This window comes from Chrysemys picta, chromosome 3 (genome assembly GCF_011386835.1).
Source record: "Chrysemys picta bellii isolate R12L10 chromosome 3, ASM1138683v2, whole genome shotgun sequence".
NCBI lineage: Eukaryota > Metazoa > Chordata > Testudines > Emydidae > Chrysemys > Chrysemys picta.
Genome location: NC_088793.1, coordinates 11,886,230 through 11,958,121, shown reverse-complemented (window position 1 = coordinate 11,958,121; position 71,892 = coordinate 11,886,230). Strand labels below are relative to the sequence as shown.

The following is a 71,892-nucleotide window of genomic DNA, read 5'->3' as shown; positions in this document are numbered from 1 at the left end:
TGATGCTGGAAACCCAGGTGCCAGCCCTGGACAAGGCTGTAGGCATCAGCTGAAAGGTGCTGTGTGCCAGAGCTGTGCTGGGAGCGGTGAGATGCCGGCACGGCCGGACAGTGCTGTGTGCCGGAACTGAGCTGGGAGAAAATACTGAGTATGGGGTCATGAGTCCTCAGTGGGACCAGAATTTGACCCCATGTGAGGGACGTGGCCTTTATGGAGCAGTTAAACTTGTCGTCATTATTTTTTATTATTTGTTTAGGATCTTACCACACTTTCAGTATCCCCGAGTGGGGAAATCTGCTCCCAGTTGAGACAAGTGGGACGCCTCTCTGTTGGTCGCACTGATCGGTCTTCATTAAAAACGAAAGGCCTCTGAATTCTTAGTCATTCCGGACAGTGGCAGGTTTTCCTGGGTTCAGACATTTATGTTCCAAATTTAGCTCATTGAATCTCACCTTCTTTCAAGAATCTTCTCTGAGCAGATGACAGCAGATGTTGACAGCAAACTGGACATAAACAAAGATGCTCATCTCCAGTGTGATGTAGATTTCTCATTAGCCTGGTGGCAATGGAGCTAAATTCATCTGAAAGGCTGAATCAGGGCATTAGTGATGGAAAAGGACCTCTCGGTCACTATAGCACAGCGGTTCTCAAACTGTGGGTCGGGACCCCAAAGTGAGTTGTGACCCCGTTTTAATGGGGTCACTTGCTGGGGCCCGGGGCTGAAGCCGAAGCCTGAGCCCCACCACCCGGGGATGAAGCTTCAGCCCCCCCTGCCTGGGGCAGCAGGGCTCAGGCCACATCTTTGGCTCTCCACCCTGGGCAGCAGGGTCTCGAGCTGGCTGAGGCTTCGGTCCCCCGTCCTGGGGTCACGTAGTAATTTTTGTTGTCAGAAGGGGGTCACAGTGCAGTGAAGTTTGAGAACCCCTGATGTAGCATAATCTCCAGTCCAGCTCTCAATGATTGCAATGTTGTTTCTGGACTTGTAGAGTGCTATGAAAATACAGCAGTGATCAGAACAGGTTCTGGTCCAAAGGCCGAGCAAGTGACCCAGGTTCATCTGAACAGCCAGAGTCCTGAAGGCCATAGTCTGAACAGGCCGAGGTTCAGCAGTGATCAGAACAGGTTCTGATCCAAAGGCCAAGCAAGTGACCCAGCTAGCAATACCTCTGCTACATATATATAGGTTCCCCCTCCTCTTCCACTATTACCCCCTCTCTGTTCCCCACATTCCTAGCTCACCAATTTTTTCCAATCCCCTTTCTCCTCTCTCTAGACACTCCCTCTGTTGGAGTGGAACACGATTGCTCTTGGTGACCAGATCTCTGGCTGACAGAGGTGCAAGCAAACTCCGAGGGGCATTAGGATTGGCAGGCTTTAGGAGAGGAAATAGAGAAATACCTCGAGAGTGAGACATGGGGGGTTAGAGGATAGATCTATGGAGGTAGTTATATGGCCCCCATTACCCTTGTATGGACAATAGCCATTGTACAAAGAGCAGAGACAATGACATTTACCCCCAGATGATCCATCGAATCGCACCATCTTGCTGATGCTCCAGGGTTTTGGCCACCCCAAGCAGCCAAAACAACAACAACAAAAAGCCGCGATCGCGATCTACGGCGGCAATTCGGCGGGAGGTCCTTCACTCCCAGGCGGAGTGAGGGACCGTCCGCCGAATTGCCGCTGAATACCTGGACGTGCCACCCCTCTCCGGAGCAGCTGACCCAACCACCTGCTTGAGAAGCTGGTGCCTGGAGCCGGCCCTGGATGTAACCAGGGAAGATGGCCGTTGGATTTAGGCAGTTGGGCTCAACAGTTGGATCAGGGCAAAGGAGGGGTAGCTTACGGGCACAGAGGAGAGAGAGAGCTATCCAGAAGTCACAGAGTTAATACAATGGAGTTAGATACAATATTGGTCAGTGGTGGTCCTGTCCCCTGAAAGTCGTGTGTCCCAAGCACTTATGCCTTTGTTTATCCAAAACACCAGTTGAACCGGGGTGGTTCTGTCATAATAATTCAAGGCCCAAATCTTGCAAACAGACATGGGCACATGCAGAGTCCTATTGACATCATCAGGCTTAGGGGGTTTCCTGCATATAGCCTTTTGCAGCATGGGGCTCAGGGTGTTGGTCAAAGCGAGAGAATCAGGTATTTTGTCATAGTTAAAGAAGAAAACCCCACTGAAACTCTTCTCTTTGTATAGATCCCACCTCACATACGCTGAAAGCTCGGTCCTGTTTCCTTTCTGAGGTCTAGAGAAGCCCAAAGATGGCAAAGACCAAGGTTCAGCAATTCTTCAGCATCCCTGCAATGGCAGGAAATAGGAGGTGTGAATCCTGAGTATGATTTCCGCTCACTGCTCTAGAGCAAAGTAGAGGTGGGGGGAACCAAACACCAAGGGCCTTGAACATACATCTGTGGGCAGCGCTGTTCAGCCTTGGGTACGTAAACAACACTCATCATAGATAAATACTTGATTCTGTTTATTCCTTGAGATGGTTTCTGGTTTCTCTCACACTTGTGCAGACATTGGTTTATTATGGGGGTGCGCATACATTCTGGATGACTGTGAAGTATTGTACAGAAGCAGTTGCTTTAGGGGAAGGGTAGAGCATGCAGAATGTACAGGGCCTTAGCTAATAGTTTTATTTTTTTTTCCAAAGATGGGGTGTCAAGGTAGGTCTCCCAACCTCACCAGGGTCCTTGTCACCGGTTAACCAGCTGATGCTTATAGATGTTTGGTGTCCCCATCTAGCGCTGTGGCAGCGTGTCAAAAACTGTCTCCCAGTTGTGCTTGATGGATTCACTGTTGTTCCTAGGCCAGTCAAAGCCTTATTGAATATCATCAGCTGAATGGAATGGCTCTTGACATGTAGCAGTTGGTGAAGGCAAGACCCTGTCCCAGGCATGCTAGCCTTAAATATTAGAGCTACTAGAATCAATAATTTGCATATTGCTTGCAGGTGAGATCACTTCCTACAGTTTAAAATATTTGTAGGCTGAAGGGCGTGTGCCCTTTCCTCTGAAATCTAGGCACTCCAGTTTGAATACTGCCGTCCTGATGGTGAATAAAAAGTTAGCAAACAGATGTCTGAGGATTTAAAAAGTGGCTCTAGACCCACCCACAGGGGATGCTTTTTTCCCCTATAGCCATGCAGGGAGGGTCCCCTCTGCCTTCCCATAGGATCTCCCTGGGTCTAGGCTCTACTGATGGAGGAGGTGCACTGCCTTGCACCCTGGGCAGTCTGGAGTGGGGCACGGAAAAGCTTCCAGAGGAGCTGCAGCGGAGCCAAGGAGCCAAGTCTTGAGTTGCAGCCGCAGCTGAGGAAAACCTTCCCAACTCAGAGAGAACAAGGGGAAGGTCGGGCCATCTTCCTCCCTTTGGTCCCTCCCGTGTACTTGCCCCACCCCCACCACATGCTAACAATGTGGCCAGGAGGCTCCTCCCACTGGCTCTAAGGAAAACACCAATTGGTTGAACTGTGTCCGTAGAGACAGTCAGGGATGAGGGTGCTTGCACGGCGGCAGTCCATGCTCTCCATGTAGCTCTTCTCCCAAACACTGAAAACTCTCTCTGAAGTATGACTTTCGAAACCATTTGCCAGTGAGGTGGCCCTGATTTAGATGCCACCATTTTCTGTGTCTGACAGGACGTTCCTCTCATCCAAGACCTGTTCATTGTCCGTGCAGGGAAGAGGTGCATTTAAGACGAGTCATCTGGGTTTTCCGCATACAACCCGTTGACTGGGGCACAGGGTTAAACTCTCATTCTACATGGAGAAAACCTACTACTTGACTCTCCTGTAGACGTTCTCTCAGCAGAGATACTCATTACCCTGCTGCTCTGGACCCCTTCAGACTATGGCCTTCAGGACTCTGGCTGTTCAGATGATAAACTAGCCCACAGTGAATATCGTTACCTGGGCTAGTTGCAGATTTCTTTTAGCTGCTGTAAACCATCTCTCATCAGTGCCCCTGCTGGAGGTAACAATGGAAGCTCCTCACAGTGAAGATTTAGGGCCTGGTTTCAACTGCGCTGGGATCATTCCCACTTACACCCGTTCTGAATTTGGCCCTTCCTACTGGCCTGGGAATTCCCAGCATGTGGCAGTGGTCCTGGGTCTCAGCAACAACTGGGTGGAGCCTTCACCAGAAAAAAATGATGTCTGCCTCCAGACTGGAGAAGACCATCCATGGATGTGCTCGTAAACAGGAATTCAATGCTGGTTGACATCACAGGCTGATCTGAGGCAAGCATCGACCACTCGTCTAACAGGGCCCAGCCCCAATGCTTGCAAAACCAGTAGGTCTGGCAAGAGGAAAAATCTAAGATGAGGCCCACCAACTTTGCTGTCTTCAGTAAATGGACCTTTGTACCCAACTCTAACCACCCTCTTCACCTTTCAGCTATTGGCTTTACAGCTCGTGCAGCTAATGGAGCCATGTGGCTGGAGGGCGAAAGCCACACCTTTTTGAACAGAGCTGAAGGTGTTTAGGGAAGCAAGGCCCGTGCTTCTGCTGTCGTGACACCTGGTGTCTGTCATTAACATGGACAGCTGCATGGCGCATGCCTTGGCTGAGCCCTCCGGCTCTTCATTAGCACATAGCCGGGTAGGGCCCTGCCAAGGAGACCCCCGTGGCACTTTGCTCGGAGAAGCAGAGGAAATAATCGGTGCTGTTGCTATAGGAAGCAACTTTTCCCCCGTAAACCTTCCCCCAAAGCAACCTGCTGCCCACTCGGTTGTTGATTTCTAGGTGTGCACCAGGCTCCTAGTGTAGCAAGAGCAAGTTCCTTGTAGCAGAGGCAATTGCACAACTGCATTAAACAGTTGAGGTCTCTACATGTCTCTTGGCTTTGCGCCAGGGCAGCGCAACGCTGCAATGCTATGACATGGGGCAGACTCCAAGAGGCTACCCACGCAATGATCTCAAGTTGCAGTGGGGGAGGCCTAGGTTGGATATTAGGAAACACTATTTCACTAGGAGGGTGGTGAAGCACTGGAATGGGTTACCTAGGGAGGTGGTGGAATCTCTATCCTTAGAGGTTTTTAAGGCCCGGCTTGACAAAGCCCTGGCTGGGATGATTTAGTTGGGGATTGGTCCTGCTTTGAGCAGGGGATTGGACTAGAACCTCCTGAGGTCTCTTCCAACCCTAATCTTCTATGATTCTATGATTCTATCAGGGCCGGCTTTAGGCACCGCAGGGCCCGATTCGAAGGAGCTGCCGCTGAAGTCCCGCCACTGTCTTCGGACCTCCCTCCGCTGAAATGCCGCCGAAGACAGCGGCAACGATTGAGCTGCCGCCGCTGACAGTGCCAGGACTTTGGCGGCAGCTCAACTGGCTGCCGGTGTCTTCGTCAGCACTTCGGCAGAGGGTCCTTCTTCCGTGGCAGCGATCGAGCTGCCGCCGAAGACAGCAGCGAGACTTCAGCGGCAGCTCCTTCGGGACGTTGCGGGGCCCTCTTAGGGGCGCGGGGCCCGATTCCGGGGAATCGGCTGAATCGCCCTAAAGCCGGCCCTGGATTCTATGCCCTGGTTAGCAAACAGCCTGCAGCTCTGCTCAGCACCCAGAGGCCTGTGCGTAAATCCTCAGCCTCCCCTTTTGTCTAAAAAACCAGAGTTCTTTGTCAAAACCCCCCGCGGGCTGGGGCTCAGCTGGGTGTTGGTACGGCACAGCCCACCCTAAGGGAGCTGACCCGTTGCTGCTCCCCCTTGGCAAACGTCACCCTGTTACAGGCTGCCACTTCACATGGTGGGCAGCTCCAGTGCTCAGCTACCGTGAGTCATCCCCCCCACATCATGCGTTTCTATGGATGTTTGGCCATGTTGCCCAATCTCCCAAATTTATTGAGTGATTTCGGCCCCTCTTGAAGGAGCTAACACGCCCACAGCTGCCCACCACCTGCCCAGCAATTAATTCTGCCCCCCATCAGCTCAGCCCCCAACCTCCACCCGTTCGGCACCCCATCCCTTCATCTTGCTCATCCCTCTGTCCCCCATCAATTCACTCCCCACAGCCCGTGAGGTCTGCTGCCCCACTAGTAGTGGTGCCAATTCAGATATTTCTCGGATATGCTGGTCTCTGCCCCACACCCGGCAGGGACCCCGTTCCCCTCCCTGTTGGCACCCTCAGGTCTCCCTGAGCTGGGGAGTCTCCCCGCTCTCTTACCCACCCAGCACAGGAGCCAGTGGCATCAGAAGTCACGTTCTCGGCAGGCTCCCCTGCGAGCTGCTGTATAGGAACGGACTCCCCATGGCCCAGCTCGCAGCACCGGTTCAGCCCTCCCCGCCCCCAGCTTCTGCTCCCCCTCTTCATCCCACACCCCCGGGTGGGGGGGACTGAGGGGACCCATGTGCCCCATCCCAGATTGGGTGTTGTGACCAGGAGAAGCAGAGGAACAATCCCCATTGCTCTTGGTGGAGAGGGGCTGGGGGGGCAGAAAGCAGCCCAGAGCAACTGGGCTCTTTAGATCCTAAGGCGTGGGGGTGGGGTGGAGGAAGAGGAGAGCTCTGACTGCAGCAGCTTTGATTGGTTCTGCCCCGGGAGGTGGGGCAATGGAGAAGACAGCCAATCAGAGATGGTTTTCTGACAAGCAGGGCTGAATAAATGTGATCAGGGGCCGGAGCCTCTGGGTCATCCCCAACCCAGCTCCAGCCTGGCCCAAATCCCGTCATTCATAAAAAATCATGAGCATGGGGAACACTGAGTTCAGTGTCACGGGCTCAGTTAGTTTGTGGTGCCAAGTCAGCGTTTCTACCCGTGGGGAATGAGCAGCTTAGACGGCAAGCCCTTTGGGGCAGGGACTGGCCTTTTATTCCATGTTTCACAGCAGGGGCTTGGCCCAGGATTGGAGCTCCTAGGTGCAACAGCAGAATATGTCTGTCTGGGGGGTTATCAGTAGTTATGAGGGAGAGATAGCTCAGTGGTTTGAGCATTGGCCTCCTAAACCCAGGGTTGCAAGTTTAATCCTTGATGGGGCCATTTAGGGATCTGGGGCAAAAATTGGGGATTGGTCCTGTTCTGAGCAGGAGGTTGGACTAGATGATCTCCTGAGGGCCCTTCCAACCCTGGTATTCTATGAGGCTGCTCCATTTATTATCATCTCTGTTAGAATCATAGACTACCAGGATTGGAAGGGACCTCAGGGGAGGTCATCTAGTCCAACCCCCTGCTCAAAGCAGGACCAATCCCCTGACAGATTTTTGCCCCAGATTCCTAATTGGCCCCCTCACAAGCCTGGGCTTAGCAGGCCAATGCTCAAACCACTGAGCTCTCCCTCCCCACCACTGTTGTGAAGAGCAACAACATGGCAGACTTGCTGAGCTGGTCATGGATATACACCTCTACCCTGATATAACACGGTCCTTGGGAGCCAAAAAATCTCACTGCCTTGTAGGTGAGACCGCGTTATATCTGGTTCAGGCTGGTACGGCGTACTGGCAAGAGCCGGTACGCCATGCCGGACTGGACTGGCTTCGCTGGCGGTGATTTAAAGGGCCCGGTGCTCCAGCTGCTGCGGGGCGCTCCGGGCCCTTTAAATCACTGCCGGAGCTCTGGCAGCGGGGTTCGAGTGGCGCTTTAAAGGGCCCGGGGCTCCCCGCTGCTTTATTGCATTATATCCGAATTCGTGTTATATCGGGTCGCGCGCTATCGGGGTAGAGGTGTATTTGTGACTGGAGTTAGGTCACCAATCGCCCTCCCATGCTGTGGGCCAGTCTAGCACAGGGGGGCTCAGGCCTCTCTCCAATTCTAGCTGAGGCAGCTTTTTTCCAAGGCAAAGCCACAAGTGCATGTGTTAAAAGGGGCCAGCCTGAGAGCTACTGAAGCAGGAGACGTCCCCCAGAAGAGCGTGGTGGGAGGAGGAGGGAGCAATGATTAGGGCGCTAGCCTGGGTCTCAGCAGGCCTGCTCTGCCACAAACATTGGGTGACTTTGGGCAAGGCACTTTTTGCCTTTCTGTGCCTCACTTCACTTCTGTGCCTTGCCTTCACTAGTGATCAGTGGCTCCATGTCTAGTTGGCAGCCGGTATCAAGCGGAGTGCCCCAGGTGTCGGTCCTCGGGCTGGTTTTGTTCAATATCTTCATTAATGATCTGGAGGATGGCATGGATTGCACCCTCAGCAAGTTTGCAGTTGACACTAAACTGGGAGGAGTGGTAGATACGCTGGAGGGTAGGGATAGGGTATGGAGGGACCTAGACAAATTAGAGGATTGGGCCAAAAGAAATCTGATGAGGTTCAACAAGGACAAGTGCAGAGTCCTGCACTTAGGATGGAAGAATCCCATGCACTGCTACAGACTAGGGACCGAATGGCTAGGCAGCAGTTCTGCAGAAAAGGACCTAGGGGTTACAGTGGACGAGAAGCTGGATATGAGTCGACAGTGTGCCCTTGTTGCCAAGAAGGCTAACGGCATTTTGGGCTGTATAAGTAGGGGCATTGCCAGCAGATCGAGGGACGTGATCGTTCCCCTCTATTAGACATTGGTGAGGCCTCATCTGGAGTACTGTGTCCAGTTTTGGGCCCCACACTACAAGAAAGATGTGGAAAAATTGGAAAGAGTCCAGTGGAGGACATGAAAAATGATTAGGGGGCTGAAGCACATGACTTATGAGGAGAGGCTGAGGGAACTGGGATTGTTTAGTCTGCAGAAGACAAGAATGAGGGGATTTGATAGCTGCTTTCAACTACCTGAAAGGGGGTTCCAAAGAGGATGGATCTAGACTGTTCTCAGTGGTAGCAGATGACAGAACAAGGAGTAATGGTCTCAAGTTGCAGTGGGGGAGATTTATGTTGGATATTAGGAAAAACGTTTTCACTAGGAGGGTGGTGAAGCACTGGAATGGGTTACGTAGGGAGGTGGTGGAATCTCCTTCCTTAGAGGTTTTTAAGGTCAGGCTTGACAAAGCCCTGGCTGGGATGATTTAGTTGGGAATTGGTCCTGCTTTGAGCAGTGGGTTGGACTAGATGACCTCCTGAGGTCCTTTCCAACGCTGATATTCTATGATTCTCCACCTGTAAATGGGGATAATAGCACTTCTTGACCTCCCAGCAATGTTGAGGCGAAATATGTTAGCGGGTGAGGTACTCAGATACTACAGGAATGGGAGACAGATAAGTACCTCAGAGAGCTTGCAATATAGGCAGGGATAGCGCAAACTCCCCTGCGCTGCACCTGCATAACAGCTTCAGCAGGGGAGCTGGAGAGAGACCCATCCCACAACAAGCAGTTGCCTAGGCGTTAAAGCAGTCACTCCGATGTAGGTGAGCTGTATTCAAACCCCGGCTCCAAAACAAGAATAAAGATTTGAACTCGAGCCTCCCATATCCCAGGTAAGTGCTATACAGTGATGGGCTGAGATAGGCAATCCCACCCCTGCTGTTTGGTTTTAGTGAGCCTCCAGATCATTAATGAGAAGGGGTGGTTGGATGGGGCAGGGGTCCCAGAAGGGCAGTCAGGAATGAGAGGGGGGGTTGGATGGGGTGATGGAGGGCAGTCAGGGGCGGGGGTTCCGGGGGCGGTCAGGGGACAGGGAGCATGGGGGGGTGGATGGGGCAGGAGTCCCGGGGGTGGGGGCATAAGGGGGAGAGAAGCAGGGGGGGATAAGGGTTGGGAGCCGGGCCATGCCTGGCTGTTTGGGGAGGCACAGCCTCCCCTAACTGGCCCTCCATACAATTTCCAAAACCCGACGCGGCCCTCAGGCCAAAAAGTTTGCCCGCCCCTGCAGTAGACCCTGAAATTCAAAAAATTAAAGCTTTATCATCGTTAAAACACAGATTGTCAACATCACATGTCAAAATATAGCCAGTCAATAGCCTTAAATCAAACGCTATTAAGTTCTCAATCAGCGTTTTTCTTACTTCGGCAATCTGTACATTTTGATTAGTATCGATAGAAATCGTTTTTCATCCATTTTTGTGTACGCAGTGAAACCATGGTCACTGACAATTACTGATTAAAAATATAATTCTTCCAAACCTAAATATAGGCCAGTACTAGAGATGGATTCTTTAAGCAGCAGCAAAGCCATTACAGGGGTTAAAGTTTGATAGAGATGTTGAGCGAATTTTTTTCTCCAGGAGGGGGTGACAATGGAAGGTTTGTTGGTGTCCAAAGTAGCCTTCCTCACTCAATTTAGTTTGTGTCTACTCTAGAGGTACATAAGAACGGCCATACTGAATCAGACCAAAGGTCCATCTAGCCCAGTATCCTGTCTTCCCACAGTGGCTAATGCCAGGTGCCCCAGAGGGAATGAACAGAACAGGTAATCCTCAAGTGATCCATCCCATCACCCATGCCCAGCTTCTGGAAAACAGAGGCTAGGGACACCAGCCCTGCCCATCCTGGCTAATAGCCATTGATGGACCTATCCTCCATGAATTTATCTAGTTCTTTTTTGAACTAGTCCTCAAATTGCAGGGTTTGGGTCTGACTCTCTCCCAGATTTGGGGGGTCTTGCACTTTGTGGTTTTGGTTCAGCCAGTTATAGAATTGAAGCCAGTCATAACATTTGGCTCTGGATCAGAAGCTAAGAAAGGTGAATTTAACCTGGAACAGGTGCGGAGAAGGGCTACTGAAATGATCAGGGAATGGAGAACCTGTCTTATGAGAGGCGAGTGGAAGAGCCTGGCTTGTTAAGTCTAGCAAAAAGAAGTCTGAGCAGGGATATGACAACGCTCTGTAAATACATTAGGGGGGTAAACACCAGGGAGCGTGAAGAGCTACTTAAGCTAAAGGACAAGGTTGGCACAAGAACAAATGGCTATAAACTGGCCATGAATAAATTCAGGTTGGAAATTAAAAGACGGTTTCTAACCATCAGAGGGGTGAGGATCTGGAAATTTATGAGAGTGATTGCATGACAGGGTTGCTTGTGCTCATAGGGGGCAGGGCTCAGCAGCCTCGGGGGTCATTTCTGGTTTATATTTCATGTTTCTAAATGCTCGTGCTTCAGGGTTTCAGCCAGCCACCTGCAGGGGTCAGGAAGGGATTAGCACCTTTCCCTCAATGTATTCTGGGTTATGTTTTTTTTAATTACCTTCCTCTGAAGCATCAGGACTGGCCACGGCTGGAGAATCGGCAGGAAGGGCCAGGATTCTGAGGTGACACTGAGCATTCGCTCTTAGGAGCTTGGCTAGCTGGTTCTTCCTCACATGCTCAGGCTGTAACTGATCACAAAATGTGGGGTTAGGAATTTCCCCCCAGCTCAGATTGGCAGTAACCTTGTGGGGTTTTTTTGCCTTCCTCTGCAGCTAATCGGTGTAGGTCACTTGCCAGGATTATCGGAGTATATTTTAATCATCTCCCTGCCACTGTGGGGTCCTCGGACACTGGTACACCTTGGTTCTTCCTGTTTTCTTCCTGTGGCACACAGTAGTCTCGTCTGCTGTGGGTCTCATTTTGGTTGTTTGATTTAGTGGGCAGGGGCTGGGTGGCGTTGGTGGCCTCTGACAGACAGGAGGTCTCACTAGATGATCTGGTGGTCCATTCTGGCCTTAAACTCTCTGATTCCCCAGAGTTCAGGCATGTTCAGTTCCAGGAATTTGGTTGCCGGCTGGGGTGGTATTTTTTTGTGATGTGGATACTTAGGAACTGCACTGAGACACCATTTAGCAGTCACAGCTTTCGGGCAATACATTCAGGCCAGGGAACTAGAAGTGAGGTGTCCTATACACCATGTCCAGTCCCCTGGAGCCATCCAGTCCTCCCTCCTCAACTCGTCCGTGTTTCCCTCTTCAAATCCATTGGCATGAGAAGGGTGGACCATGCAGCCCATCTCAACAGTGTCAGCAAGGAAGCAAACGCTGGGCCTTGTTTGCAGAGCTGCGCCATGCGAACTGCCCCTACTTCTGTCACTCAGAGCATCGCCGAGGGCCCAACCTTGTGACGTCCATGAGACCTGAGGGTGCCCCACACCGCAAAAGATCAGCTGTGCCTCTCAATCTGTTGCTAAGGTTGGGTTTGATATGAAGCACAGCGACAGTTCTCAGAGACCAGAGGGTGCCCTCTAGTGCCGAGTTTGCACCAATGCATTAGCATTCATTTTGGTTTCAATCCATTGTGCTCCCAAGGAGAGCAATACAAAACTGGGGAGAAACAAGGGAAAAGCTAATGGTCCAGGTAATAATGTAATAATACCTGGCTCTTGTACAGGGTGTTTCATCAGTAGATGCTTTAAAAGAAAATAAATGCCATTAGCCTCATTTAAAAGATGGCGAAACAGATGTTGCCTGCATGTCCCTCTTGGTCCTGCATGAAAACAGTGGGGTTTTCTAAAGCATCTAGGCACCCAACCCCCATTGAAATCAATGAGTTTTTGGCACTTAGATGCTTTTGAAAATCCCACTAGGCACCTAAATACCTTTAGAAATCTGTTCCTGGGTGCATAGAGGATCCGGCCCTTTCAGGGAAATCATGCGGCAGACCAGCCTGTGCTGGCCCTAGAAAAAGCATATGCAAATTTTCCAGCTCCCAAGTGGGCACCCTACTGCACAATCCCCTCAATCCATCACCCCTCTGGTACACACAAATTAGTCCACCCCCATATCCTATCACCTCTCCCCCTTCTCCATCTCTCTCCTCCTTCCCCAGTGTGGGACTCACCTCCCTCCTCCCATCCCCCTCCCAGGCCCTCCCTTCTGATCCACACCCAGCCCATCAACTCCCTTTTCAGGTCCCTGTTGATTAGTCCTTGTCCAGGTCTCTTCTGTTCTCCCCTGTCCTCCTCTCTCTTCTTCATCCCCCTCCCACTCCAATCCCATCCTGCTCTTCCATTGTTTTCCAACCTATCCTTATACTCCACCCAATTCTTCACCTCCAGCAGTTCTTTAGTCTTCCTCCTCCCTCCACCTTCTCCCAGCCCTCAGACCATACTCCCATTTCCTCATCCTCTCCCAGCCCCCTCCTCCTCTTCCCTCAGCTTCCTCATCCCATCAGTTCCCTTCCTCTTCCTTCTCCCTACCCCCATCCTTCCTCTGTGCCTCAGAGACTGGTTTGGGCTCCTTGCTCAGAAGCTGCAGTACCATCGCTATGGCTCAACCAGTCTTCTCCCTGCCACTGCTCCCCACTGCCCCCGCTCCAGCCCATCAGTGGCTCTTTCATTGGGGAGGGGAGGAGCTAAATGTAGAGAGGCAGCCTGATTGGCTGGGTGGTGAAGGAAGGGTGGGACTTCACACACTGGCCACACCCACCGCAGCAGCTGACCACAATCCTGAGGGCTCAGCTGGGGAGAGTACAGGTCTGGAAACTTGGGCCTCCAGCCAAAACCTGGGGGTTACACAGGCCTGGTGTCACCAGAATAAAAACAACAAGGAGTCCGGTGGCACCTTAAAGCCTAACAGATTTATTTGGGCCTAAGCTTTCATGGGTAAAAACCCAGTGTTTTTTTTTAAACCCACGAAAGCTTAGGCCCAAATAAATCTGTTAGTCTTTAAGGTGCCACCGGACTCCTCGTTGTTTTTGTGGATACAGACTAACACAGCTACCGCTCTGATACTTGGCACCAGACTAAAAGGCCCTGATCCTACAAAGACTCACACAGAGGCTTCACTTTGGGCATGTGAGTAGCCCATTGAGTTCCCAAGAACTGCTCAGGTGCTCAAACACGTGCGCAGCCTTGTTAAATCCTTTGGTTTAAAAGTTGTTTACTTCAGTTTAATTTAAAGCAGTTCCTGGTCAGCCTAAACTAAATCAATAGCATACTAAGAAAAATTTGAAAGACCGTTACGGTTGCAAAGTCAAGCACTCAATAGTTGGGGGTTGAATTATGGTTCTGACATTTCCAATGTACATACGAATTATGTTGCAGTCTTACATGATCACATACTATTATTTTTCACAAGCCATGCCAGGCTCAGGCTAATAGGTCACTGAAACTCTACATCATCTGTACCTCCAATCAATTCATTGCAAGAACTCAGCGTGCAAATTCCCGTAAGAAAGAAGCTTTATTATTATAATTTTTATTACCATTGTTTTATTTCCATTAGTTCGAAAGGTGTAGAAGTTATGTGGATTGGTAGCCATACTAATTCATAATATATATTTTTTTACATCTTTAAATAATTACAGCTTGTTCATTCCCCCCACCCCCCTTACAAATAAGTGTCTGTTTTCATGGAGACCTTCCCGATGAGTTTGGGAAGCATCAAACTTTACAAAAGGAAAAAGAAAAACAAAAAAACCCCACAACATAGTCACAGCTTCAGAGTTACATTAAGAATTGTTGATCAGCATTACAACTCCCCTTCAAAATTCCTTAACGCTTCCTGATCAGAGACGTTCCAATCAGCCAGTAAGACTGCAATCGAAATACAGATCTTTTCTGATCAAAAAATGCATCAGTGATTAAAGATATTGCACTTTCACAAAGAGGAAAGACAATTAGTACTGGTAAATGACCTTTCTAACCCACCAGTGTCCACCATGGATACCTTCTCCGCATGTCCCTAGATTGCCAAAGGGCCCATAGCAGAGGTCTGATCCTACTGGTATTTGCAGCTTAGCCCCGGATCCTGCAAACCTTTAAAGTATATATATAAATTTACTCACGTGAGGAACCTCATTGATTTTTATGGGGCTACTCGCATGAGTGAATTTATGCATGTGCTTATGTGTTTGCAAGATCGGGGCCTTCCAATTTTAAGCTCTTTAAGGCAGGATAGGGTGCTCTGTTTTTTGCACAGCGCCTAACACAATGGGGCCCTGATTGAGACCACTGGTCATACTGTAATACAAATAATAAATAATCTTGTCTTTATAAGCTTTCACTAACCTGCTCATCTTATTGTAATTAGAGATGGGCCAGAACCAAACCAAAACAAGCAAATCCCTGCTCCCCGCAACTCTGGATCCAACCCCCTCCCCTCCAAACTAAAGAAGGGAGTGGCTGAAAGACAACACCCCCCCCCCCCCCAATTTATAAATGGACCCTTGCTTTACAATGGGCTGTAGCAAACCTCCGAAGGCCGTTGCGCTCTGACCTCATTGCTTCATAACACCTCTTAGGAGGTTTCTCAGATCTCCCCCATTTCTAGGATTCATCAGCCTAATAAATATGATCGCCTTTCTCAACATCACCCCCTGCTGAAGTCTCTCCGACCTGCAGAAGGATCTGTACATGGTCCTAGATCTTGCAACGGACATTCAGCCCACTGCTGGCTTTCGCAGACTAATTGCTTGGAAGCCTTGCGTTTGAATTAATATGTCGATTTCCCATCCTGTTTGTAGAGCACCTAGCACAACCAGGTCCTTGTCCACGACTGGGGCTCCTAGGAGCTAAAGTAATACAAATAATAAATAAGAATAATAATTAGCTTAGTCTCTAGCTAATGTCTAACAGCTATTTAGATTGTGAGCTCTTTGGGACAGGGACTGTCTGCTACTCTGGGTTTATGCAGCGCCTAGTACAATGAGGCCCCATTCTTGGTGGATCCCTAGGCACTACCATCATAAACTTGATTAAGAACAACGCTATTGGGTGGGAAGTAGTCTAGGGCTGTGGATCTAAAATATCTGAGAGCAGCGTTGGATGATTTAAAAGAGCAGTAGAACAAGAAGCTCTCTTAATTCATCTGTACTTCTGCTGTGTACAACGGAGAGAGAAATAAGGATACATGAAGAATATTGAAACAATTCACTTTTCTGCTAACCGTAGCAAAACTGCTCTCCTCATGCCCCCAAAGCTCCCTGCTTCACAGGTGGCTACGTCTCTTGGTGAAAAGACCCTCAAAAACTCCCTTACGCATTGCTTTTCCAGAAGAGTCCTAGCCCTAGCTCCAAAATCTCTCCCCAGACCTGAAGGACGGGCAGGGGCAAACCATTGAATGGACTCACAGAGAGAAAGGAACTTTCTGTTTGCTTTGGGTCTTAGATTCCAGAGATGGCAAGCAGCTAGAAGACCATCTAGCCCTGCTCCCCATCAAGGTACGATACTTGAACTTCTACATTTACTAGTGTTTTGCCCAACCTACTTTAAAATGTCCCCGGATGTTGGCATTACTTTCGGTCAAGTTCAAGGTGTGTTTGTGTGAGTGTGCATCTCTCTCAGGGAAAGGAATGTCTAGGGCAGTTTCAGGCACAGGTGGACAGCGAGTTCACCAGATTGAAAGAGGTGCTGTTACTCAGGGAGAAGGCTGGCTGAAGGATCCAGTGAAAGAAGATCCTAGCCAGAAGAACCACACCCATGCTCAAGGAGATGCTGTCAGCTGTTTGCTACCTCTGTGCATTCATCTCAAAATCACATTGTCTTTTGTGTTACTTTCCCCCCAGGTGGATGAGCTTGTATTTTTCCAGCCTGAATGCCCTGTTGTTCTTTTCTGACCATGTTTTTAACCTCACTACGGGCCCGATTCAAAGCTCACTGAAGTCAACAGAAAAACTCCCGTATATTTAATTAGGCCTAGTACCATCTGTATTGTTTTTCTGTCCTCACTAGCATTCGCAACTTACTATGTGCTGTAGATCACTTAGTATCATCTGCAGATTTTATTAATATCTCATGTACTGCCTCTTCTAGATCATTAATGAAGATGTTAATCAGACCAACCTTGACACCGGTCCTTGCAAGGTAAGAGGATGAGGGGTGATGGAGATAGAGACTCTGGGAATCTTAGAAGTTAGAGATGGAAAAGACCTAGCAGGTCATGGAATCCATTCCCATGGGCCCTGTGCAGGATTGTTCCTTATTATTGGCTGGATCATGCCCCCCCTACTGCAGGATACCCCATGGGAGGTGTCTCATGGTGAGAAAAACACCGCAAGGATCTCCTGCCACATTGTTCCGCCACCAGGGGGTCCAGTTACCACCCACCTGCAATCAGCTGTGGAACCCATCCAGAAACCCTGTGGATCTCCAAGGATCTATTCAGATCCCAGGAGAACTGGAAGGGTCCACGCTTCCACTGCAATGCTGCACCCCTCGCTCCCAGTCCCTGTCAGCGCAGCTCCATTAGCATCTCCCCAGCTGCGCCTGCCCCAGCAACACCTGCCCCAGCAACACCCCCTTAAAGGGGCATCGCACCAGCCAGGGAAGTTGCAGTGGAGAGACAAAACAACCCTTTGTCTGTCCACAGCCCCATCTCTGGCCATTGCGTTCCCACCCACTCATCCTGGTGTTAGGGTGACCAGACAGCAAGTGTAAAAAATCGGGACGGGGGTGGAGGGCAATAGGAGCCTATATAAGAAAAAGACCCCAAAATCTGGACTGTCCCTATAAAATCGGGACATCTGGTCACCCTACCTGGTGTTGACTTCAAACCTACAGAGAGGCCTTTGCAGGGTTGGAGGGAGATGGGGAATGTTGCCATGGCGACAGCTTAGGGGCCTCCCCCACCCCGTCTGTTCAGGAGAGACTCACACACCGAGGACCCCTTTGTATATGGATCTGGGGGGCACAATCCCTCCCCCCCCTCTATATTTTCTTTTAGTGCTTTACATAGTCAAGTTTTGACTCTAAGGAGGACAGAGAGAAAGGTTGGGCAGACGAGAGGAGAGATGGGTGCCTGAGAGCTGAGCGGGAGAGAAGGAGATGCGGGAACCTGTTTGGTTGATCAAAAGGGCCCCAAGAAGTTCTCTGCCTAGACAAATAGGGCTGGCCCTCCATGGGGCAGCCACTCTTCTGGGCCTTGTGGGGAGACAACACTAGTTTCTTCATATTTAAAAAATACATGTAATTAAGCTTGTCCCACGGACATCACAGCTGTGTGCTCATGCATAGCTGGCGATGAGATTTTCCCTGCCTATGATGTTCAGTTACACAGTGGATGATCACAAAGCAACTTTCTGCCCATGGTGATGCCTTTAGGAAAGCTGAATTGCTAATTGGCTTTGATTGGACGTGGGGGAGGGACACAGGTCCGCGTTTGGGGTAAAAGGCAGATACTGCCTTGGAAAAAAGCAAATCAGATTTATCAATGGCAACGGACATCAGAAAGAATGTAAAATAATTAATTGTGATAGGCCACAGGGTCATACACAATTGCAGCACCATGTTACGGCGGCAATCACAGTGCTCCCCTGCTCTAGGGATCCTCGAGCCAGGCTCCTCGCTATCTCAAAGGGCAGAATCCAACATTTTCCGCCATGTTTTTCATAAACTCTCTGGGTCTCTTCCCCCGCAACTCGCAAAGACTTTCACCGAAGCGTTAGGTCTGGCTCGGAGACCTTCTCCAGGCTCAGCCTTCTGGAAACACGATCCCATAATTGGGAAAGACAAAATCGTTCCTGTTAAATAAGTACAATGGTTCGGATCTCTGACTCCTTGGTAACATGAAAACAAAGCTTTGGAGGTTTTGGTAGATGTGTGAGCGGAGTTCTTCTTTCTTCTTAAACTGAATCACGGTATTAAAATCCACGAAAGCAGACAAAGTTGTGTCAGAATAAGTCTACGCAACAAATTGTCCTGGAGCCGGCTTCACTGAATGGAAGGTCATCAAATCTCTGCCTTTGGGCTACAACAAGGTGATGGCATTTTCTCCTGGGCTGACCTGGTCAAGAAATGAATGGATGGTGAGAAGAAAAAAGTGTCTCCGTGCCATCGCTGTCCGAGATGTCAAAGCCAGAAGTTTAAAAAACACCTGAGTCCTGTCTTTGTTTCTAGCTGTTTCATAGAAAGTGGTTACAATCTGGTTTTTTTAAAGGGAAAGATTCAGATCAGCCACTGTTATTCTGAAACTGGGTCTTCTCTGCTTATTTAGGATTAGCTGTTCCTGGAAGTCCTCTTTATAATGCCATATGGAATTGTTCTTCCAGAATCCCATCATATTTCCCTCGAGGAGAGAGGGAAAAAAGCAAACAGCTTTTGCTTGATTATTACGTGGCGTCTTTGTATCTCATGCGGGTGAGCCTGAAGTCCATGGGAGGAGGAAGAGGTTATGCAGTTATGATGTCTCCATGGCTTTCAGCTAACACCAGGCTATTCCAGGAGTCCTGTTTGGAGCTGGCCTGTGGAGGTTGGCTCATAGCTGATTGGTAGCCCTGTGGGGAAAGCTTCAGGGCTGAAATAGCAGGGTGAATAGAAGATCCGTGCCCAGACATCGCGGTGACTGAGAATGCCTACAAACAATGTAAAAGTGAAAAGATATATATATTTTTTTAATTACTTCAAACTAACAAGGACCCTGCCGTGGCAAAGAGAAAGCATTTCACTTTCCACAGGTCTAACGTTACACTAATACTCACATGCAGAGACATGAGATTTGCAATACTGAATCAAACCATCGGTTCATTTAATCTGGTATCCTGCTTCAATGTCTGATATATGATGCTTTAGAGGAAGACAGTTTACCTTTTCCTCTGAACCCACTCCATTTATAACACTGCAGAGAGTGCACCGAGTTCTTTTCCGACCTCTACAGGTGACCGTTTTACACCCGGAGGTATAAGATTTGATCCCCAGTTACCCTTTGATTAATAGCTTGCTCATGCCACAGCGTAGTCAGTGCTACATTACTGTGGGCTCGATACTGCAAGCACTGGATCAATCCAGCAAAGCCCGTAAGCATATGCATTTTTATGATGATGATTTAATATTATTTGATGTATTATTTAATATTGGTTTTACGGTCAGAATGCTCAAATATTACACTGAACCTTTTATTTAAACATTGGCGTTCTTTGGGATGAGTTTAACAGGAGCTAAACTAACTCAGTCTCAAATATTAGTCTTGTTATGATATAGGGAATCAAATATCTTCTTAACCAAGAAACATTTATTAAAAGAAACAACAGCAGCTACAAATAAACAGGCTTCCACACAGATCAGGTTCCAGATTTGTCTGTCTTGTTTCCCAGGGACGTCACCCTGCCTGGAACTGTATAAGGCACATAGAGACATCTAGTGGCTGAATAATATACTGCAAATAAACTTATCATTACAAGTCTGTCACATAGCGTAGTGCTGTGTGATTCTGGTGATTTTAATTCTCAGGTGATTCAGCTCACTTTTTTCCGTTTTGTTTTACGTGGACTTGTGCTCACTGCACTGAGTTTCAGGTTTAAGGAAGCCCACAAATTCATAGAGAAACTAAGACAAAACTGCCAAATTTTGCCTGGTTTCAGGTCAAAACCAAACAGCACAGCTAAGGGCTTGTTTATTCGTGGCTATTTATGCAAATAGCGAGTCCAGAATAATTAGTATAAGCCTCCATGTGGGGACTCCTATTCCAGAATTAGAGTCCCGTTTACGATTTACTTTCACCACTTTGGTATATTTCCCAGTGTAAAAATGCCCTTAGTGTTGCAAATTTAGAATAAAAGCCACAAAATCCCCCACGCTGGGACCCAGGGCATTTTTTCCAAATTTAGCCCGGATTCATAGTTTGCTGTGCTTTTGGTTTTCACAGCGAGGCCCACACGGCTGCCCTGTCAGATAGCCAGGGTCACAAGGAACTTCAGTTGTCAGCAAGATGGCTGCCTCTAGCTCGAGGCTCAGACCCATCCTGTGTAATTAAAAAGCTGAGAGGATGAGGGTGAGATTATTTCACAGCACATGGTGACATGAGTGAAATGCAAACCCTGGGAACTCTGCCCCATGTAAATTTCACCCCATGTGACCTTTCAGATCCTTGGGTTGAGCGAATGGCTGTCGTTTGCCTTCAGAGAAGGTTCTGAGGGTGTCTTTTCTCCTCAAGTTACTTATATTAAAGTTCACATCTTTGTCATATCTCTTGATCTTTTCTTCCTGCTTCATTACCTGAGAAATAGGGCTCGGGTGCCCATAATGAGATGACAGCCCCGGTTCCGTCTTTATGGGGCGCATTTCCTCGGTGTTGGCGGTGGTGTTGGTGTTACTGGTGGAGCTGGTGGTGGGGGTAAGACTCTCACTACTGGATGGCCCTAGGAGAAAACAGCAGTTAAGCCAGGCTTCCCACCAGAGGAGTTTTAAGTACAAAAAGCATAGCAAAGCATTTGTGGTTTGGGGAAAGAGAACTCTGTTCGTAGGCAGGGTTTTGAAAGACCTTCAAAGAACTTAACCAGATTTGGAAAGAAAAAGAAAAGGATGTTGGGAGATTTGCTCGTTTGGTAAATTACCCTTGTCCCCCCCACTGACTGTGTTCCTGCCTCTCATTCCCTATACTCTTTATCCCTGGCAGAGCCGGATGGAAAAATTTCAGATTTTGACAAAAATGGGGGGAAAAAACCATTTATGGCAAAAAAAATCGCTACAGCTAATCTCCCAAAGTCCAGTGTCAGCATAAAACAGGGCTTGGTGTAAAACCTCCAAATGATTGTCTGGGGGAAGTGGCTTCTGTGGTTGTTCCATAGCCCTGGTTGGGAACCTGGAAGCGATGTCCCCAGGACATTACAGGCGCTAATTAGTACCAGTGATGATGGGGGTGCCTGTTCACTGGGAACCGGACCGAGAGCGCTCATTTCACATAGGTCACCAAACAGCAATCAAATGGTGATCAGCTATCTGTTTGCTAAATCCAGGATGTCTGGTTCAGAGGGCAGAATTCTTAATTTAGTTCTAAAGGGTGAGTTTCTACGCGCACACACACCTGTCTTGTTTAACGCTCACCTGCTGGTGTCTTGGATTTGTTAAGGTTCTTCGGCTTACGTTTCCTCGTTTGAATCCCCTCTTTTCTCATTGCTAAAGGCCTTGGGACCTAGGAACCCAAATGCAAAGCATGCTGTTTTCAGTATGTACGCAATACAACCTAACGTACTGGGGTTACATCTCTGCCTCCTAGGATTTCAGGTAACCAGTAGATTTAACTAAAAAGACATGAAGCCAAAAGTTACTGACCGGCAGTGATTGAATTGAGACTAGAGACAGGCCCTGGCTGCAAAGTTTGGCTCCAGATCTGGATCTGAATTTTTTTTGGAAATAATAGCGTGTTTGCATCCAGGGCTTTGAGTCACCAATTATAAAGGCAGAAAGGATTACCAGATCTTCTACTCAGACCTCCTGTATAACTCAGGCCAGAGAATTTTATCATGACTAAATCTATGTCTACACTACAAAGCCTACGTTGACATAGTTCAGATGCAGCATATGCCGACAGAAGTTTTTCTTCCAGGGTAGGAACACCACGTCCCTGAACGAAGTTATCTTGGCTGACAGAAGTACTCTTCTGACAGCATCCCTGCATCTACAGTGGGGGGAAGGAAGGGGGTGAGCTCACACCCTGAGCAACATAGCTATCCCAGTGTAAGCTTTAAGTGCAGATAGGCCTAGAGTATACCTTCTGGAAAGGCATCCGCTCTTCCTGAAGACTTCAAGAGATGGAGAATCTACCACTTCCCTTGCTAGTTTGTTCCACTGGTTAACCACCTGCACTGTTAACAATTATGCCTTATTTCTAACTTGAATTTGTCGATCTTTGACTTTCAGCCACAGGTGCTGGTTACATCTGTGACCCCAAAACCCCTCAATTCCAACTGGCAAGGGGGCTACAAGAAAATTCTGATCCTGGTCTGTCCGTTCTGGTTCACCAAAGAATATCAGGTGAGGTCTTAAATGAAAGCCAGGGTCACGTTGGTCATTAATATCATTGTGAAAGGCACAATCCGATATGGTGGAAGGAGTCTGGTGTGTATACTGAAAATGGGTTTTAAAGTCTGTGTCAGGGCAGATTGGACAAACAGGTTTTCTGTCAGACACAAGATGTTTATTCACCTGTCCCTGCGTCAGCATGTAAATTAAGCATTGAAAGCTAATACACCGGCTACACATCTGCATACAAAGTCAACAGGGGGATGTGAAATCAAGAGGACAGCAGCACACAGGAGAATAAACCACGGGGTTTATCCTGACTCAGAGCACAGACAATGAACTCTGGGGATATAAGACACCCCTTCATCCTGCACCCTGGAAGTAAATGGACAGCGCATTTACATTCCTGAAAACGGGATCTTTGCCCACCTTGCTGGAAGATGCCGCAACAGATTTTGGGAGAAATAAGACTCCTTTAGAGAGGAGGTAGCCAGTTAAGCTTAGTCTGTATAAAGCCTGTTGTGATATTGTTTTATACGGATCCTTTTGTTTTAATTCTCCTCTCTAGCTCTTGAATCTTTGCCAATAAACTTATTCTTGATTTCACTATAAATATATCTAAGTGCTGTCACATGAAGCTAGGTGCTGATCCTGATACAAACTGTTGTGTATACTGTTCCCTTGGGCACAGCAGACCTGGTATTTCTGAAGCGTTCAGCGGAGAAGGGGCTGGCTACAACAGGGGATGCTTCAAAGGGGCTCGGGGATTGGCCTGCACCTACTGTTAAACTGCAAGGCAAAGTAAGGGCTGGCAGAGCCCAGAAGAGGTTGTTTGCATAGCTACCAGACTGGCGGTGTCCTCTGACACCCAGCTAAGCACAAGCAACTCTCTCTCTCACTGGAGGCAGGGGGGTAACAAGATCACCCCTACATTGACAGAAGGTGGGTTTCCATCTGTGTAGTTAATCCACTTCTCTGTGAGGCTTTAGCTAGGACAATGGAAGAATTCTTCCATCGACCTAGTTGTGTCTACACCGGGGTTAGGTTGACCCAGCCACGGCACGGAGGGCGCAAAAACTTTTCACAGCCCTAATTTTAAGTGGAGACCAGATGTTACTCTTTGGCCTAGGCCCATCTGGAAATGAACACTACAGCATACACTCGCAGGGAACGGAGATGATTAACGGCATAAACGAATTAGTGTCTAAAACCAACAAACCCTCACCCCTGTGAACAGCAATGGGAAGAGCGGTTCGGGTTTGCGGTTCAGCCAGTGAGGGTTTGCCGTTTGTTTTCACTGTGTCTCATTGGACACAGAGAAGATTCATAGATTTTAAGGTCAGAAGGGGGTCACGCTCTGACCACCTAGCCTGGCCTTCTGATTCCCGCAAGCCACGGAGAGCGGGGACAGTCTTCCCTAATTTGCCTTCATCTGGAGCGGGGAGCAAGAGGTGGATATACAGTGGTTCAGGACTAGGACTCCCTGGGCATTGTACACATCTGTGTCCACATCTGGCGTTCGGAATACAGAGCTTCATCCTGCACCACTGAAGTGAGTTTGTGAAGGGAGTTTGTTCCTGACTTCAGTGGAGAGCAGGATTGTGCAACTGGTCCATAACACCTTAAAAAGTTCAGATCGGCCATGGGGACTGTGTGACTTGCCCAGATCTCATTCAAACAGACTCTTTCAGGCTTATTAGCCATCAAGCTGGTCCTAGCAGTTTGGGGTGGACGAGTTGGGGACCCTCTCAAACAAAGCCAATTCCTGTCATCATGACGAGACGACGATCGAGAGAAGGGTTATTACATCATACAACTTCCTTAGATTCACGGATTCCAAGGCTAGAGACAGGGGCGGCTCTATGTTTTTTGCCGCCCCAAGCACGGCAGTCAGGCGGCCTCAGCGGCGTTTCTGCGGGTGATCAACCGGTCCCGCGCCTTCGGCATACCCGCCACCAAATTGCCGCCGAAGCCACGGGACCGGCGGACGACCCGCAGGCATGCCGCCAAAGGCTGCCTGACTGCTGCTCTCACGCTTGCTGCGCTGGTGCCTGGAGCCGCCCCTGGCTAGAGAAAACCATTGTGATCATCTTGGCTGACCTCCCACAGAGGCCAGGCCACAAAACTTCCCCAAATTAATACCTGTTTGAATAAGAGCACGTCTTTGAGACAAACATCCAGTTTGGTTTGAAAGATTGACATTGATGGCGAATCCACCCCAACCCTGGGTAAGTTGTTCCAGTGGCTGATTCCCCTCACGGTTAAAAACTGGCCCTTCATTTTTAGTTTGCATTTGTCAACTTCAACATCCAGCCATTGGATCATGTTATACCTTTGTCTGTTACACCCGGAGGGCATAAGCGGCTGGGTAAGTTACACCTTGCTAAATCACCCTGCTAAATCATTTTGTGAGAGTGTGATTCATGTGTTGGGGGGCCGGACACTGGGGCTGTAGAGGGGAGATCAGCCAACAGAAGAGAGTAAGACTATGTAAGATAAAGCAGATTCCCAACTGGCACCACTTTAACTAACCCAGTCTCACATCCTGTGAGTGTAAACAGTCCATCTCTAATGTAAAGAGTCTATTCTATTTTATATAGGTTCTCATTACCCCGTGGAGTTTCATGTACAGTCCGCAGGCGTTGCAGACCGGCTCGCCTTCAGCGTTTCTGCGCCACAGCGTGGTCGTGGTCGTATGGCAGTTGGCACAAGAGAGCCCAACGCGGCGGGAGGCGGACTGCAGCAAGAAACAAAAGCAACAGCAATGTCAACAAGTCGCTAGCTTTACTGTTTGCATGAGCATTTCAAGGTCGGAGCAGACCCCTTCCAGCTTTCCCTGATACATGGCAACTGTTGCAGGGGTTTGTGGCTGTACTGATAATATTTTGTAAGATGGATAGTAACTAGCACCGAAGAATCTCAGTGCACTTTACAGACATTACACGGATTCAGCGTCACAACACCCCTGGCAGTACGGTCAGTGGGTTTGTACCCATTTTACAGATTTATAAACCAAGGAACAGCGGGGTAAAGTGACTTGCCCCAAAGTCACACCGGGCTTAACCATGAGCCCAGTTTTGCAGCCCTGCGGGTGAGAAAGAGAGTGTGACAGAATATAGTACTCCCCTGTGTAGAAGACCCACATCACCAGACCCTGCATGGGCAGGGCAGGGCGGGAGGGAGCAGCTGCTAATTCACCTCCATGCAGGTGGGCAGGGAGTGGGCAGGCAGGAGTGGCAAATGGGTGGGGCCTTCGCTCCAGCCTTGCCCACTCAACATGCCAGCCAGCTGAGATGGCACAGAGCAGGAAGCAAGCTACACCAGATACCGGCCCGGCATGGCTTACTTCTCCCCCGGAGTGAGCCGTGCAGGGGCGTACGCAGAAATAAAAATTTGACGGCTTTCGGGGGGGGCACGTTCTGTGTCCCCCGCGGCCAGAGGAGCTCGCTCTCCTCGCCCCAGCGCTGGAGCTAGAGGAGTTCTGTGCCCCTGCTGATTACTGGGGGGGCCTGCCCCTGCTTGTCCCCCCCTTTGTGCCTGCCCCCGGAACCATGACTCTCAGTCACCGTTAAGTCCCCGCCATGGTCCTAAGGCAGCACACTAAGCACTGCCTCCTGCTCTGGCCAGACAACGATGGGCCGAGCCAGCCAACAGGGTCAGTGGCACAAGTGGGCAGAGACCCACGAACTCCCGGCTCCTCCTACCAACACTGGCACCCTCTCTGTAAGTGAAGACAGGTTTGACAAAGGTCTAAGCCAAAAAAGAAAAATCTAATTTGTTTCCAACTTCAAGTGAGACTCAGCCTGACAAAGGCCGAGTCTGGAACTGGGCCCAAGCTATCAAATCTGGAGCCCGGTTTTGAGTGCGACGAAATTTGGTGGTGTTTTTGATCCAGGGTTTTGGTTTGTTTCATCACAGCAAGAGGGGCCAGCTGGAAAATAAAGATCTGGATCCTAACGCAACCGCCCCCCAAATTAGAGGGTGTTTAGACCTGGGTGGTTGGCTTGGGGCCATCCCTACCTGCATGTGTTCAAAGGGACATTGTTGAGATGTCCTGCCATCATTACTCTGTTTCTTATAACAACTTTTCTGGAAGCTTAACTCTCCTTCCTCCCCGACCTGCTGCCCATCCACCGCCAGCTCACATTGCTTTATTATTGTAGGGTTGCTCAGGAGAACCGAATGGATGGATTTGGATTTTGTTTTAATTGGGGGGGGAGGGAAAATCCAGTGCTGAAGCATTCTGCCAATTAAAATCTCTGGCAAAACAAGACGGAGGCTCCTGCTGGCTGGATTTCCTCTGTGAGGAAATCACGATCCTGCTGCAACAGAAATCAACGGCAAAGGCCCCCGGATGTCAGTGGTGTATAATGTAAGCTCTCCTGGGCAGGGCTCTTGCCTTCTAACCTGTACAGTTCCTGACACTCTTTTGACATCAAATAAATGATCAAAGCAGAGGCGTCCATATATAAATTTTTCAATCATATTTTCCTTAAAAAAAACAATATTTAAAATCCAGGAAAGGCTCATTCTGGAAATGTTGATGAAATCATGTAAGCAACTGTCAGTATGTGCTACTGGTCCCCCACTGGGCCTGATCCACAGAGGGTGGGTGTCTGTTACAGGCCTGCTTTAGCTCAAGGTGTCGCGACTTGTGTATTTAACTCTGGAAGTCCCCAGTTCAATCCCTGGTGTGGCAGACAAAATGGCTGTCATAGTCAGCGTGTAGAATGCTATGAAACCTGCCCCTACTTCTCCCTCTTGCTTTGTTTTTTAACTGCCCAGAGTCTGTAACCCACAAAACAGTATCTTCTGTTCCTCTCAGGTTTGCCCATATGGCTGTCATTTCCTTGTCTTGCCTTTTTTGCAGATGGCAACATGGCCGCCCTTTGTTTACCGCCCTGTTTGCGCTTACTGGCATCAAGGTCGGGGAACCTGGCTCCGACCTAGTACAACTGCTGTGCACTTCACGCGCTGACCCTCCTTTGCTATACATAGGCCTGGAACAAAACCGTGTCTCCGAACACACCCAGACTTGATGGGCATTCTAAACTGAAACCTGGATCAGGAACCTAATGGGCGGAACCAAAACTGGGAGCCAAACACACCCCGATGGCAGGGTGTTCAAAACCCAGATCCAAGCGGCAGTGTCTGAGCTAGCACATATGGAGACGAGGGAATGGCTTTACAGAGACAGTTGATTTTTAACACTCATCTTTTTTGTACTGAACTTCTTTATCGGAACAAGTACGCCAGCCACCGTCTTCACCAAGACCAGGGACTGAAAGCGAGACGTCCTGAGCTAAAGCATCACTCACTGCAGCCCTGGGCTGTACCAGACACACAGCCACTGCGGACTGGGCCCAGCATGGGACCCACCACACTCGGCAATGGGTTACCTAGGCACACACACTGGGCACCTGTCCCAGGCGCTAAGCTTCCCTTGCCCTCTCTTAAAAATATACGGCAGAACGGAAGCAGCAAATGGGGATTTGGGGCCAAACCATATTACAAAGCAATTCAAAATCTCCCCCCACGCTCAAATTCGCTGAAGAAACCCCATCCTGGCCACCTCAGCCCTCTCCAAACACCGGGAAGCTTTGGAGCGTGCCCCAAACGGCAACAAATTCAGGCTGCATCGAACCTGGAGAAGAGTCAGTTTCCGAGTGGAACAAGCAGCTCCCGATATCTGTACCCCAAAGGCCTGCTGAGTGAGCACCTCTGCCAGGCGCAAAGCACACGGGTTCCTTACAACCCCTAGCGCTCTTTCAAGCCAGCCTGGGGCCTAGCAAAGCACGAAACAGCTCAAGGGACTTTGGGAGGACAAACCAGGAGCACATCGCCATGAAGCACTTTGGCCAGCAGAGGGCGCCAGAGCCAGCAGATTATGGCCAGCTGAGCATCATCCGCAAAAGGCAAAACCAAAGAAACTCAGACAGTGGCATGATTTTTGCCTTCTGCCTCTCTGAAGATGCTGGAGAGCGACAGGCCCCTTGAAGCACCTGGGATAGAGGGGAGGAGGTGGGGTTGGAGACCACAACGTCCCCTCTTCCTGGCATGGAGGCGGGATGGGGTGTTACAGGGAGCCCTTCAGCTGGCTCCTTGCTGCTAGAGGATTGTGGCAGAGTCTTGGGTGTCCAGGGGATAAATGGGCTTGGGCTAAGCAGGCAGTTCCCCAGGGCATAGAGCATCCACACCAGCTGCACCAGTGCGGGGACGGTGGTCTCTCGCCAGCAGGGCCAGGCACAAACCTCTCTCTCCGCCTCCTCTCCAACATATGTGCCCTATGAAGCTGCAGGGTGCCCTTCCCCAGAGACAGGTGCCCGGATCCCATGGGAATGGGCATGATATAAATACCTACACACAGAGAGATACATTCACCTAACCTACCAGCCAGAAGCCCCTGCCCGATTCCCTATCCATGGTCTGTCCTGACGCCAGTCCCATAGGCCCTGGGAGACACCAAATTGTCTCACTCTTTTTCCCATCCCCAGCATTTCAGTTCTACCTCCTGGCTTGCTCAGACAGGAAGCCACCAGAGGCTATGGAGATGGTGGGGTCACCAGAAGCTGAGGGAGGTCACAGGCAGGCAGGAGGTAGTCAGGAGGTGGGCATTACATGTACGTAGAAATGTAGAGAGAGGTGGAGGGGACCAGGCTGGAGGTGGAAAGGGAGCTGGGGGTCAGAAGCAGAGCTCCGTAGATGTTATTTTGTGTAGGACCCTGCAAAACCAAGGGCTGGGCTTCTGCTCAGCTGTGAGCAGCAGGCAGGCACTTGGGGTCTCCCATGTGTCCCACAGTCCTTTGCACCATTTGCCATGGGACCTTCACTGAGGAGCCAATGCAGCCAGTACAACAGATCGCCAAGTGTTGCAGGCACAGACAACTCAGCTGAAGCCAGGATGTTATTTTGGAGGCCCGGAGAGAGGCCCAGGCGGCTGCCGGGTGAAAAGGAGAAGAGACAGAGCAAGGGTAGGACGTGAAACACCAGATGATCTGCCAACTTTTGCCTAGAATTCTAAGCCTCGTCACTGCAGCGTGCCCAGGCGCCTCTGGACAGCTTGGACTGAGTGAGCGTTTCCTGTTCTGGAGTCTATTGTGTAGTTGTGCGCAGGCTGCCCACGAGCAGCACAAGCCGTTCCTTACCAGCCGCCTCTGGGGTTTGATCAGCGGTCGGTTGATGCCGTTCATCTTGTGGTAGAGCCCGCATGCGTTGCACAGGTAGTGGCCCGTGCCGTCTCTCCTCCACAGTGGGGTGGACATGGCTCCACAGTTGACGCATTCTCGCCCCTCAGAATAGTCGTCAAAGAACTCTGCTGGCATGACAGTAAACAAAAAAAAGGGGGGGGGGAAGGGGAGTGGAAAGATTCAGTTAAATAAAACATTTTTAAAACTCTCCACTCTTGGTCCTAAATACTCAAGCAGTGCCTTGTTATCTGCAGAGAGCAGAAAAACGGGGGAGGGGGTTGTTATGGCTTTCCTTAGAAAAGGCAGGCTGGCCAAGTGGCTAAGCCCCTGGCTTGGGATTCAGGAGTCCTGCCTCTGCTACATGTAGTCTCTAGCGCCTTGGACAAGTTACTTAATCTACCCTGTGCCTCTTCTATCAAATGAGGATAATACTTCCCTACCTCACAGGGTGTTGTGAGGATAAAACCCTCTAATGATTATGAGCCTCTCAGAGACTAGACCAGTGGTTTTCAACCTTTTTTCATCTGCAGATCCCTAGAAAATTTCAAATGGAGAGACGGATCCCTTTGGAAATCTGAGACATATTCTGTGGACCCCCAGGGGCCCACGGATCACAGGTTGAAAACCACGGTAGTAGAGCGATCAGGGCTGTGAAACTACCTAGAGAGGTGCAAACTGAGGCCCTCTCTTTTCATCAAAGCCACGCTGTTCATGGAGGCCCAGATCTAAAGCCCACTGAAGTCAATGTAAAGAATCCCAGGGATGCAGGACTGGGCTCATCAAGGCTACACATGAAAACAACATGCACCTATTGAGGGTGCAAAGTCCTCATTGTCACATGTAAATCAGGAAGACACTTGCACAAGCAAACATCCAGCTCTGCATGCAAGCACTAGATCCACATGCACAATGGATGCACAGGTAACACACTACCTGTTTACTGACACCACACTTATCATCAGGAATTGACCTGGTGACTCTCAGCATAGAAAAACAGGCCCCCACCACTTGGGAGTAAAGGAGACCTTCTCCAAAAACAAGAAAATAGCAGACTGCTATAGTGAGTGGGGTGAGCCACTAGAGGGCGACATGATCACATGCATTAGGCCAGTGTACTGCACAGGGTGGTTTTTAGCTACTTTCACAGAAGTACCCACATGGACAAATCTGGGTCTGCTTACAAAATATGTTCCTGGGAATTTGGAGATGCTAAAGAGACTCTTCCTCAAGCACTGCAGCCCTAAAACAGCTATGGGAGAGTAAGCTGGACTCTATTCTGCCTTGGCAGTTAGAATCATAGAATATCAGGGTTGGAAGGGCCCTCAGGAGGTGATCTAGTACAACCCCCTGCTCAAAGCAAAACCAATCCCCAGACAGATTTTTGCCCCAGATCCCTAAATGGCCCCCTCAAGGATTAAACGTACAACCCTAGGTTTAGCAGGCCAATGCTCAAACTGCTGAGCTATTCCTCCCCCCAGGCTTAGTGCATAAAATCATCGCTCTGATAATGGTGTAAGAGACGGATCACATCCTGATTTTCAGATTGCAGGTGGAGCTTGCAGAGATGGGCTACGTGTGTTATACCTTCCACTCTGGGCCCCATCCACAGAGGAGCAACATCTGTCCGAGCTCTTTAGTGTGAGTTCCAGAGACAAAAGCTTTCAGCTCCAGAATGAAGTCCCCCAGTTCAATCTCTACAGCTGATCTAGGGTACAGTGGTTACACCAGTGGGGGTGTGCCTGCTACTTGAACAGAGCTCTCCAGAGTGAAATTCCGCTTGACCTCAAAAGACAGGCTTGTAGCTAGTGGGTCTAACAGACCCATGTCATCCTTGGATAGGGTCACAAAGAGCAAGTGGGAAAAATCAGGGCACTTTTTTTCTTGGCGGTGGGGGGAGATAGTTGCATATAAGACAAAGCCCCTAATATCAGGACAGTCCCGGTAATATTGGGATGTCTGGTCACCCTGTCCTTGGATCAACCATAGAGGGGAACTAGAGAAGTACATGTGCAGATAACAAGAAAGAGTGCAAACCCAGCCTCACCATAAAGAGCTGTAATTCCATTGAAATCACGGACAAACTCAGTGCAATTCCCTTTGACTTGGTAAAATGAGAACATCTGAGGTGAGCATCCATGGGACATACATATCTAAACCGCCAAGATGGCAACGCATCCCGGATGTTAACCCATACGGGAGGATAACAGCCTACGACTGCTGTCAGTTTGCGGAGTTACCCCTTTAGCTAACAGATTAAATCCTCTTTCACGGTGCTTTGGTGCAGCCCCAGCTGACGACACGGCCCACGTGGGGTGGGGGAGTCGTTACACAATCATTCCTGCAGACTCACTTCCCTGATTATAACCGAAGGAACGAGATTGCTTGGCTCTCGGTCTAAACATAGAAACTACGTAGAGCCCGTAGAATGTAGTTGCAGCATTTGTTCCTTGAGCCTCGAAAGAATGATAACAAAAAAAAGGAGAAAGGGAAGGGGGAGGGGAAAAACCAGTACAGCTCAGTTTGTCCTGGGTTTGCAGCATACATCGCAGCCACCCTTGGAGGTGTCAGTCTTCAGGGGTTTCTCATGCAGAAACATGTTACATGGTGTGCACCGCAGTACGGGGACAGAATATACGTAACGTCCAGACCAGTGTTGATAAAAAGCGCATTTTTGGAAGCTGTTCAGGCTAGGCCATGCCAAACAGAAGCTGCTGCACGAGTGGCCTGTTCAGTATTGTACTGCAGATCCTAGGAACCTTGCCATGCGACATGGGCTGTGTTATAGCTGCGTGATCTCTGGGACCCTAACAGATCTCTCCATAGACAAGCCCATTGAGACTAACAGTTTTGATCAGGGGAACCCGTCTCCCACTCCACGCCCACGGCGGATTCGTTGGTGTCCCGACTCCTTTCACTGCAGATCCCGGTTGCAATGTCTACAACTGAAGTCAGGAGCAAATGAGATTCTAGCATAAAGACCTGATTCAAAGCACATGAAAATCAACAGGAGTCGTTCCGGGGATTTCAGTAGGCTTTGGACGCTTAAAAGCATTACGGGTTTTGCAATTTCATTTTGAGTCTTGTGAAATTTGGTGTTTTATTTCAATCCCCAACTCCTGGAGACATGTTATTAGATAAGAATCTCAGCATTCCTTTGGAAAAAAAATAGAAAGAGTCTAACCCACATGCTTGGGCGGAAAAACTTGAAAATGTGACGCGAATGCACCTAAAGGCTCAGAAAGCAGAAGGCAAAGAAAAAGAAACATCTTTTATTTTTAGAAACCATCATGAGTTTTATGCCAATCTCATTATTTTCTAGGCCTGACTCATGATTTTGGAATGCACAGGGTAGCCATAAGAACATTAAAACGTCATACTGGGTCAGACCAAGGGTCCATCTAGCCCAGTATCCTGTCTTCCGACAGTGGCCAATGCCAGGTGCCCCAGAGAGAATGAACAGAACAGGTAATCATCAAGTGATCCATCCTCTGTCACCCATTCTCAGCTTCTAGGGACACCAACCCTGCCCATCCTGGCAACATTTTGATTATAATGCCTTCCTTGTCTCCTTACAGATCAAAAAACCTCGTTTGAAAAGTAAAGGCACTAGAGCAGCTGGTTAGGAAACGAGTTTTTCCTGTGAAAAATCTCAACAAAATTAAAAATTTCAATGAACAAATCAAAAATTTCCTCTGATTTTTGGGCGGGTTTCAATGAAAGCCCCAACATTTTCAAAAGAAATGAACATTTTTGCACACAAAGTTTTATTTTGTCAAAAGGCCAATTTGCTTTGAAAAAAAAAGTTTCAGTAATACATTTTCCACACGCTCAAAAAAAAAAAATGGGTAAAATAGGGCTGGTCTAAAATTGTAACTCAAAACTTTTTCCAGTGGAAAACTATGTTTTCAACCAAAGGAAAGAGTGCATGTGAAGTGTCTGTTTTCCTAGACATTTTAAATTGTTTTTAATCAGAAAACCCAAAATTGAAAGTTGTTGGCCAAAAGTCAAAAAGATTTTCTCTGAGGACTTTTTTTGTTTGTTTGTTTTCAGCCAAAAACAGGAAAAACACTGGCTGAAAACCAAATTTTCAGGGTTTTGGTTTTCTGAGAAAAAGTCAACTTTTCTGCTAAAATCTTTAACGACAAATATTTTTTTAATAATTTTTGTCAGAATTTTCTGTAGAAAAAAAAAAATTTCCATCCAGCTCTACTGTAAAGTATGTCTCATTACTATCGGCCTGAGGTCTATTGTCAGGCACAACGTTGTGAAACTTCTTTGCACTAGGTTCTTTCCCCTCCTAGTCCCCATCTTCTCTGTATTCATTTCTCACTCCACCTACGCTCTGCTGTGTTTTTCCACCTTTCTTTCCCCCCACTAGAGTTTTTCATTCCCTCCTGTCTGCTCTGTTTCTCACAGTCTCTCTCTTTTTCCTCAGTGAAACATGAACATGAGAGGTTTAGAGCACTGCAATCAATCCTTCACCCCCATCATGCTCAAGTGGGTTTAACCTGGCTCACCCATAAAAGATAATGGCCAGCATCCTCAAAAGTGGGCCCACTAGGAAGGACTGGTCACAAATAATTTCCAGCAGAACAATGGGGTTTTGCTTACATTTAAATGTTTGCAGAAAGTGTCTGCTCGCCACAAAGGAATTCAATTTCTCATCAGAAAACCAAAAATGTTTTAGTTTCCGTCAATTTTTGGCGGAATATGTTCATTTTGGGGATTTTCGGTTTGATGAAAGGTTGAAATTTTCTACTGAAAATGTTGACAAACATGTTTTGCTTTCATCTGAATCTTCCTCAGGGAGAAAAAAACCCAAACCCATTTCCCATTCAGCTCTACACCTAAACCCATAGTTTCGGTATCTCAGAATGCTGATCATCCATAGCTCCTAGGGACTTTAATGGCAACTGCAGATGCTCATTACTTCTGAAAATCAGACCATTAATATTACCCAGCTGTTTCGGGGGCATGCAGATGTCTCTAACAGCAACAATATCCCCGGAATGCTGATCTCCAAGGTGAGTGTGACAAGATCACACTGCCCAAGGAAGAAATGCGCAGCCAGGAGTTGAAGATGAAGTTTGCAAGGTATAAGCTCATCACAATCTCATACAGCACTACAGACCTGTCTGAGGAGAGACTGCTAATGTTCCTCATCAGGAAGAGAGCCTCCTTCTTCTCCAGGGCATACTTTATGTTGCTGAAATCCTTTTAACAGGAATGCTCCCTAGGAGGGCTTCTTCATACAGTATAAACTGACGTAGAACAGGAGTCTTGAGCTCTGCTATGTGTAGTTTAGTCTTTGGCACGATCCCTTTATCCTAGTGGTGAATTAGAAGGCCCGAGACTGGATGTCTTTATAAAACAAGGCCTAACTCAACCACATCCAGATGAGCTTGATGCAGGAAGGACTGTGGAGTTCTCTGGCCTGTGTTGTACTGGAGACAGGCTGGATCCCATAATGGACCCTTCTGCCCGTAACAATCCAGGAATCTACAAAAGACCGAGCACCTAACTTCTTAGCGACTCCAGCCTCGCTACCCCTTCCCTCCTTGGGAGCTCTTCACTGGCTTCCCGGTTCTTACCACATCAAACAAAGCTTCGTCTCCTGGCCCTACGTACTGTAACAGCGCCCTCGGCCATGTCTCTGCTCCCAGGGCCTCTCTTGCTCTGTTCAGGGACACTGGAGGAAAGGCTGGATGGAGTCCTCTGCAGCAGGTCAGAGTCGATGATCATAATGCTCCCTTCTGGCCTTATGCTCTATATGAAGCCCTCTGTGAAGGGCTGGGCCTTCATCTCTTTCTGCCTCAGCGCCACCCCCGCCCTCCCCAATGGGAATAATACCTCCGCTCCTAGCGGGGCCTTTTGTGAGGATGTAGCCATCGGCGTTGGAGAGATCTGCTCAGACACGACTGTGTGCCAGAGAAAAGCCTATTCACCATGCTAAGAACCTGTGCGCGGTGACTGCAAACAGCCAGGACAGCCGGGTTCGCCAGGACACCAGGGTCGCAGCACCACACGGATTTGGTCGGGTTTGGTTTTTCCAGTGTTCTGCTCGTTCAGTTTTGCCTTTTCATCAAGAACGAGGATTAAGTAGCATCAGCCTCTGGAGGCTCCCTGTGGAAGGCGCTTGAGTAAGTGCTTCCATGGCTTTAAATCCAGTCATTATGAGCCCTTTTGACACTTATTCTTTCCCCCCACCTTGTACTAGCAGCCTGGAAAGGAAACATTTAGTCAGGCAGCAAATTGCCTGAACAGCTCCCGCAAGGAGCCAGAACAATGGGAGCGGAGGGAAGGGCTCCTCCAGTCACACTCAGGGCAACAATTTCCCTTTCACGGAGCCGCTGGACAGCGAAGATTTATGGGTCCATAATGTGACCTCTTTATTACCCTTCACGCCAGGTCCTTCTGTGGAGATTTACGCCCTGCCCAGAGCCAGGCACAGCAAGTGGCAGCTTGGGAGGGGATTATGTTTGCCAGGGAAAGGTTCAGGCCACCATTTACGTGAGAAACAAACACAGAAGCCTCTGACTGGAATGGCCTCCCGCTCCTCTCAGAACTCACTGCTTCCACCAGCCCCCAGGCTCAGCACCTCCACTGCAACATCATCATCACACGTTACACCTGATCCCCTTCCCCTGCTCTTTGGCCATTGTGTTAGGTCTGACTTGGGGCTGAACCTGACTGGTGCTGGGCTCTTCGAATTCCCATCAAGGTCTCAAGGAGTCGAGGGCACCCCGCAGCACCTCAGAGGAGACTCCCATTACCTCACAGCACTGGGTCTTGAGAGTGTAAACTGCTAGGGACCGGGGCAGATTTTAACACGAAACAGCCTGGTCTAGTGGTTAAGGAGCTGGCCAAAGAACCAAAGGGCTGGTCCTGGCTTGAACAATGAGCTGCCGCGTGACCTTGGATGAGTCTTTCCCCTCTCGCCCGTTGTGTAGTCAGACTACACGGTCCTCAGGTTTTCACTACCCTGTATGATGCAATGGGCCCCCAGTCTCGGCTGGCGCCTCTGCGTGCTTCCATAATCTCTCTCAGTGGTTTTCAACCTTTTTTCATTTGCGGACCCCTAAAAAATTTCGAATGGAGGTGCAGATCCTTTTCGAAATCTTAGTCATCGTCTGCAGACCCCCAGGGGTCCGTGGACCACAGGTTGAAAACCACTGATCTAACATCAGGAATATTTCTTTTCCATTTTTTTTGGGGGGGGGGGGGGGAGGGAGGGTTAGAAGGAGATGTCATTGCTAAGATACAGATCACTCAGGGTCCATGCTCTCAGAGAGCAGTACCTTACCAGCACGTGGTCCCACCGAAATCAAGAGCACTACTCGGAGAAAGGTGCTACTCACCAGGCAAAATGGACCCAGTGCAGTGGTTGGGCAGAAGATCCCATGCACCTATAGTGACAGGGATGTCAGTGGTCCCTTGGAGGTCCTGAGTGGTGGTGGGTGACTGCACAGGTGTATATTTGATTGTGGGGGACTATTACCATTTAAAGGACGGACTTCTTTGAAATAAAGACAAATAATAATCCAGGAAGCTACATATTCCTGTCCAATGTTACAATCATTCCCAAACCAATCCTTTGTTTCTTTTAAGTTTAAAAAAAACCCTATGTTTTAGGCCTTGAAGTGGTTGTCTTTGGGGGAGTGAACATGAGATCTCTGGATCTAAAACCTAAGAAGCAGAGCCAGGTGTGGCTAGTGGACTAGCCCAGGACCTGGGAGTCAATGCTGTGTTCCACCACACACGTCCTGTGTGACCTTTTGGGCAAGTGACTTAGTCTCTCTGTGACTCAGTTTCCCATCAGTACAATGGAGATAACAGCACTTCTGTTACTATGTTAAAGATCGCGAGGTGCTCCGATAGTGTGGTAATACAAGTACCTAAGAGAGAGACAAGGTCCATTAGCTCAAATGCAGTGGCAGACTGATAAGCCTCTATATAGGGGCCAGCCACTAGAGGGGGACAAAAAGCCTCGCTGTGTTATTTTGGATGGGACATACTTGAGGCAGTTTATTCAACTTTGACAGCTCTTACTCTCCCCTTCTGCCTGTTATCTTCACCCCCTTTGATTTGCCCAGTGGAAATGGGTTTCCATTAATACAGCCCTGGAGTTTTGTTTACAGATGGAGGGAAATTTAATATCAACATTTCCCCCTAAAAAAGTGTCTTGTCAGTTCACTGAAGCACCTCCACAAAGGAGACACCATCCGTCACGCACAGCCGGGCACTTACCGGCTTTAAACAGAGCGTGAGAGCAGTTCTTCCCCCAGAGAAACTGCCTTTCCTAAACCAATTTGTTATGATAAGAGGTGAGAGCGGCACACTCGTGTATACACGAGTCCCAGATGGACTCTTAGAGGAGTCTCCCTTCGCACGAGTGCACGCTGGCTTTAAAACGCAGGCCCAGAGTATGCCGCATGGGAATTAAGAAAGGCAGGGGACTCCTGCCATACAGCAGATGAGATCTGAGCTGGGGAGCAGAGCACAGGGACATCTGGGAAAGCAAGGCAAACTCCAGGATCACATTCAAAAACCATGAGCCAGGTCCCACAAATCATGATTAGCTTAAAAATCATTATTTAAAAGAAAAAAAACTAATACATTTGGAGTTCTTTATATTTGCCTTCTTGTGTCTGAACTTTTGAGTTCATATTTTCAAGCTTTTCACTGCAACAACAAGGGTTCAAGACTCATTTTGTTTCTTGAAATAAGAGCTGAGAGTCTCATGTAATCACATGACTCCAGGAGCTGGGGCTTTAAGAAACACCACCAAATAGCCCGGGACACATGAGGAAAATCACAAGGAGTTGGAAGCATTGGTCATCCCTCTAATGCTATAGAGCTGAGTTGCGGAGCACACCAGAGGGTAGGTGGGAAAGCTGGGAAGTAGAACATGGTGGTAGGATTATTTTTGTTTTAAGTAGGAATGAGTGCAGCAGAAAATGGCTGATCAGACTCCATTCCTACCCTTCTTCCTCCACTCTTTTCTGTTTAGATTTTATTTTCTTTAACATTTAAAGGGCCACAGACAACCCACCAAATACGATTCAGCAAGACTTATGACCAACAGAAATGTTCCGAGGATTCATTTTTAAAGGGCCACCGTCAACTTGAAAAATCACATTTCCATCTGAAAAAGTACCCCTAAAGCAATTAGAACTGAAAGCGACTCCAGAAAGTAGCATTTTTCTCCATCGTTTCATATATTTACTTTGTGTTGTTGACAGCACTTTGACAATTCACACCCGTGCACCATGCTTTTGTGAGCATAAATGGAACATACGTGATCCCCAGGCCTGTGTGCTGTTCTTGGAATAGCAGGGGAATAGTTATAAATATATCACATGGATTTATTGCCCCATTTTTATTTTTTTTTTGTTTTGAAAAATTGCCAGCAAACATGAACATTGTCCTCAATTCTGCAGCCGGACTGCCTGGGCTCAGAGCGGGCAGCTCCAGTTGCAGAATGGTGTTCCTTGTCTCTTAGAATCCCTGTCAATAGCTGGGGATTTAATCTCATGAAAAAGCCTTGTTACAAAAGATTTTTTAAAAATGTCTGAAAATACGTTACGTTTTTTTCTCATTTGACTCATTTGCGTTGGAAATATGTCTGACCCAGACTCTGGCATGTGATTTATTTGATCTGATAGAAAAAAAAAGAACCTACATATTTACTTATAAAATATTCAGACTATGATCTGGTTCAAACATTAAATCACTTTATAAGAGGTTTTTTTTTTAAATCACCGTTTCCCTCAGTATCACAAGTTTCAGAATCCTACAGCAAATCTGTGGCTACCCAAAGCTTCACAGTTCTTATGCTGACTTCATGGCCTAAAACTTGGATCCCCAGCTCCACAAAGCACAGATCTTTGCGACTTGATCTTTATCTACAAACAGCGTAAGGCCTATGACACACACATGAGCAGTACTGATTCCATCCAGCAGAGGACAGTGGTACACACACACACACACACACACACCGAATTCCTTTCAATACTGGGCATTGCCAGGGTGCAACAGAAAATGGAGGATGAAGCAATCAATCAGGTGATGGGGATTAGATCATTGAAATCTACATGCAATGTGGTGTGCTAAAGAGGGCAGGATGGCTTGGGATTCAGGAGACATTAGTTCAATGTCTGGTTCTACCAGAGCCTTTCTGCTAATGGGTAAGTCATTTAAATCTCTCCGTGACTCAGTTTCCCTCCATCCCTGTAATACGGGGATACTAGCACTCCTCTGGTCTTGCAGCAGTGTTGTGAGACTATACTAATGTCTGTGAGGGGCTCAGACATGGGTGGCGGCTGAACCACTGGTTGCGGGAGGCTAGCCCCCGTCCAGCCCTGCCCCCTGCCCGAGGACCCGTCCCCTTTCCCCCACTGGAGCCGCCCATCCCCATGACGGCCAGCCCCCTTCCCCACCCCCAGCCCTGGAGCACCGGGTGGGAGGGCGACACATTGCCCCCCCCCCCATCCTCAGTGCCCCCAACCCCTCCAAGCACAGGGCGGGCAGCCCCAGTGCCTCTACCCCCACACCCCAGCGACAGATGGCCCCAGCCACCCCAAGTCCCGGCCACCCTAGCCCCAGCACGCCTCCCTGAAGAGCAGCCTGCCTGGGCTGGGGCAAAGCGTAAGCAGGAGGGGATTTCGGGGAGGAGCGTGGTCGGGGCGGCACAACCTCCCCCAGCCTATCCGACGCACCGCCCATGTGCTCAGATGCTGTGGGGATGGGGCCATGTAGACAGAGCAGTGCGAAGAGACAATTAGTGGGTGGAATGCCCCAGACACTGGAGCTCTTTTAAAACACCCATATTGAAGGAGAAGCCTGCCCCTTCTGCCCAAAACAAGCAGGACCACGCTAGGTGCAAACAGGCCCAGGTGTGCGTATCTAGAGCGGTTACAGGTAGTGCAGGCCGGAGGATGACAATTCCATTTTGTGGCAACGTTCAAGGTTTCGAAATTTGTTCCCCACTGGCATGAAAATCCACCCTTTCAGCAATTGCGTGTTAGCTCAGAAGTGAGGGCACCGGCCTGAAGAAGACCCAGCCAGAAGACCCTGCCTGCCCCGATTCGGAGCAGAGTTCTTCATCCCAGTTCGCTCTGATGCTTGCAGAGCAGGGACGTGAGCATGGATCTCCCACATCCCATATTGGTGACAATGCTCCAACCAGTTCATCTCGCTCACGGGTGCAGCGGCACGGCTGCCCCGCAGCATTTCCCCCACCAGGACCGTCTACACCTACTGTGCTCCCAGCAGTGCATTCTGGGAAAAAACTGGGCAGCTGCTGAAGTCAGGGGCAAAGGAGTGCAGTGCTCTTTGGGAGGGTCTCTTGCACAATCCTGGGGAGGGGACGGGAGAGGAAGGGACCACGTGTGACCATTTTTGGTGTCGCTCCTGCTAACACTTAGGCCTTGCCTACACTTGCCAGGAATGATAAACCAGTAGGGCTATACTGGCAAACCTGCCTAGTGGAGATGCAGTTTATACCAGCAAAAGAGTGCTTTGGCCAGTCTAGCTTAAGTCAGTTCCCCAAATGGAATAATCTGTACCAGCAAAGGGACTATTTTTGCTGGTATAACTGCGTCCGCACTGTGGCTTTTTGCCGACACTGCTATGTCGGCGAGGGGTTAATTTGTTCACATTCCTAGCCAACACAGTTGTGCTGGTTCTATTTACTAGTGTAGATCCGGCCACGCGCAGATGAGCAATTCGACATGTGCAAGTAGCCCCATTGCCCCACTGAGATGCTCACGTGCGTAAGTTGCAGTCATGGGTAGATGCTGGCAACACTGTCGTGGAATCAACCACGGTTACAAACCCAAGAGGTCAGGACTTTGGAAAGGTCCCTGGTTCCTGCACTGGGTCACCAGATCCAAACCCTTATGATGTGTTTGGATCTGGACCTGAACTTCACGGCTTGGTTCCGGGGCTAGTTATGGTCAGATGAAGGTTTCTTGATCTACCTGGACAGGAAATGGAAGGCAGCTAAGGGCCAGAGTCTGAAATAAATACATGGCCGACAGTGGAGCTATGCTGGTTTACATCAGTGGAAGACAGGGTCCTAAGTGTCCAAGTAACTGCCGTATCAGTCCCGCTCCACATTTACAACCCGTTATATGTCCTGGGGAACATCCTACTCTTAAGGCCATGTCTACACTAGCAATCTTACAGCGGTACAGCTGCACCGACGCAGGTACACCGCTGTAAGCTCTCTAGTATAGCCACTCTAAGCCGACAGGAGAGAGCTCTCCTGTCGACTTAATTAATCCTCCCCCAACGAGCGGCGGAAGCTGTGTCGGCGGGAAAGCGCTGTCCACACCGGCGCTTAGGTTAGTGTAATTTACATCGCTCCGGGGCTGGCTAATTCACACCCCCAAGCGACATAAATTATACCGACATGAGTGGTAGTGTAGACATAACCTACCCCACCTTTCTAGACATTTCTGATCCTGCTCATAGATTTAGCTTCATCTTTATTATTTATAGATATGATTTTTAATCTGTTACGCATCTAGGACCCTTGCAGGCAATATGGTGTTTTTTGCAGGTTTGCACGGTTTTAAAACAAATCCTGGATTCAACTGATTGCTGCTTTGCCGGGACCTGCGCAGGAAATGGGGTCAGAGCCATGACATCAGAGTTCAGGGGTGAGCTTCGCAGGAATGTTCCTAGAAATGCTTCCCTTCCATCCGACAGGAAACAGCATTGACACCATTTTCCTCCCTGTATTATCTCCATGTTATAAATGGAAGTGGGCTGTCAGAGGCTCCCCTCGGCTTAAGTGTCATTTGGTCCGGGGACTTAAGGGCAGGGGTGGAACAGAAAAACAATGCCTACAACCCCCATCTGCAGTGAGGGGTACCGAGAGTGATGGCCAGAAAATGGGGGATTTCTAAGACTCTCCGGTGCTGTGTTCCTCGACCCAGGAACAAGCCTGGACAAATCATTTGAAGCTGGGATCACTGAGTGAGGGGTGCTATGTATTATTCCTTTACAAAGGAATTAAGATGCGATGGATTAAATCCACCCCGGTGCTAACAGCCAGTTCGAGGCCTACGCACCACTTACGGTTACGCCCTGTTTAGAGGGCTTAGGTAGGATTTCAGTGGTGCGTAGGCCCCGTGCTAGCCCTCTGCCTGGGTTGGGGTGCGGGGGAGGTTTCACCCTGAAAAAGACACCCAGGAACGGGAAGTTGTAACGAATAAGTCAGCACAAAAGAGCATCCACATTCCATTTGAAATAGAAAGGGAGAATGTGATTAGCCAGCTCCTCCCACTCCCTCAACCAGGCGACAGCACCCCCTGTAGGGATCTGAGGGCCATAACAACCCTCATCTTCCTACAGGTTGCCGTCCCTTTGTCCCCTAGCCAAAGAGGCCTCCACACCATATCACAGCCAAACTATTGCTCCAGTCATCCTAGGTATCATTGCATATCCCTCCCCAGGGCTGCTCCAGTCAGCCTATATGCTGGGGGCAGCCCTGGGGAGGGATATGCAATGGAGGCATTTACAGCCTCTTGATCACTGGGCCACAGTTCAGTGCCGGCCTCATCCCCAGAGCAATCTAGAGCTAGTTGCCAGTGGCCCTGAGGGATCATTAGCAGGCACACGACCCCTACAGATGGGGAACTGAGGCACAGAGAGGTTAAGAGACTTGCCCAAGGTCAGACAGGGAGTCTGCAGCACAGCCCGGGAAAGAAATCCAGACCTCCTGAGTCCCAGCCCAGTGTCTTAACCACAAGACCAAACTTCGGCTGGCTGGGTGTTTTTCCTCTCTACGGTCTGCGACCGAATCATCCTAAATGCCCTGATTCTATAAGCCAGGCACCAGCTCCTGTGGTCACTCGGGGCGAGGGGTGGTGCATGGCGCCCAAACAAGACATCGAGCTGAGAACAGAGGCACTCCTGACACAGACAGGGCAAGGGGGCGGGGCAAAAGAAAGAGGGGAGAGATCACAGAAGAGCTCAGACCCCATGGGTACTAGGACCCAGGTAGGTCCTACACCACTCTGGAAGTGTGTCCAAACTGTCAGGGACAGACAGAAAGAAAGAAAGAAAGAAAGAAAGAAAGAAAGAAAGAAAGAAAGAAAGAAAGAAAGAAAGAAAGAAAGAAAGAAAGAAAGAAAGAAAAGTCGAGGCACCAACAGTGATTTTCTTGGCTGTCCCACTGAATCCCAGCCTCCACAGGCCATACCCTGAGGGTGTTGCCAATCTGTGATTAGATTAGCTGGATAGTTCTGCTCTCTGGGGTGGGGTGAAGAGGGAGGATCTGCTAATTCCCCTCCAGCCATTTCAGGCCTCAGAGAGATGGGCGAGTAAAAACAGAAAGGAGGGGAGGAAAGGATTGAAGGGACTTGTGGGGCCAATAGAGCTGAAGGGTTGGGGAACCCCCAGGAATAACCTTGCTGGGAACTCCTAGCATATTATCACTGACCCTGTTCACACTGTTATCTATACAGCTGAGGGCCCTTCTAAATATATCTGGCCTGAGGCTCAGTTACTCAGTTCCTGCACTTGGGCAGGGATGGAGGGAAGAGGAGAAGGTGGCTTTAAAATTACCTCTGCACTCCCTGTATTCTGGGACCGTGCAGGGGCCTGCCTTGATCTCTGTGTCAGTCAGAGCAGCCTCAGGGCTGCTCTAACCAACTGGTTACATCTACACTGCAGCTGAGAGCGAGCCTCCCAGCCTGGCTGGACAGACTCATACTAGTCGCACTTGAGCTAGGCTACTAAAAAGAGCAGTGTGGACGTTGCAGCTCTGGCATGGACTCGGGCTAGCCAGCCGAGCTCAGACCTAGGGGGCCAGGTCGGCATGAGAGCCCGAGCTGCTGCCCAAGCCAGCCACACTGCTATTCTTAACGTGCCAGCTCAAGCCCCGCTAGTGGGGGTGGGGTCTGTCCACACTCAGGCTGGCAGCCTTTGTGCCAGATGTCAGAGCAGGGAAGGCCTTCTGTCCTGGCAAGGATTGTTGGGGGGAAGCTGTTTGCACCCATTGTGCGGCTCCTTTACTCTGACAGGGTGGCATCCAGGGGCCCTAGAGTTAGTGAGAACCAGACGCATTGTGCCCCTCCATGTTATGCTCTCCCCTGCTGCGACTAGTACTCCTTCCACGCCTCCCTCTAGAATTCAGCACAGGGGTCGCATACAGAGTCCTTTGGGTATTGTAAACCAAGTAATCACATGACCTACTCCCTCTCTGAGCACACGCACCCCTGTCTCCAGGGCTTCTCCCAGTGTCTGCCCCAGTACCCCCCATCAGGGGAAGCAGCCTCGGGCTCCAGTTACTACACAGCCGGCTGGCGTATCTCATCATCATTATTATTAGAACGTCACTGGGACTATGCCAGTAAGTGAGTAAAGCAAGCCAGATCTGGACCCAAATCACTGGTTGGAGCCACACATATTTAATGGCTTTTTAACTGTTGGCTCCGATCTTGCAAAGACGTAATTAAGCACGTGCTTAGATTTATGCACAATGAGTAGTAGCCCCACTGCGTGAAATCTTAGCCCCACTGAAGTCAATAGGAGTTTTGACTTGTGTTTAATGGGATTATTCACAATGCGTAAAGATAAGCATGTGCTTTAAATCTTTGCAAGATCGGGGCCCATGTGTGGAAAACAGCACTTTGAATCTCTGGATGGAAGATCTGATAAATAATAAGAATTATGACAGTTGTATTCTTTCTATATTATTCCATTACCAAAATGACGCGGTTGTGAGGCAAATCGTATTGTCCTGACACAGAAAGTGATTGGCCTCGGTCACTAATGACCCCTTACATTGCTGGAAACTGAATTCCCTTTTCACCGTTTGTGCCGTTTCTTGTCTCCCGCTCAGCGTGGACAATGCAGCTAGCCTGGGGTTTTTTTCACGAGTTTCACCCAAGTGGCCCTCTTGCTGTTCGGCTTCCAACCCCTGCAGGGGAAGGTTTCTGTGCAAAGATCTTAAAACCATTGGTATGGAGCTTACCTTTTTTTGTTGATTGTTTTATGAAACACACTCTTGGGGATTCAACCCCCTGAGGGCATCTCTCTGAGGGTCCAACTCTACAGCCCTTACTCAGCTGACGAATCTTGGCTCAAGGGAAAAGTCTTATTGACCTCAGGACGGCACTCATGTCAGGCCTGTGGGATCATTGAGCCAGATTCTGGTTTCTGTCACACCGGTGAATATCTTTAAAGGAAGGAATTCCAAAAACAGCCCAGGACAACTCAGGTCAGACTCTAGCCTATATATATATCTTTGTTTTCTCTAATTCTTTTCATCCTCCCAAATATGCCCAGTTTGTGCTTTTTGCCCCCTGTTCTCTGTTCACTGGATAACCTCTAATAATTCTCTTTTCCTGCCTTTTTTGTTGTCCTGAACATTGGGTCACTCCCCTGCATTGCGAAGGGGGTGGGGAAGAGCGAGAGAGATTTTCACAATAACTGATTAAATATCTGAACAGGTCAATTCAGACCTTGACAAGCACCCAGCCAATAAACCTGCAGGTACCAAAACTTATCAGAGGGAAATATAACTTGCAGTTTTTCTAACCCAATTGATTGGACTTTTATCTAAAATAACAGACATTATAAGATAGGAAATAGCTTGAGATAAGGAACAAAATCGAGTAGTCTTGAATCAGATCGGATTGCGGACAGGTTCACGCTCCCACACCTGCCCTGGATGGATCAATGAAAGTTTCTTGGCATTGTCCTCTCTGATTTTGAAATGCTGCTCAAGTCGGGTGAACTTTGAGACTTCGGCGTTTATTCTGCGATTATAATTAACCTGCTCCCCACTCGCTATTGATTAGCCCTGACTGGAGGTGACAAAGTTTGACTGGATGGCTCAGAAATGTAAATGGTTGGGGATGACGGAAAGAGCCGAGAGAGGAGGCTGACTGCGGAGGGAGTGTGAGATTGGGACTGCTCTGCTAAATGCTAGGAAATGGAATGACTTTTCCATTAACGTGGGGCCATAACCATTCGGTGAATCACCCAAAGCTTTAGGGCCAGACCCTCAATTGCTATTTATCACTATAACTTCCCTGGATCCGCAGCAGGTATAAATCTTCCTCGTTACATTGGCAGGGGCTGGTCTAGCAACAGGCAAAACAGGCGGCTGCCTCGGGTGGCAGATTCTGCCTGGGGCAACTGGGCCAAACCGGAGTGATGCTGCAACCCCGGGTGCTACGTACGTTTGGCCGGGCTGCCAGACTGGACATCCCATTGTCTTGAGCGGCCTCTGTCCATTGGAGCCTCCCGTGTTGCAACGACTCTGTCAATGAGAGTAACCTGAAGTGCGTGGAGCAGAGCTAACTGACAGCATCTGAAGATCAGCCCCATATACATAGTGCAAGGGCTGAATGCTGAGTACACAGTGAAGGGCGCTGCCCTGTGCATGGGTTTGCTGGAGAAAACTCTCAGCACTGACCAAACTGGATATCAAGGGAGCCAGGGTGCAGCAGCTGCTGCAGGGCATAGGGAGGAGCGGTACCCACATTCGGCCGTGCTCCCCTCATGGCGTCACTGAGCATTCCCAACACATCCACAATCCCTCCTGTGCCGAGAGAGCCTCCCCGAGACTGCTGGGGGCAGAACTGGTTCCTTGCATAGTAGGAACACATTTAGAACCTTACATGCCTCAAGGTTTGGGGCTTATTTCACAGTGTTTTTTCAGAATTGCCAGCCCTGGACGGTCAAAAATCATGAGCCCAGCCTCCTAAACATCACGAGATTGGCTTAAAAAATCATGAGATTTAAAAATAATAATAAATGTTAGGTTCTTTTTAATTTGCCTTTTGAGGGTTTAGGGCTCCCGTTTTCAAGCTTTCCTCCGCCACTGGGAGGGCTAGAAACTTACTAATTTTTTTCCCAATGAAAGCTTGGAGAGTCTCACACAATAACATGACTCCAAGAGCTGGGGCTTTCAGAAACAACACCAAATCTCACAACAAGTTGGCAACAGCATAGGGGAGGAAAGTGAAGAGGCAGTCAAGGTGGGGAAGCCTTTCAAATGATATTTGAAAATACATGGAGAGGTGATGAGCTGCAGATACACATGGGCTGTTTTACAAGGCAGGAGCTACAGGCAGGGCTGTGCACTGGGAGTTAAGACTGAGGTAAGATAATGATATTGGCTATGTCTACACTACCGCGGTAAGTCGACCTATGCTACGCAACTCCAGCTACGTGAATAACGTAGCTGGAGTCGACATACCTTAGGTCGAGTTACCACGGGGTCTACACTGCGGGGGGTCGATAGGAGAAAATCTCCTGTCAACTTACCTTACTCTTCCCATTGGGGGGTCGACTGGAGAGCAATCTGCAGTCGATTTGGGGGGTCTTTACTAGACCCGCAAAATCGACCGCCGGTAGATCGATCTCAGAGCATCGATCCCCACCGTACTGTAGACCTGCCCATTGTCTCATTGCTTCCTTGTGCTCCCCCATCAGTCTGGCTGTATCCATTTGTCGCCTCTTGTCTTATACTTAGATTGGAAGCTCTTTGGGCCAGGGACCATCTTTTGGTCTGTGTTTGTACAGCACCTAGCACCGTGGGGTCCTGGTCCATGACTAGGGTTCCTAGGGGCTACCACAAAACAAATACTATTACTGCTAATAATAAGACACATCAGAGAAGAGGTTTGTGCCGGACAAATGGAAGGGGGAGATGAATGAGGTAAAAGAGCAACCGATTGCTTCTTACAAACAGTTGTGTGATTTCCCCTAAAGTGCCAACCCCTCTATGTGGCAACCAATAAACTTGATTAGAAATTACCAAAAGTTCCATTAACTGTAGTCTTGGGATTTGTGTGCCGAGACTCAACTAATTTTAGGTCTCCATTCATTTTGCAGCGGATTGTTTTCCTCTGCATCCCAGTTCCCCCTCCCACCACCATCTTATATGGCCCTGATCCTGCTTCTCTTCCAGTCCATAACAAACCCCACTTTGATTTCAAGGGGAACCATTTCATCTCAGAACAAAGCTGGCTAGATTTTCTTTTAATGCAGATCTCTGCTTAGACTTTTGTGTGTAGATCAAACCTATGTGAATTAATACAGAACTACGCTGCAGAGTTAACCATCTTTAAAAACCTCAGTGCAAATTTCTGCAAAATACGTCTTCACTGCCCTCAGACACTGCCTAAAACATCACTTGAAAAACAAAGAATTCTTACGTTCTGAAGTCTGGAATTGTCAAAGCTGGATAAGGGCGCTGGATGCCCCGCTTTGGAAAATATCAGCCTAAATCTTTATTGGAGTGTGCTCCCGTTAAAAGCCCTGGTGTCTGAGTTCTATGCACGAGGAATTCCAACACTGCCGAACCGTATTTAAAGGAATAATAATAACAGAAAGAACTGCTTGTTTCAAAATATAAGATACAAAGGAACTGTCAGCGGTTCAGTAAATCAGTTCTGTTTCAGGAATGTCTTCTCTAAGGGCTGGATCCTTCTTACACAGGTTACAAGAAATTCCCACTGACTTAAGTGGACCAAAGGAAAAGCTGTGGACCATGAAAAGCTGTTGCTCTGTGTGTAAATGCCAATTCACTTTTGTTACAATGCACTGGTCCTTCAAAATTTTCCACCGTGTCGCTGCACAAATGGAAGTTGTAGTGCTACTTCTAGTGGCAACAACATCAGGGAATATTTATATATAGATAGATAGATATACCTATCTCATAGAACTGGAAGGGACTGGTCATCAAGTCCAGGCCCCTGCCTTCACTAGCAGGACCAAGTACTGATTTTGCCCCTGATTCCTTAATGGCCAGCTTAAGGATTGAACTCACAACCCTGGGTTTAGCAGGCCAATGCTCAAACCACTGAGTTATCCCTCTCCCCAATTGCACCTTGCATGATCTAACCATTTTCAACACACTTTTTTTTTTGTTTGTTAATAAAAGACCCAAGTTCAATGTGATCACAAATAATTATTTTTAATTTGTCATTTGAGGCTGGACAAATTTACAACTACCAACGGACACACTGACTTAGCACTCCATAAAGATTCGCTCCCAGAAAGTGTAGCGTCAGTTTCATTATGCCTGGAATAACATGTTGAATGCTTAATGGCTCATTGTCAGGTAGTTTAGTTCCAAAATGTCGGTTTTCTACATAAAAAAGACCAGACACAACCTATGATTAAATATTTTTTCATTATTTTTTTTTAAATTTCACAATTTGAGATGCATCTTTTTGTATTGTCTTAAAATTCCACAATGTAAGTTGAACTTTTTGTGATCCTTTTAAAAAATATACGTCAATCAAAACATTTTCTTTGTTCTTTAAGCACGCAAACTACAAGAGATTACCAGGGCGAAACTGACCCCGAATAGCGAATGAAACCGACTAGTTTAGCGGCCCAGTACCGTATGCTCAGGACACCCGTCTCCAGCCTATTTCACTGTGCGCACAAGGACTACAGATCCCTAATTTTGTTTTTCAACAGGATGAGCGATGGAAAGAACAAGCCCAGTCCCACACACACCTCTCAACCTTCCGGTGCCCAAATGTAGGATGTAAAATGGCCAAAGATCCAAAATGAAGGACGCAAAAAAAATTATCCCGGCAAAATCCACACAGTGTTGTGAGCTTCTTTCCTTCAGTGCAACTAACACACTCTAACCTCAGTGCAATAATCCTACTTTTCTCATGTCACACTCTCAGCAATGAAACGACAAGGACACCAGATTTGTGTGGATTGCAGGGAACTTCAGGATTAAACTCAGTGCCGTCCCATGAAATGAGCTATTGTCCTGCTGTCGTATGCAGGCAAAGCTCTTCTTGGAGTCAGTGGGAATTCTACTTGCATGAAGACTGCAGGATTATTTCTCCCTAAAATCCTAATTCTGCAATCAGATGCAGCCTCTGTGCAAGCAGATCTGATAGCTTATATCGGAGCCTGTTCGGATTTTTATTTAATTGCTTCAATTTTAATAATTTATTAACTTAATGTGTTTAATTTCTTCAGTGTGAAACATCTCTGTTTTTAATGTATCTAGCACAGTGGGGTCCTAATCTGGACCAGGACCGGTGAATACAACCATAATTATATTCTTTTTGTTCTTACAGAGGGTGATTTTTTTTAAACCTGTCATTTTCATGTGAACTGGTGTCCACTTAAAAAAGGTCCTTCATTTTACAGTGATCAATCTTTAATATGTTTTATCCAACCCTGGAATAGAATGTTATCCATTCCAACGGCCAAACCGTGGAGCCCTTACTCCCTGTTGTCACTTAGGCCTGGTCTACACTTAAAACTGAAAACCTCACATCCCCTAGTGACACAGCTCTGATGGCAAAATCCCCAGCGTAGATGCAGCGATACCAACAGAAGAATGCTTCAGTTGGCATTGCTAACTGTGTTTGAGCAGGCGGTGTTCCTATTCTGGCACAAAAACTCCTTCTGTAGGCACACGCTGTGTCTACACTAGGGAGCTATGCTGGTATAGGATCTAGTGTAGACGTAACTTTACTCTCATGAGTCGCATCTGTATAATAAATGCTCACCCACGTGGGGTAGGGCTCAGCGACTTGGCCCCCAAGTTAGCTAAGAAGATACCCTTTATCCTAGTGAAGATGCACCCGAAGTGTTGGGAGATCAATGTCAAACTAGTTGCAGCTAAGGTTTGTGAGGGGGCACCTGCATATACAGCAGGATAGTCTTAGAGAAACTATCTTTCATGACTGAAGAGCTCACAAGTGCAACATCTGATCCTGCTTGGACAAACAGTCCTGTTTACTTCGGGCGAAATCCTGGCCCCATTGCAGCCCCCTTGCTTTCAACAGAGCCAGGATTCCTCCCCGTCACTGGGAATACAGGATCAGGCCTGGGACATTTCCTTTGATAAACAGCCTGCAATTAACAGGAGCTCAATCACAGGATTCTATCCTCTTTTCCCAAAAAGATGGAAACAAACGACAAAAAGACAAACAGATTCATGTCCCAATGATCCATTTTTTAAAAGGCCTCTCGATATTCTTGTAACTAAAGTAAATCTGTACAAAGACCTGTGTCTAGAGCTTGCTAATTTTATCTTTTAAACTAAAGTATTAAATGTAATGCCCTTCACCCTTTATCTTCAGATTTTATTGGTTTACACAAACAACTGATTACAACTTATAATGTAACGTAGGCTATGTTCTGATGTCATTTGATGCAACATTTTGGTCTATATATTAATAAATAATAACACGTGTATTACTGATTTATTTCAAGTTTGTAGAAAACCGCTGTTCTGGGATTTTGGGGACGAAAGAATATTTATGTATCTGGGCTAAATCCTTCTTCCCCTTTGCCCAATTCTGTTCTTTATTAGGCTCAGTTCATGGCTCCGTCGAATCAATTTTACAACAGTGCAACTCCATTAAGGGCAATGGAGTCACGCCACCATAAAACTGGGATATGACAGCAATGAAGCAGGCCCACGCACTCCAGTGGGATTTTCCTATTTGGTTTGTGCCCCTGAAGCGCATAATCATTTATTCACATAAGCAGTGCCGATGGGAGCTTGTCTGTAAGGGATGTGGCCGTGAGTGAGGGTTGCAGGACTAAGCTCTAATTTTGGAAGAGGAGGGTTGGATTCTGTATATTACAGACACAATATAGATAAACGCATATATAGGTATAAGGCCCAAGCCCATGGAAATCAATGGGAGTTGAGGGTGTGCCACACCTTTCTGCATGCGGCGCTGGGTACTTAGAGCTCAGTAACACACACACAGCAGACACCTTTGTAGAAGGGCTGTGGGGAACGTTATTGTACTCCAGTGCTTTCGGTGGCAAAAGATTGTAACAAATGCTGATGAGTCACATGGAAACCACCCAGGGGATGCTACAGGGCAAATATCTTAGTGTCCCTGCTGAAAAGCTTAGGAGCTGGTTCAAAATCTCAAACAGCAGCAGCAGGGAAGACATTTGCCTACAAAGCTGTGTTTCTGCTCAGGGCTTTGATCTTTCCAGATACTGCTGCTGTGCTGAAAATCGGCCCGTTCAGACAACCCCCTTCCCAGACTTCTGCTTTGGTTTCCAGTGAAAAGAACATAAACGTTCCCTCCAGCGGACAAATCCCTGTAACGCCCGAGTGCAATCATATTCCCCTCTCCGTTCCATCGGAGCGGCTCCACTGATTTCAAAGGAATTGCGTCAGCGTAAATGAGAAGGAAAACTGGCTCCATAAGGCTGCAGAGAGGGTAAGGATTTGACCCATTGTCCATATTTTTAAACAATCATTGCATGCTACACAGATCGGCCTTCCAGGCCTTGCTTCTCCCTTTCCCTGCATGGATCTTGGGGCCTGACTCTGGTAAATGTCTCCCTCACTTTAAATGATGTGGATTCCTCCAATCCACAACCCTTTCCCCCAGCTCCGAAGTCTGCGGGTTGCAAGGCTGTGCTAATTTCAGAGTCTGCGGAGGAGAGAGCAGCAGCGGATGCTCAAAAGGAGGAGACGGCTTTTGGCTTTGACAGGGCTATGAACGCAGACTTAAAAGTGGGTTCTTTTCACGCACCATTAAATCAGGAATTCATTAAAGCCTCATCAAACCAAGGCTTGGATCAAGTTCATGGCCATCTCGGATGGGCCTGATCCTCCCTCTTTAGGCTCTGAGGTTGGTATCCTGCAAAGGTTTAAATTAGGCACCTTGGGACCATGTTGGGTAACATTTTCAAAAGTGCCTGAGCCTAAATCCAACTAGGAGCCTTAAGCCACTAATTTTACCCAGTCCGTCGTTGATTTTTACACCCAACTGCCCATTGTTCAGCTTTAAAAAAAATCAATGCCACAAATATAGGCTCTTTGGTTTTGGTTTCACGCTGTATCATAATGTAATAAAGCCTGTGTTGTTCTCCCCACAAATCTGACTGTCATGGAAATGACATGCAAGTGTACACTTCAGGATTCAGCCCACGGGGCCTGTGTTTCTTTTACACTTTGGCACATTTGTGTAGCTTGTTGCAAATAAATAAACCAAAGTATTCTGCCCGCACCTAATGACCCCAGCCAGGTTTGGGGCTCCGCTGTGCTAGGCACTGTAAAAACACAGAGCAGAACCCAGCCATCCCACTAAAGTCTATGGTTGAATTGAACTGTGTGCATTTCCCTCGTGTTATTATTTACAACGGAACATGATTTTATCTCCTTTCACACTACATATAGCGAGGTTTTTCCCCTCCATATGTGCCTATCACTCTGATTTCCTGCAATAATTTCATTTCTTTCACCTGGACTTTCTAACCAGCTGTTCCCCTCTTGTAATGAATCTCTCCCTTTGCTTGTTAACTGCCTTCCTACAGCTTTTCCACATTTCATACCAACACCTAGAAAAGTACAGTCCCCGCAAAGTATCCCCTTAGGTTAGAAAAACCACCCAGCTGGAAATGATCCTTGTTCCATTTAAATACTAAGGGCTAAGGCCTGCAGGCAAAACTCCCATGGAATCCAGTGGGAATTCATCTTGAGCAAGGATGGAGGTTTGAGCCCTAAATCAGTGGTTCTCAACCAGGGGTATGTATACCTCTTGGGTATGCAGAGGTCCTCCTGGGGATACACCAGCTCATCTAGATATCTGCCCTAGTTTTACAACAGGCTACATAAAAAGCACAAGCGAAGTCAGTACAAACTAAAATTCCCTACAGACAATGACTTGTTTATACTGCTCCATATACTACACACTGAAATGTAAGTACAATATTTATATTCCAATTGATTTATTTGATAATTATATGGTTAAAATGAGAAAGTCAGCAATTTTTCAGTCATAGTGTGCTGGGACACTTTTGTATTTTTATGTCTGATTTTCTACTCAAGTAGTTTTTAAGTGAGGTGAAATTTGGGGGTTCGCAAGACAAAGACTCCTGAAAGGGGCACAGTAGTCAGGAAAGATTGAGAGCCACTGCCCTAAATGACTGGATTGGGGGTTATATTTAAAGCCATCATTGTTGAACTTCAAGCAGTTATAAAACGTAATTTAAAATTTTCATACCCAGCTCTCATGCATATTTGTAAGTTTAAATTTTTACTTGTACTAAGTACTTTTTATTTTAAAACCCAAATATATTTTGCTCGCTTAGGCCCCGATCCTGCAATCGGATCCAGCCAGGAAGACACCCTCTGTGTAAATTATAGCACTACATAGGCAAGGCGGTCTACTGGCACAGATCCATTTGCTGAATTGGGGCCTTGGTCTTGAACTTAAAATTATACCCAGCCATACTTTCCTGTAACACTGAATGTAAAAGATCATGAATGTTCAGTTAGTGGGCTGGACAATATAATTGGTACTGTACAAAGGCACAAAGACCAATTCGACCCTACGCCCTAAGAGCTTAGAATCGAAGCTTGTAACCTACATACCCGAACAAGTGTGGTGTTTACTGCTAGGGATAGCTGCTTTGAAGTCAATGGAACTACTATGATAGTAGGTTCTGTGCTTAGTACTAAGTGGTAAGGATTGGACCCTGAAAGTCAGATGCATAGAAGAAAGGTGGGCTGAAAAATGCAAAGAGGGGAATAATTTAGAGAGGCTTCAGGTATTCCTTGGTTTGGTTTTGTTGTGGTATTTAAAATCATTATTAACTCGCTACTTGTGGGCAATGGAGAAGATATGGGGTTTTTAGGAGCAGTCAAAGATTATTGAAATATGTCAGACATCATTTATTGCACATCTTAACAATGCTGTCTGATAACACCACAAGGCTGGTACAAACTTTGTCTTTAAAATACCATCCGAAGAAGTGGGCTGTAGTCCACGAAAGCTTATGCTCTAATAAATTTGTTAGTCTCTAAGGTGCCACAAGTACTCCTGTTCTTCTTTTTGCGGATACAGACTAACACGGCTGCTACTCTGAAACCTGTCTTTAAAATACCAGGTGACGCTTTTTAAATGTCTTTGTATCGGCAACAAAACGCTCCAAGAGATTGAGACGCCCAGTCCCCGAACAATAACCACCTGGATTTGTGAAAAGTTTTTTAAAAAATCATCTTGGAGCATTGTACAAATTCATACTAGACTAGGAGGAACAATTGTGCTAAACACTATTATCTACAGGTACATTGTGCATGAATTCAAATACTTTTCCTAGTACTGTGTTGTATTTTTAAACTACACCACCCTCAGCTGAGGCTAAACCAAATAGGGTGGTAGAGAGAACATGGAGAGGAAACGGGGTGATCCGCTTGTGATTATACGGAGGATTCACTTCTTTTCCCAACCCCCATCTCTCCAAAATAAAATAAAGAGGCAACATTTTTCGTGGCTTAGGCGGATTTTGAAAACCTGTGCACTTTATGTTACATCAGCATGTGGCCTCCTAAATAAAAGTGACCAGGCGTCACCAAGATTTTCAAAACCGGGGGCCTAAAGATAGTCTCCTAAATCTACATCAGGCACCTAAAATAAGTGGTTTCGTTTTCAAAAGCGCCCAGGACCCAGCAGCTCACATAGAAGCCCATGGAAGCCAGCGGGGTGCTGCTTATCACCTTCCACTTATTTAGAAGAGTAAATATGGATATAACTACTCGTTTCCCTTCCTCTTCTCCCCTGCCTCATCTTCCTCACCCCGCTTCCTTCAGTGGGCCCTCTCCTTTCCCTTTCCTTCAGCTTATCCCCTCCTAACTCACCCACACACCCCAAAAATGGGACACTAACATGCCATAGGCCGTTGTTCACTCTGCTGGTGTGTTATACCCATTCCCCTTCTGTCCTGTCTATTTAGACGCTCTCCAGGGCAGGCACGGTGTATAGAATCATAGAATATCAGGGTTGGAAGGGACCTCAGGAGGACATCTAGTCCAACCCCCTGCTCAAAGCAGGACCGACCCCAACTAAATCATCCCAGCCCCTAGCACATGGGACCCTTGTTCTTGATGAGTCCCTAGGCCCTGCCCCAATAACCAGGACTAATAATAATTAATAACAACTTGGGGCACCCCAGCGGAAAGCGTTGGCCTTGGGCCGCTCCTCGTTTTCTTACGCAGCCAGCTCCTAATTCGACCCTCATTTCTCTACCTCCCCAAGCAGTCCCGCTTCCCGGGACCCGTCTCTGCAGAGAGGGGCAGGCCAGCAAGAGGCCGAGGTGCGGCCCCAGCCCCACTGCCTGCAAAGCAAACTCCCCGGCGCCAATTCCCGAGCCAGCGCCCGGGCCGGCCAAGCAGCCGCTGCCACGGGGCGGCGGCACTTACCGAGGTTGGCGTGGCGGGCGGCTCCCGCGGCGCCCCGGTTGGGCAGGTTGTGCAGCATGGGGCTGTCGAAGGGCGAGGCGCTCCACGTGGTGCCCATCTCCGGGCTCATGTAGGCGGGGTAGGGGCCGGAGTAGGAGCCCCCGAAGCCCCGGCCGTACTGCTCCCGGCTCAGCGGGCTGCTGTACGGGGCGGCCTCCCGGGAGGCGCCGGGCGAGAAGGAGAAGCGGGGCGAGACGGGCGGGTGGGAGGCTCCGGGGTTGTAGGCGGCGGGCTCGGCGCCGGGCTGCGTCCAGATGGAGTGGCTGGAGGCCGGGCTGGCCTGCTGGGAGGAGCCGCCGCTCTGGAGGTAGGGCAGGCTGGGGAGCATGGAGGTGACCCGGGTGGTGGGCACGTAGACCGGGGAGGCGGCCGCCCCGCCGTGCATGAACCCCCCGGCCCCCTCGTAGGCTGGGGGGCCGTGGTTCGCGGCCATGGCCAGGCTCTGATACATCGCGGCGCGAAGCAAGGCCGGGCCCCGAAACAATCCAGAGTGGGGGGACCTGGGGCGGGGCAGGTTACCAAGTTAGCTCCAGTTTAACTGCAACGCTGCACTGCTGGTTATTGCCCACTCCTGCCCAAGGACCCTGCAGTCCTCAATCCGGTCCAGCAAGCCCCAGTCCTCCCTGGGGTCCGCCTTCCACGCTGGGCTTCTCCACGCCGGCGGAGCTGCCCGTCCTCTGCAGGAGCCGGGTCTAGCGCCTTAGCTGCTCCCCCTTGGCTCCATCCAGCAAGCCAAAGCCACCGGGGCTGGGAAGTTTAAACATTGGAGTCTCCTCCCCTCTCCTGCGGGCCGGCTCACACCCACACCTAGCCGAGAGAAAGCACAGCGGGGAGAAACTGGTTAGAAAAGGGGGGTGGGGGGACACACACACACCCAGCCTAGAGCCTGCGGAGATAAGGAGGTTAGAGAGAGCCGGGGAGGAGGGTCACTAGGGGAAGGTGAGAGACGGAGCATTCCCCAAGGCTGCTCCGGGAGCCCCTGGAGGGAAAAAAAAACTTTGTCCTCAGGTACGACTGGGCCTATTGTGTTGTTAATGTGCCGGAGCCCGGTGTTTGATCTGAAATCACACCGGGGCTGATTGCAGGCGACCAGGAGTCTGAAGCTGTCAAGGGAGAAATGAAATGAAGCGTACACGTGAGGGGGGGGTCGCTCGTGACAAAGACACCTACACACCCAGAGGATAGAGAGACAGGGACACAGAGAGAGACACATACACAGATAGAGACGCATGCACACACGAATACACAGAGATAGACACATGCACACACACAGAGACACAGAGGATAGAAACACGTGCACACACACAAATAGACACACGTGCACACATACAGAGTTTAGAGACACATGCACACACAGAGACACAGAGACAGAAACACGTTCACACATACACAGAGTTACACAGACACACACACAGAGTTTAGAGACACATGCACTCACACAGAGAATAGACACATGCACACACACATACACAGAGTTACACAGACACACACACATAGAGAGTTTAGAGACACATGCACTCACACACAGAGGATAGACACATGCACACACACATACACAGATACAAACATACAGAGACACATGCAGACACTGAAATAAACACATGCCAGGCATACATACACAACACGTGCAACACATACATATACACATATATTCACATACACATGCCTGTATACAGACACCCACATACAAGAGCAGTATAAACACACACACATGCATACATACATAGACACCTACAGGGACCCAACACACATAGGCAGTGCAAACGCGCGCAGACAGCGGGCGGGAGAGACGGTACGAAATATGAAATAAGTGGTTATATCTAAATGCAAATGATCCGCTTCGGTTTCCAAGTGAATCCGTGTTAAACAAAAGAAACCATTCTCCGTATTGACGTAGCAACAGCTCTGCTAATAGGAAGCGCTGCGGAATAACTTGGCAATAAATGATCGAGATTAAAAGAAAACGACTTTTTAAAGGCATCTACTAGTAAAGGGGCCCGATCCTCAGGCAAAACTACCCGCTAGCTTCTTGGTGGGATTTTTGCCTAAGAACTCATCGGCTGGAAAAAAAAAATCTCTAGTGATTAAAGAATGTAGAGATTTTGCATAGCCTTCTCTAAGCTTTGGCTCAGGCCCTGGGATTGTAAAACACAAATCAACTAGTTCTGATTAGTGATGGCCCGGAAAGAAATATATTTAATCGCTTTGTCGTTGGAGAGCTCGAATAATTTCAACGCTGCCAGAGACCTGCCAGCCCTCGAGCAAATTCACGCTATTCCCCCTCCCCACACACACCCCAACGCACCCCTTTGGATTTTGAAGCAAAAAAAATAATTAAAAAATCAATATGAAAGCGGAAGAATAGCATTGCATTGGTTTAGAGAGGGGGTCTCAGACACAGAGATTGTGATCTCTACTTTACCATAAAACTAGTTTAAAAAATAAGTCTCGGCGCCTCCAAAAAGTCACAGGACTGACCCTTTTACTCCAGCCGAATTTACAATAAGTAAAGGCACTGATCACTTTTATTAAGCATAATAATGATTCTGATGCTAAGGGCAGGTTTGCTGAGAGTTGGATTGCTTGAAATGGTGTACAGATACTGGACTGCTGCAGTCTCCTCTTTACAATGTTTGGGGAAATGTTACAAGGTTGTTGGGGTTGTAAGTAACATAGTATTTTGAGAAAAAAATAATGTGGAGAAAATCAGATCCGATGGGTGGATATTTCTGAAAATAATTTCCGAAGAACAGAACCTGCAGAGATTTCTTTCGTGAAGTTCCTAATATTCTTTTAATCTTTATTCTCCTGAACAAAAGGAGAACTTGGAAAATTGGTGAACGAGACTGTTTGGCCTTTACCAACAAATATACAATCAAAATTAGTTATTGTTTTTTGTGGGGGGAGAGGGGGGAGACGACCAATAAGTTTAAAGCATATTGAAAAAGTAATACATTCGAAGCCTAATGGAAATTAATTAATTCTTTCCCCATTTTTTATTATAGGCAGTAAAAAATATTTTTATTGATATTGTTTTTCATATGTTATTAATTAGCTGAAACATAGTTTAAAAGAAGATCAAGAATTCGTTTTGGAGACATAAAGTCTGGCGGTAAAATTAAGCAGTGCGGTTTATTCTTTTTGTGATATACTTTTGGATCTAAATATATAAAAATGGATCTTTAGAGCTGTGTTGATCGCTATTTTTTTTTTAATTTACTTTAATCTCTGGTGGTGTCATTTATTTCTGTGTGTGATTAAAACGATAGGAGATTGGCGCAAATAATATCAGAAAAGCCTGGGAGTTTGCTAATCTTTAGTAGAAAGTGAAATATTCTTAAAGAGATTACAAAGTGTATCCAAAAGCATACTTAAATGATATAGCTGTGTCTGATGTCTCCTTCCTTCTTTCTTCTGCTGGGATTCTGGCTAATATGCCACACACTGAAAAAATGGATTTAGTGAAAGGGGAAAAGTTCTTTGATGTTATTTAAATTTGACAAACCAGGTCACTATCCTCCCCCAAAACAACTCTCCGTACCTCCCAAGGAGTGAATTTAGAATCAAAAGAGATAAGTCCTAGATAAGAGCAGATAACCAGCAAGACAGAGAGAGACAAGGGAGATGAACAAGCTTAACACGAAGGAAATTTTGGAAATTGTAAGGGGGGGGGATAATTCTGGAGAATGGGAGCTTGTCAAAATGTCCAACCCCAGTCGGCCTTTATCCCGATCCTCCAAATCTACTCATGTTTGCCCCCTCCCCAGTGTCAGAAACAAACGAAACGAGGGGGGAATCCGTCTGTGTCCCCCCACCCCCCATGGCCAAAACTGTAACTGGGGCTTTGACAGTTTCCATGTCATGGCCAAAGAGGCAGGAGCAGAAACGAATCCGCAGCAGGGAAAAGGACCCTAAGGAGGCGAGCGATTTTCATCACAACGTTTGTAACAGTTGAAAAAACAAAATCAGGGCTGGCTCTGGATTTCGAGGGAAGTGAGAGGCGATCACGCCGCATCTGGGTCCCTGCAGCTGCGAGAAACGAGCCGATCTGACGCTTAAACATCCTGGAAAGGTAACAAGAAAAGATCTACCCACCTTTGGTGCTGTCGGAGGGCTAGGGCACCCCCTGGCTTGGCTTTTCACCTCTAGCTCGTTGGGACCCACTGGGAAGTGGGGCTTTCCCCCTCCCCCTCCTGGCTCAGAAGCCAAGTGCTGCCCTGCCAGCCTTTTCCCTGCTCTCTCTCTCTCTCTCTTTCCCCCTTCCTCCACTCTCCTTCTCCTCTCCCACTTGGTGACTGGTTTCCCCACATCACGTGGCGGGGAGGCAATATCTGTTGCACCATCAGCCGGCGCCAGGCTTCATTCCTGTTTAAAAAAAAAAAAACACACACACACAGCAGCCAAAGTCCAGCAGTCTCTTCTCTGGCTGCTCCACTCAGCAGAGGAAGGGGCTTTCAGCTGGAGCCAGTTTATGACCCCCACATCCCACCTAAAGGGAGCCACGTGCCTTAAAGATCTGATCTTGCATGAAGCTTTCTGGGTCAGTGGCCCTCCCTGGGGACCCAGTTTATGCCTGGCCTCTGTGGAACATGGGGGTCATTGTGCGGGCCCCTATAGATGGGATCAAGGATCCAGACACAGGTTGTGGGGCCGGAGTTCTGGGAAATGGGGAGAAGGGGGCAGGAAAACACCTTCCCCGCTAGCTATAAATGTCCCCTTTGCCGCACAAAAATATGTGGCTTTCCATGCTTCGACAGTCTAGGATTTTTTCCACTTTCCCATGGCATTCACAGTCCTAGGGCCCGGATCCAAAGGCCACTGAAATTGGACTCCCGTTGGCCTCAGTGGTCTTCTCATCAGGCCCCTAGCGAAGGGATGCTTTCAGTTTAGGGTCAGTACCTCAATAAATTGAGCCGAAGGGAGGTATGGCCAAAAGGTGACATTTCTGCCGGGATGTTTCCAACTCTAAAGATGGTTTGGGCGCCATGAGGAGGGGGTTGTAGCTGGGCCCACCCTCTCTTCTAATAACCGCTCTGCAAATAAAACCTTTCCCCTGATTCAGTCAAGTCCCCAGGCCTCCATGTGACAAAGGCATAGCCCCGCATGTCTGCCTAGGCACATACGAAATGGATGTGCGGCCACATGTCAGCCTCTCAGGCAGGTCTAAAGGTTAATAGGGCAATAATAGAGCAATAGTGCTGCATAAAAATAACCATCTATTACCACGTAGCCTTCGGATTCAGATAACAGCAACGACCAGAGATCCTGGCTCAAGCCGGCCTCCAAGCTGTAGCATTTTATCATTTCAAATGACTGATTTCCAATATCTGAAAGCGTTGCTATTTGAAAAAGAATACAGGGGCTATCTAAGACCAAGCCTGTATTAGTGAGTAAGCGAATTCCTCAGGCAGTTACATTTCTATGTCCTGTGCTCGTGCATCCACTTTCTATCTCAGTTACACTGGTTCTGTTAACACAAAACAAACACAATCCCAGCAAGGGATCTGATCCCCACTAGGCGGTTATAATCAACAAACCGCCCAGACTATCCCGTTCCCTTTGGGGAGAAGGCTTTGGGTTTGGGTTTTCTTCATCGGAGGTTTATCATGGGCAAACTGTGATCCATCTCTTGGAGATAAACGGCGATCCGACTGCGAAAGGGTCTCTGCGTCGAAAGAGCAGCCCAAGAGCTGAATGGGAACGTCCCATTAGGTCTAGCCCAGCGGCTAGATGGACTAAGCAAAGAGAAGAAAAATTGACTTCGGGAGACGTTATTAAAGTCGCCGGTGTTGTTTCGAACCCGCGGAGGTAATTGACCAGCCTGTGCGTGGCCACTTGCTTCTGCTTGGCTTCTAATCACTGTACAACTGAATACAAAGCGCGACGTTTTTAGACTTTTTCTTTGTTCCTTTCTTTACAACGCAACCCGATTTTTTTCTCTCTTGGGCATAGGTTTGTGTTTAGCTTTGTAGTTTTGACAAAGTACAAATTCCTTTCTTTCAGTGTCAAGAAACGCGCAAGCCTGATCTACTTTACAAAGCTGGCTGCTTTTTAGAAATCAAATCTTCTGTATAAAGGATGGAGAATATACCCTGGGTAGATCTCAGCTCTTCCTCCCCGAAGAACCCGGGAAATGTTTCCTAAATTGCAAAACAAAACACATACACAAACACAATGTTTTTAAAAGTTCTTGTGACAACTTTAGACGCTAATGGACGCCAGTGATAAGTACATATCTTAGTTTGAACACTTAAACTGTTAGGATATCTGAAACAGGATGACACTTTTTAAAAATCCAAGAAACACGAACACCGAAACGGATTAAATTCCAAAGAAAAGCACCAAGAAATTATGATTATTATTTTTTTAGCTGATCTGATCGCATTTCGGATTCAAACTAGAAATCTCACTCTGAAGCCACCGGCAACCTTTTCCATTAAAACTGAAAACCAGTCTCATGAAGTAGAATAGGAGAAAACTCCATATTCGGAGATCCTTAGCTCATTGGGATGATTTGTTTCTTTGTTTGGTTAGTTCAAAAATAAAATGTGTTTTGGTGAAATTCGTATCCATTTCGAGCTGCTCCGCGAGCTGCTATGGGAGACGTTGATTCGATTTGCTATTTTCAGAATTATGTGTCTTATTTTTGTGGGTTATACATCATTTCTTAAGATTGTATACGGAAGCGTGTATACAATCCATTCACATACACAATCTTTCTCCTATTTACAGGTACAATCTTAAGAAATTATGTATAATCCACATAATATAGCTATATATCTAGGGCTGTATAATAATCTATACTTTTATATATATATATATATATAAAAGTATAGATTATAGATATACAGACATGCATATAATAAATATAAATTAAGGTGCCACCAGACTCCTTGTTGTTTATGCATATAATAAAGTTATGCACACAGACACTCATATATAAATATATGTATGTGCTTGAATATGTGGGTGTATATATACATACTATATATGTGGGTGTATATATACATTATACATAAATATATACAAATATATACAATATTTATACTATATACAATGCATATAGAATATTTTATTTATATATATATATGCACACACACAGATAATGTGTATATGTGTGTCAAATATATCTGTGCGTATTTCTTTAAGCAGTTGTGTATCCATATGTAATATATTTCTAAAGAAGACATATTTGCCTTTTGAGTGTATTTTTCTCCTGCTCTCAGAAACCCAAGCGAGTATTTTCTTTCTCCGCAGCCTGAATGGGACCTGAGCCTATTAAGGTTGATTGAGATTCTGTTTAATACCAATGCTTTCTTTTTTAAACAAACGAGTTTGCCGTGGTTGCCAGGAGCAAGGGAAATTTCAAGGACCTGTCTGCATTCAGTTTATCTCCCGACTTGTTTCAGGACTTTCACAATCTGTCAGCTGCGTGCTCGGGAGTATTTCAAGAATAATAACAAAAATAAATGTTATAGGCGTTGTGTGTGGGGTGGGATTCGAACTCTCCGTCCAGGGAAATTGAATTCCCCTATAAAATAGTTCGCACTTTACATCCCAGGAACGACTGATCCCGACTGGAGAGATAAATCCAATACACTGATAGTGTGGGCAGTTTTCTCTAGCTAATCTTGGAGAGAGGGGAAAATCGGCATATTAATTAATAAAATATATCGTTGCCTTTCACGTTTTTGTAAAGTGCTGACAAATATGATTAATTAGAAATTATATATATATATAAAACGGAGATTAACACAGAAATGACTTTTCTCCATGGATGAAATCATTTTGCTACGACCTAGCAATGACAAAGCACATTTTCATTCAAAATGAAACTGAGGGTTGAGACCTCCTAAAACTGAACTCTACAAAGGAGTCTGCCACTCCTGTTCAGTTTTGGAGAAAGAAAAAAAATATTTCACTGTCTTTGCATTCCTTTTTGGAAAGGACCAAAAGAAGAAATGAATCCAGCAATGCCTCTTGGAGATAAAGCTTAAGAAAACAGTTTTCATGAGCGCTGTGGAACAATGAAGACAATTTTTAAGATCCGGCTGAGTGGAAAAAAGAAGGTTATTTAAACGTTGTTAACTGTTAGCGCTATGCAGGACATGGATTGTACCGTACATTAGACATTTATATAAAATCTTTCACTAGAAAGAGGTTCCAAAAACCAGACCAGCGATCAGGTGCTATTTCAGTACAGACTAGCAACAAAAACACTGTCCAAATGTGTGTCTACATATATACATGATTACACATATGCATATTATATCCTTACATACCTGTGTGTGTGTGTGTGTGTCTGTGTGCACCCGCACATATTGTATACGTGTATCACGTGCATTCATATGATATATCATGGATGCATCCCTCTATAATATATATGTATGTTTAATATCATGTTATCAGGCCTGCACAGGGCATGCATCAGATACACGCGTATTATAGATTATAGACTTGATGCTAATACCGGAGCATTTCAAGTATTTCACACGAACCAAATAGGAAACGCTGCACACCCCAAAAGAGAGAGAAAAAAATTAAACCCACCAGAAGAAACACCAAGATTTTGCTCATAAGACACTTAAATATGATCAATGTTCGCAGCACCCCAATGCACGGCTGAAATATCGAGGTTGTTTAATTATGTTTAATTACAAGCGAATGTCCTGGGTGGGAATAACCGCTGCGGAATCGGGCCCTCCGCGGAGGCTAAATCCTGACAATGAAATCTGAATCTTGGGGGGGGGGGCTCTATTGTATTAAAATATTTGTGGGGGGGGGGTGAAGAAAAAGAAGGCAGAATCCTTGCGAAACCAGCTATAAAACCAGCGAATACAGGAGAAACGAGAGGATCTGACCAATGATTTACTCCCGCAGTCTCCTGACTTGCTATGACAACACACGTTGCGGAGATCTGGTTTATAACTTTAAAGCGGACGTTTTGAATGTAGTAATGCGTTATTTTATTTTATTTATTTTAAAGGCCGAGATGCTGGATTTGCAAATCGGGTCTGTGCAGTCTTCCTCCTAGGTTCTTATCCTGCAATTTGCACCGGATTATGATGTGTGTCAAATCTATAGGTGACTATTACCTAACGCCCCACCTTAGCCCGAATTCCCGAATTAATCACACTAATCGGTCAGGGCGAGCTAGTGAAAAAAAGAAGCGGGAAATCAACGGAGACATTAAATAACAGACTCCACCTTCGTGCAACTGCGGTTGCTGGGCACACCTCGCAAAGCACCAGGACCGGCGGATTATAAAAAGGAGAATTTCCAGAGAGTAGAGACAAATTAGCGGGCCCGATCCTGGTCCCGGAGACCAGGCAGTTTGGGCCTCTCCCCACCTCGGTTCCCCAAACACACCCGCAAGGGAGGGGAGATGGAAAGTTAAATCTCTGAGTCCTCGAACTCCACGTGAGTTTTCCTTGATTCAGATTCGGGCCCCGCATGCGTAACTTTCGAGGGATCGCGACCCACCCTGGCGCGGTTTGTTTCTAACGTGTGACTCGCTTGTGCTGCCCCGAGAAACGGGGGAGTAACCCAAGGACATGAATTCACAGGCGGAACCGGTTTGGAGGCGCCAGTTCTCCCCAGCTTTTCACCAAACGAAACGGTGCAGCCCGCAAGCCTAGTATGGAGCCGCTGGGGAATTCCCGTTACAAGCTCAGAGATCAGCCGCAAAACCTCGGTGTAAATAACAAAAATAAAGGGGCTGGGAGGGGCGGGGGGGCGGGCAGACAAAATAGAGACACTGGACCAGATAGGAGGTATAGGAGGCCAGGCTAGATGGTCCCTTCTGGCCTATGCCCATAGCGCACGGGAAAGATAAGGTCTGTCTGCAGCACACACAGGCACAGGGATGGGTCCCTTGTCCTTTGATCACAGAGGAAACCAATGGGACGCTCCTTGTCTTAAGGGCTTGACAAAGGACCGGCTCAGCATTAGCGGGCCTGCAAGGGCAGGAGAAGCCGCTCTAGGCTCCGAGGGGGGACCCCCACGGCGAGCTACAACCGCGGTCCAGGCCGGGGGAAGGTGACAGGGCTGGACTCAGAGGCAGGGAGAGGGCACGCAGCGAAAGGGGCTCTGGGAGGTTGTCTTCACCCGGGGCTGCCTTTGATTGGAACAGTTACAGACCTCACTTATCGCAGGGTGATGTCACAGCCCCACAGACGCGTTCCTAAACAAATGTCACAGCTGTTTACATGTGGACAACGGTCTGAACATAACTTCCCTCCCACCCACCCCCGGCTACAAACACTAACACGCTGGGATAGGCTCGGATTTCTTTCGCTGGGCCCTTCCCCGAGGGATGGGGCTGGAAACCCCAAAGCAAAGTCTTGGATAGTCCCGCTACTCACCCAATCCAAACTCATATCTTAATCCGTGTCGGGGCCAATACATGGATTCCATCAGGCACCAAGAATCCAGTGTAGCGCTGTGCCCTAGCCACCTAATTTTGAAGTCATTGCTCATTGCTGACACAGGGTAGGTGGGTCACAAGATACCTTTTAGCTTCATTTATCATTGCCCAGCAGCCCCCACAAGCCCCCATATCTTGGTCTTGCAAACAAGCACCGGACGTCTGTGAACAGAAACACAGCAACCATGGACAGTGTGGACTGTCTTAGCAAACACTAATGCCAGCCACAGGCCTGCCAGCCCGGTATGAAGATTTTCTTACGTGGTACATTTTTATATAACAAAATAGATAGATAGATAGATAGATAGATAGATAGATGCGGTGGATGTAGATAGATAGATAGATAGATAGATAGATAGATAGATAGATAGATAGATGCGGTGGATTGAGATAGATAGATAGATAGATAGATAGATAGATAGATAGATAGATGCGGTGGATGTAGATAGATAGATAGATAGATAGATAGATAGATAGATAGATAGATAGATGCGGTAGATTGAGATAGATAGATAGATAGATAGATAGATAGATAGATAGATAGATAGATAGATAGATGCGGTGGATGGAGATAGATAGATAGATAGATAGATGTGTGTATCTATGTATATGTTTATGTGGATATCTGTGTACCAGTCTATATATATATATATATATATATATATATATATATATATATATATATATATATATATATATATATATATATATATATATATATAGACAGACTCTCTCTCTCTCTCTCTCTCTCTCTCTCTCTCTCTCTAGACAGATACACAGACGTTCATATGGAAGTCTGTATATCTATGTATATGTACATGCATACATATGTGTAGATAGGTAGATATACATACACAAATATATCTGATTTTGCCCTAAAGAAAATCTTTATAGAATGATGCATGATATAACTATATAATTTATATATCTATGTAGCTGTTTCAACTATTTCAGCATTATGTACGTGTGTATCGCTAACGATCTTCTAAGGGTAAAAATTAGTTATTGCTTAGTGGAGAAAAAAGTACCTGGAATTGTGCAATTGTGCTTTTTCACTCCGATCTTTGGGCTTCATGGGCTAAAGCAGGATTAGACTAACTGCCGCTTAATATTTGCCCAGCTGCTATGCACAACAACTTGGGTAGCATCTGTTGAGTATTTCCCAAGATTGATTACTGTACATTGGGTGGTCTGATACGACGTTTTGCAGAAATAGTTAAAACACACTCTACCTAACATCGCCCCAGAAATATTTAAGAAAGTCAACGGTGACCTTGGTATTTGACTCCGGGGTGGTTTTACGTATAAATCAAAACTCGCACTTCACACGATGGAGGGAAAAGAAGAGGCTTCCAGCTTCATGAGACTTCAATATGGCGCTAAACCAGAGGCGTGAATAAATGAACCACCAAAAGGGGTTTGGATCCTGTCCCACTGTCCCTCACGTTTCGCACGAGATCACGAAATATTGATGCGCGGAGCCCAGACTCTGTTACTGCTGCTAAAGAATTCCACTCCCCGCTGCCAGAACTGCTTTTGCTATTAATTGGTGTGTTTCTGAATGTGCGGTTTTGCGTGCCTCGCATTTGAGCTTTGAAAGATGGAGCGTGTTTGGATAATAGCGCTACAGAGCTGCCATGAGTTTGCCTAGGGTTATGTGTATGTGTATTCTCTCTCTCTGTCTTTGTATCCCTCTCACACACAATCACACATAAACTACCAGGTGGCTTAACAAGTATTTTTGTAAAAACAACAAGGAGTCCTTGTGGCACCTTAGAAACCAGCACATTTATTTAAGCTTTCGTGGGCTAAAGCCCACTCCATCAGATGCATCACTCCATGCATCAGACGAGGTGGGTTTCAGCCCAGGAAAGCTCATGCCCAAATACATTTGTTGGTCTCTAAGGTGCCACAAGGACTCCTTGTTGTTTTTGCTGATACAGACTAACCCGGCTACCCCTCTGAAACCTAAAATATTTGTGTGTGTGTTTGTTTAACAAATGGAATCGAAAAATTTAGTTTTGTAATGACTCCAACGATTTTGCAACCGGGAAAGCATTTAATAAACCAAGGAGATTTTCCAAAGGTTCGGTAGATTTTGTAATAACTGCAAAAACTGGTTTATACTTAATTATACTAGCAAAAGAGTGCTGCTTGTATTTCTAGGAAAGCCATTAATTACAAGTGGAACACGTTCACACAATGTGTGTGTGTGTGGGGGGGGGACCACACGTTCATAAATTTAAATAATTTACCCAGACTCTACCTAGCATCCCTCTGACAGCCCCAGTGAAATATAAGGAAGCACACACCGACCGCTCACACCACACACGTATAAATGAGCGATTACACGTGTGTTCCGGACCTCAATCGTGGTATCCCTGGAATAATAAACGGCACTTTTATTCGAATACTAGTATTTGTACAAATACAATGATCTATGAGCATAAAGGTGCTCTTTGTAAATCTAGAGATGCCATTAGTTAAGTCCGGAAAATGTGTGTGTGTGTGTTCGCTTTTATATATTTATATGGTGTGTGTGTAAAATATGTGACAAAATAAACTCACAGCTTTAAAAATCTCTCACATACACACCATATACTCACTGTGTGTATGTGTGGTTTATATATAAAACACACACATGTAGACACACAAATGTGTTCTCTCTCGCTCTTTCTATATAACACACACAATTGTGTTCCATTCGCACACACCCATGCATTACACATACAGTGTGTATGTGAGAGATTTTTAAAGCTGTGGATTTAGGCACGTATCACACACACACACACACACACACACACACACACACACACACACACACACACACACACACACACACACACACACAGAGTATATGAGCAATCTCTCTCTCACACACGTTCCGGACCCCTACAAAGAGCATTTTCCGCGCAGAGATCAGTAGATGCGCAGAAGGACTATTATTAGCATGCCAGGGCTGTTTAGAGTCCCCGGGGTGCCAGGAGCCAGCTGGGGAACACACGTGCAGTGTGTGGCGGAAGCGGTGTGCACATTTGCCCCATATGTCCCTGGGGCTGTGAGAGGAAAGCCAGGCAGCCCCTGTGTGAGCTGCCCTCGCTACCCAGTGCCCGAGGGCTTTGGGCGCACAGCAGACGCCCCGCTGGGCTGCCTGCCACCCTCGCCACAACTGCCGCGTGGCTACACACCAAACAGGGGCAGCTATTACACACACACACACACACACACACCCTGCGCCCAGCACGGGACACCCGGGCCCAAGCGTCCGGCGCAGGGACCACTGCAACGGGGCGCCTGCTACCCAAAGCCCCTGCTCGGAGCCCGGAGCAGGACGCGGGGGGCGCGGCCCGGTCCCGGTCCCGAGGCCCCCCCACCCCCGCCGGCTGATGGATGGCCCCGGGCCCCGATGCCTGCCAGCCCCATATTAATGAGGTGTGGGCTGACAGCCGCGAGTCAATAGAGGCCGAAGGGGCCAGGGCTGCAGGCGCAGGGGCCGCCGGCTCGTCTCCGTTCGCTGCCCGGGCTCAGACTCCCAGGCGCTGGGGTCAGAGCCTCGGCAGACCCGCTCCCTTCCGACCTCCCCGCGCTCGCCAGGAGCCGGGGCTGGCGCTGGGAGGGGGGATGCAGGGGCAGCCGTCGGGCGCAGGCAGGGAGGAAAGCCGGGGGGCCAGCCCGGCTGCAGGCCGGATGAGCGAGCTCCAGGCCGGCTCTGCGCACCGCGGGACGCAGCCTCCGCCTGGCTCAGTGCCCTGCGCCCCCCCCTCCCCCCAGCTCAGGCACAACAACTCCCCCTGACTCCTCCGCTCCCTGCCGGAAAGGGGGGAACCTGCCCTCTGCCCCGCCAGCCTGGGTTTGCATGGCTTGTGGGAGAGGATCCCTCCTCCTAGCCACAGTCTGGGGGTTTGGTGCAGCGGCCGCCAGGCGCTGGTCAGAGGAGCTGGGTAAGGGGCACCCACTATCTGCCCTGGGCTTCCCCCAGAGTCAGTTCCGTGGGGATCCCTGGAACAGCTGGCCTGGCCCCATAGGCATCACAGCTGCACCCACTTCTGCTGACCTGGGCTTCTCCCGGGGCATAGGTACTGTGGGGTGGGCGCTAAACCCTAAGAGAGTGGGCAGGGTTTTGCCCTGAGGACTCATAGATTTTTAAGCTTCATAGATATGTAGGCTGGAAGGTCCTACAGTCTGAACTGCTGTGTCTCCCAGACCCTAGAATTTTACCCAGTTCCCCGTGCTTTGAGCCAACAACTCAGGAGAGCTCTCTCTCTCTGCACAATGCCCAGTCTTTGTTTTCTAAATTAGGCCAGATCCTCAACTTGTCCTATCTCCAAGGAGCTCTGATCATCATTTACCTCAGCTGTGGCATTTCCCCTTTGATGAAGCAAATACAAATCAAATAAAATAATAGTAAATCAATAAAATAATCTATGGATTAAGAGTTGGGCTCAATTTAGAAACCCAGAACCAAATCGCCCCATCACCAGGACTTTGAGGAATATTTGGTTCCAGATCCATACTTTGTGGCTGGGCCAATCAAGACTGAACAAGTACCAGGAGCCAGGCAAAGCATTTTCAGCAACGTCCACCAGCCGTGATGGTGCCAGTGTTCGTATGT

At 47.8% G+C, this 71,892-nt stretch overlaps 1 protein-coding gene and 1 long non-coding RNA gene across 3 annotated transcripts; one reads left to right on the top strand and one right to left on the bottom strand.

Annotated features, from left to right (window-relative positions):
- Nucleotides 1-13,927: 13,927 nt before the first annotated feature.
- Nucleotides 13,928-57,305, bottom strand: GATA4 (GATA binding protein 4). 2 transcript variants are annotated; one of them, XM_065587474.1, is made up of 6 exons: nucleotides 56,816-57,305; nucleotides 29,584-29,753; nucleotides 25,050-25,175; nucleotides 21,521-21,608; nucleotides 20,693-20,835; nucleotides 13,928-19,053 (listed from the first exon to the last, which is right to left on the bottom strand). In XM_065587474.1, exons 1-6 carry the CDS (start codon nucleotides 57,303-57,305, stop codon nucleotides 18,871-18,873), a joined length of 1,200 nt encoding a protein of 399 aa, XP_065443546.1. In that variant the 3' UTR covers nucleotides 13,928-18,870. The 2 variants fall into 2 exon arrangements, with proteins under 2 accessions (XP_065443546.1, XP_065443547.1); XM_065587475.1 differs by having other exon boundaries at nucleotides 29,584-29,750.
- A 355-nt stretch (nucleotides 57,306-57,660) lies between these two features.
- LOC135982148 (uncharacterized) lies at nucleotides 57,661-63,379 on the top strand. The gene is made up of 2 exons (XR_010599334.1): nucleotides 57,661-60,926; nucleotides 62,858-63,379. It is a non-coding gene; the product is annotated as an uncharacterized LOC135982148 (long non-coding RNA).
- Nucleotides 63,380-71,892: the final 8,513 nt, after the last annotated feature.

Coding starts and splice junctions, on each gene's coding strand:
- GATA4 (XM_065587474.1), bottom strand. CDS start 57,305: ATGTATCAGAGCCTGGCCATGGCCGCGAACCACGGCCCCCCAGCCTAC. Junction 29,754..56,815: donor CGCCCGCCACGCCAACCTCG/GTAAGTGCCGCC, acceptor CTGTCATGCCAG/CAGAGTTCTTTGACGACTAT. Junction 19,054..20,692: donor ACCCGAGCCCTATTTCTCAG/GTAATGAAGCAG, acceptor CATTGTTTGTAG/GCATTCTCAGTCACCGCGAT.